Here is a 57913-nt window from a genome sequence, read left to right on the forward strand (position 1 = left end):
GTCCTGTCTGAGGCTTAAAAGCCAGACCAAATAGATGTGATAGCATTAAATTAAGTAGACATAAAATATTAATAAAATAGGGTTGTTTTTGTAAACATGGCTGGCAAACATGTGGTTGAGTAACTACTAACTTACTAAATGATTAGGATAGCCACAACACAAATGAACTGTCTTGACTACATCTGAAGCTCTAACTCCATCAAAACAAGTCGCGAGCTGATCAATTCCATACTCTAAAGCTTGCTCAGGAAACCGCATCAAAACTGGTTCATCAACCTATTACCAGGACAATAATAACATTAATGGAATGAAAAAGGTATGCAGGTGTGCTAAGTGGTGGAGATTTTATTATTGGATGGCAAATTTATAGTTTATGAACCTCCTGGAGAAAAGCAAGAAATAGTAAGGATAATATTATTAGAACCATCAGTCCATGAGAAAGATACCTTTAAGTGCCAAGTGTTTCTCTTGTAGTGGTGCAACACATTACCACTCTATATTTGGTGATACGCTACTATATTATGATGTGTGTAATATATCAGGGTAGGGTAAAATCCATTCCAACCCTACTTAAGCATTGGAGTAGCCAGAAGAATATTAAGCTTACAGATGATCTGGATCACAGATGATTGTTCATAAAATCTGCGCTCTGTAGCAGCATCTGGAAGTAGTTACTTCTACTGGATGGGGCAGGTCACCTTCCATTATTTTGTTTGCCTGTCTGGTAAGTGTTTCAAAACGTGTACCATGTCAAAGCCCTAACCCAAGTTATGGGAAGTACTCCCTATTCCCTGGGGTGGAAGGAGGAACTGTGAAAGGATAAGCATGCAGACAATGTAAATAAGAAACTACAAGTTCTACCCTATGCCAGGACTTTTTGTTATCTGGTACTGAAACAGAACTATGACTAACCTCAACTAAGGATGATATAATGAATAAATACACTGCACACCGTCAACGCAGCAAATAATTAAAGGAAGCTATGTATTGTACTGCAGCTGGACATCGTTCAATACCACACATTAAACATCCCACTATTCCCATATACATTGTAAACCTTCCAGTAATCCAGCTCAAAACACAATAAAGTAGAAACTTAAAACTTGAACCAAGACAACACTACCATGATCTCAACTGAGTGTGACGCTAAAGAAGCAGCATATTCAGTAGTTATAAGAAGGGACCCTTCCCATGATCCCCATAACTTCCCCTCAATCCACTCTTGTATCCAATCCTCTTGCCCCCAAAACACATCAATAGCACCTCAGGGTAAGTGCTAGTTTGGCTACATGGGTGTTCAAAATGGCAGCCATGACATAGTGACCACACATCTGATCAAGATCATTTTCTTGCTTACAAAATAGGTGTTCACTGCATATTTACACCAAATGTGTCATAGGAAAATTGACAAATTGTTATTTTATGGTACTTATTTGGTTCCAGGGATGAACATGTCAATCGAATAGAGACATTGTTTGAATCCTTCTGACTCGCCGATATGCACCAGGAGCAGAAAGCAGTTACTGGGGTGGAGAGTGTTACACCACATTGGCACAAGAAGTCAAGGCCGTTCTTATGTAATCTAGTTTTAAAAACTTATCATTGTGCATCCCTATTAAACTAGTGTCAGTGTGAAGGTTAGAAACCTTCTTTTAAAAGGAACAAAATGGTAGTTAATAAGAACTATTGACCCTCCTTAAAAAATCTTGAGAATTGCATCCAATGCTTGAGTCATCCAAGCATTTTAAGGAGGCTGGCAACCGTTTCCAGCATACTTTGAAGGATGCATTATTACCACTGTTTATCAAGTGATGCTACAATATTGGTATCACATAAAATGCCCAGCCATTGGTAAACCAATATGTTTTGGTAATGTTTATGGCATAACAGATTACCATAGCAACAGTACAACCTGTTAAAAACCCTTAATTTTAGATTTAAGGGCTTATCGCTCAAAATCAAGCTTGGTGACCCCCACTTGTTATAAACAATTTGTGATAACCATATGGTAACATGCAACTTTTCACAAAGAAATAAAAAATTCTTTCTAGCAAGTTCAGAGCCATTACAATGTGCCTACTCTAACCAAGGCCACCAGACCAAATTTCCTACAAATTTAACAAATAAAAATTGTGGCAGTTAACAATAGTTTTCCAACAAATTATTGATATAATCAAGCTTTACATTACAAAGGCAACAGATTTGTGGTCATTTTGATTAGTAACTATCCAAAACTTTTAAAATGCCAGTGGTCAAGCTTCAGTGGCCTTGGTTGGAGTAGTCGCTCTGTAACTTTCCTTAAATTTAAGGTGCCTCTGTACCCCCTAAACAGAATTTGAGATTGATAGAGGAAATATTTGATTGGGCCTTCCGGCCCTCATCAACAATCACCCCATAGAAACCTAGAGCTCATAAATCAATCAGAGAGATCAAGAGAGCTGTCCGATACAGGTGTCCATAAGGCTAAGGAGAGCTTGCCTGGACAAGTGGGGGTGGAGGGGGGGAGGGGGGGGGGGGGGCAGTGAATCCCATACAAAAAGGATAGAGGTGCTCATCATACCTTTTAGGGGATAAAAAAGCGGTTTTGATACCCCTTAGGATGTTCAGCCTCACAAGGTCCACAGTGGGAGCTTTCACAGTACCATTTAGGGTACTGAGTAGAAAAAATACGACAGGAGATATTTGAAAATCAACTTTACCAGTAGAAGGTATTTGAGGCAATTGTCTATATCACTATTAAAAATAATGAAGGTGTCAGTTACTGTGTTGTTTGATACCTCTTAAGAGTGAAAACATTGAAGCCATGGCCACGAAAGACGATCTTGGTAGCCCTTAGAGGTTCTTTTCAAAATTTCTGACGAGTTCCCCCGTCCTTTTGAGAGGGGAGTTCCTCCCAGAGGACTGTACTTACCTGAATGTGTTTACAACCAGCCGATACAAGGTCCTTGATTTCTTTGTTTAAAATCTCTGACAACACACAGCCGAGAACCTTATCATTGTTGTAATACTGATCAACCACTGTGTCCGCGATTGTCATGGGTCCCGGTAGGGTAATTTTCATGGGCCTCTTCGATAAATCTTGCGAATTTTGCCATTCCTTCCAAACCCACGTTTCATTTTCCAGGGGTGATACCTCTTCAACTACTTGAGGTAAAAAAATAGTAGCAGATTCCACCTCTCGAACAGCTTTAGCGCATAAGTTGTGAAAATCAAAACCCTTCATTCTTCTACAAAAGTAATGAATGTAGTTCTCACGCCGAACTTCTCCATCGGTTATCACGTCAACGCCTACTTCGGTAAGGAGTTCAACAATTTCTTTGATGGCTCTTTTAAACAACTCTTCCTTCTCGGATGCTGTGAAATTTTGAAGGAAGCGATTATATCCCTCCACGAAAGTCTTCGCGTATCGTGGCTGAAACCAGTCTGGAATGTTGAGGTAAGAAGGCTTGGGAAAAGAACCGATAACGGTGGTTGAAAGTGGCATGTTAACACGATTTATACTCCAACTCTTAGTTGGTACGAACCAAATATTATCCGATGACGGTGACTAAAAACGGCTAGTGCTCGCTCAAAAGAACGATCGGCAGCCGGCTTCATCTTCATGCTTCCTGCAGGGTGACGTGACGTCGCGTGACGTATGGCTCCGTGGAACACCCCAGCGGGGGAACACCCCAGAAAACAAAACCACCCCTCCGCCTGTGACACAAGCCATGCAACTACAACACAAACGATGGCGAAAAGCATAAAAGTTCGCGCAGTTGGATTAGATTCAGTTCGATTAATCGAACGTTAGGTCAGTTGCGGTTGGTTACGGAGTTCGCGCTTGGTATTTTTTTGACTTTTGTGCTCAGAGAATGCTGTGATTTACACCGCTTTCTAACGTGTAATCCGGGGGTGCAATCCAATCAAAGATATTCAGCCATAAATCAAATCTTGCGAAGTTTGAATAAGGCTTCCCAGCGAAGAATTGAGTCCGCTCAAGTTTCGAGAAGTAGCGATTTTATATATGGTACACTAGCCTGTAGTACAGGCGGAATCGATTTATTAGCTCTCGATTATCGCGCATTAGTATAAATCTACTAGCGTTCTATCACGAATGCTGTTCTCCGATTGGCTACGCTACTCAACAATCGAGAGCGAATAATCTAATTGTTTTAATATAAACCTAGTAGTCGTTCAAACTTTATCTAAATCTTCTTCACAGGCACTTCGAAAACGCCAAGAAGCGGCCGTCATTTTGTTAACAAGGGTAAACTGAGTAGCGCAGCCAATCAGAGAACGGCTTTCGTGATAGAACGCTAGTAGATTTATACCAATTTATACTAATCTGTGATAGATAGTGAGTAGCGTAGCAGTGTGCACTTGTTAACAAAATGACAGCCGCTTCTTAGTGTTTTAGAGGTATTTTTGAGGAGGATTTATATAAAGGTTTGAACGACTAGTAGATTTATACTAAAACAATTAGATTATATTCGCTCTCGATTTCTATGCGTGATAGTTGACTCGGACTGCGCCCTCGTCAACTATCACGCGACAGAAATCTGGAGCTCATAATGTAATTGCTAAATAGAAATCTCGAGCTCATAATCTAATCGTTTAATATAGTCCCAATTTAAGACGCTGCGAAAGCACTTCCTGCACAACCCGAATAGAACAAAATTCTTGCGCAGAAAATTGCCCAGCTCCAAGGGGGTTTAGGGTTGTGTGACCATTGATCCCTCACTGATCTTTTGACTGGCATCTAATACCTGAATGTATTTGCATCCTGCGGATACAAGAGCCTTGACCTCGCTGTTGATTATCTGCGCCAAAACCCTGCCTAGCGCTTTCTCGTCGTTGTAATACTGATCTTCAGTAGAGTTTATTATTGTCATGGGTCCTGGGAGAGTGATTTTCGTGGGCAATGACGACAAATCTTGCGAGGCTTTCCACTCTTTCCATACCCACGCTTCGACTACTCGAGGTGTCACGACGCTGATTACGCGCGGCACATCTGTTACCACAGCGCCATCACGGCAGATTTTCGAAACAGCTTGTGGAAATCAAAACCTTCAAGTGCCCTGCAGAAGTGTAGAATGTAAGATTCTCGTCGAACCTCGCCATCAGTTATCACATCAAGGCCAGCTTCCGATTGTAGAGCAACTATTTCACTGGTTGCTTTAATTATCAGTTCCTCTGTTTCAGACGACGAGCAATTTTCCAGAAAACGGTTATGTTGCTCAGTGAACGACCCTGAGCGTGATGTCCGAAACCAGTCCGGAATGTGCAGATAAGGTGGCTTGGGGAAACTGCCGATTACCGTGGTCGATAGAGGCATTTCTTCACAGGCTAAGCAGTAGTCTCCTTCGCAGCCGTTATTAGGGTCGTCACGCAACGCTCCTCCCCACTTACTTAGTGGGGAGGAGCGTTGCGTGACGACCCTAATAACGGCTGCGAAGGAGACTAGCTAAGCAGCCAAGCGAGGTATTGTGAATGTGTAACGTTACGAGCGTGACTGAGCAAGTGATGTTATGTCACGGATACTACGATTGTTAAGAATAGTTCGAAATAACGTGGATTTCAAACGCTCTACGAAGGAAAACTTTGCCAAGCTGTTTCCCGTCTTTGAGGGCTTTGCCGACAGGGAGAGCTGATTAATGGCAGCCAAAACATGAGTTACTTTATTGACTCTTCTTATTCGTTACTTATTACTAGTTCAACATTTGTAAATAGCATGACAATGTTTTGAATAAAGGTAAAAAGAACTTATCGAGAGAGAAAATTGAACTTAAAGTTATCCATATTTCAATTAAGGTTACAGTATACCTTCAGATCAGCAATTTTCTTCAAATTTGGATTCTTGGTTCAAAGCAATGGTCGAAGAGTAATCTCTAATTTCTGAAAACAAAATTGAAAAAAACTCAATATTGGCGGAGAAATGGAGGTTTTACGTTACCGCCGGAAGTAAAAGTTCCCTCTTGATTGACAGCCCTATAACGTGTACGCAATCAACCGAGACTACTTTCGCGGGAATATATGGATACCACGAATTGGCTGGCTACTCAGATCCAAGCGTTTTTCGTATTAAATGTAATTCTATTAAGTTATAAGTAAACATGGACCACGGAAAACTCTGTTTACCAGTTCGAAAAAGCGAAGAACGAATGAAAACACATCAATGAGTGAAGAAGCGAAAGTTGGCCTCGCGGATGAAGCTATAGCTATCGTATCAAGCAGGCAAAAAGATCGAGTCAAGAGTAGAGAAAGATTCTGTAAAAGTTTGGGAACTCGACAGCTATAACAGCGACGTGTACATTGACTCTTTTGTTGAGTCTGATACCGATGAATCGCCCAACTCATTGAGATCCATTGGAATATTATCCATGCACATTTGCTCCGCCGCGCTTTCTTTTGTTCAGTTTGTTCTCGTCGCCCAGCCACTCTAGCGTTCGTATCCTTTTTCGGCTTCCCCATTTTGCCAGACCAGCTTCAAGAAAAACCGAGCTACAGAAAAATTATCTCTCCGCCTTGAGCGCATTGCGAAACTCGAGATTCACGCGTAAATTTCACCGCGAGTTACTGGTAGTAAATTTTCCAAGCGCTGATTGGCTCAGTGATCTGAGAACCCAGTTGCAGGCGTTTGTGGGCGGAGTTTGTTTGCGAAGTAAGAGATTTTTCTTAGCGCTGTTTTCTCGAATAAATTTTTTCGCTTGAAGCAGACACCTTAAAGAGTTACAACTCAAAGGGGATTTGTTTGATTGCCCTCAAATTTGGGCAGTAGCTAGATTAACATATAAAAAACAAAAACGTGTCTGCGAATTGTTTATTTCGAAATATTTTTTCTCCGAGAGCAATTTTTGTACGATCACTTCACATTTTTTAAGTCCTATTTTGAAAATGTTCTGTAACTTTTTACTGCAATTGAATGTGGCAAAACGCAGACACGCTTTTTTTAGCGCTTTTTGTCCTGAAACCGGGGGAAAAAATAAATTGGCGAAAAACAAAATTCGCTTTGACTTGTAGCTTCCAAAAGGTGATTAGGACGCTCGCATTTAGTGGCCGTGAAAAAATCGGCACTTCATTTTATTTCAAAATTTTTGGTATGGTTTGATAGCCAGCTGTATAAGCTTTAATTTGATATAGGGGTTTAGGTATCTACAGCTTAAACCGAACGCGCTACATCGCTTGGACGTGAGACACCCCTGAAGGTATACGGTAATCTTAAAACGCACCTTTCGCGTTGGTTGAAAACACAATAATTTACGCATTTTAAGCATTCTTAGGCCCAGTTCAGACGTCGAACTTTTCATGAGCCGAACCTCATACGTTGAATTCAGTACATGAAAAGTTCGGCGTCTGAATCAGTTAAGAACGGTTATTTGAATTTGGAACGGCTCAGCCGTTCTTCCCGGCTTTGATTCGGACGTCGAACTTTTCATGTGCCGAACCTACTGCATACATCTTCCCTGAAAACCGCTGATGTTTCGATGTGTTTTGGTTCAAACTAAATTAAGTTCGGTCAATTAAGTTCGACGTCTGAATCAACAGGTTTACTTTTGATAATTTGGGTCGGTCCAAATTCGAATTAAGTTCGGCTCATGAAAAGTTCGGCGTCTGAACTGGGCCTTACGAGGTTTGACATTAACTTTTTCGAGAATGCTTGAGAATTTAATCGCGGGGTCACTTAGAAAAATTGATTTAAGTGAGATGTTTTAAATAGTATTCAAAAAGTTACCGTGCTGTGAGCAGATTTTTAGTAGAAAGTTTTTGCTCTTATTGCTAGAGCTTTGAGCGGAATCCGTCACTGAACTTATATACAGTGGAACCTCGATTTAACTAAGGGCCAAGGGACTGGAAAAATATGTTCGCTACAACGAGGTTTCCTTATCTCGAGGTTCTTTTCCATATATTTTACAAAATTAGAGCGGAAAGGGTAAAAAAAGTGTTACTCGGACATGTAAGAGGAGTGGTTTTTGTTGATTCATGATCCTTGGACCATTGTACATACATACATACATACATACATACATACATACATACATACATACATACATACATACATACATACATACATACATACATACATACATACATACATACATACATACATACATACATACATACATACATACTTAATTCGTCCCAAAAGGGCTTTTCGGAATAAAGATAGAACTATTAAAAATTAAATTAATTAAAAATTCTACGTACAACTCAATTAATTAATTAATAAGTAACTAATTAACAAATTTATCAATTATTTATACGTAAATCGAACTAATAGGATAGAAATAGCAAAAGAAAAAAAGTTTTAAATTAAACTCCTCTTCAGGCAACGTTCGAAGTTAGTGTTGGTTTTAACTTAAGAGTATAGTTCAGTGAATTTCAGAGTTTAACTGTTCTATAATAGAGGGTTCTTTGTCCTGTTGCTGTTTTATACCAAGGAATATTTAGGATCAGGGAGTTCCTCGTTGTACGCTTGGTGATGATAGCTCTTTGAACATATTTAGAAAATAAGGAGTCTGGTGCACACCCAGTCATACATTTAATGGCCATTATTGCGTGACGATAGTACAGCTGCTGTCTTACAGGTAGCCACCTTAAATCTTTAAGGATGGGGGAAATTATGTTTTCAACATTATGGTTTCAACTTGAAGAAAGGTTAGTTTAAGAATAGTTTCGAAACCCTGCTTCCGAAGTTTATTTTCGAGCTGTTGTGCTGAAGGGGAGATCGACTGCTGTTGAGCTTCTAGCTAAAATATATTTTGTAACGTTTCGCTAATTTCACTGGAGTATGTTCATTATGTATGATCCGCGTTAACTATTTAACAAATGGTAAACGCCATAGCGTGCACTATTGAGTTATGGATGCACGCGGGAGGTTGCTAAGCACGAAAGAAGCGTAAGAGTCGCACGAGGCGATAGCCTCGTGCGACTTTAACTTCTTGAGTGCTTAGCAAACCTTCCAAGTGCATCCATAACTCAATAGTGCACGCTATGGCGTTTACCATTTGTTTTATAACATAACATTGAGACATTGGAACAACAGAAGTCCTTTTATTGAGCTACGTCACAAAAAAATGATCGTGTAGTCTTACATGACAAGAGAAAACAAGCGCGCGAAAATTCATTCATGACAACCGACTGCACACCAGTAACTCGATAAAGTTTCATCTTCAGACAACTGTGAAGACAGTTTCGCATTTCTGGTAGAAGAACGTCGGCCATTACTTTGGAAACAATGTCTGTCAAAAGATTTGCTTTGTAAACATTAGCATACACGTCAGCAGCGTACACCCATGGGCAAATAGTAGACGCTAAATTAACCAATCAGAGCGCGCGCTTTGCTTTAGTTATTTTTTTTTTATTTTTTATTTTTATTTATTATTATTATTTTTTAAATGAAGCACTTTATTAATACACCTAAAACACACGTACATTACACTTACATGCACTGTTGAAGTTTTACAATGTTCAATAACTTTTCTCATACATAAAAGAAAAAGAAAACGTGACAGTTAAGTAACTACACAGAACAAGAAAAAAATATATACAAATACAAAAAAAAAAAAAAAAGGGGGGGGAGGTCTATGCATTAGCTTTTAAGTACTACAATTTTTTAACACTACATTATTGATATTAATTGAGAGCATTTTTGGATTTACTACGTTAACCTTGTATTGTAATAACTCTGTTAATTAATCAACTTAATACCCCATAAGTGGTGTTTTCTAGATAAGCGATTTTACGTTTAAGCATATTTTTCTAGTTTCCATTGAACAATCAGTTTATTTGCAAGTTCATCTAGAGACAATTCTTTCTGAAGATATTTAGAAGCATAGATATATTGTTTGACCAGGATGATGAGCAAATCTAGCTTGCGTTTTAAAGGGTCTGACAGCACATCAGTCACGTGACATGTGTCATGAAAAGCAATTTGTTCTTTTGAAAGTATTATCTCAGTACTTTGAGAATGATTGAACCATGATATAATTTGTGAATAAAGTTTTACCTACTCCTTGCAATCAATAAACGTATGTTCTATTGAATCCGCGTTAAAGCAATATATACTTTTATTGTCCTCGGCTAAATGATATAGTTTAAGTTCTTTCTTCGTTACAATTGTTCTATGTAAGAAACGAAAACAAAATTGGCGAAGTTTATTGTCCTTAGTGAGGCGATATATATCTTGAAAGCATCCAATCCAGTCACCAAGTTTTTCAGGAAATTTACTCTGCCACTTTTTTACACCACTCGGGACAATAGGGGTATGATTATTAAACAATTGGTAATAATTTTTGCAGCGTGCTTCAGCCAGATTAATTAGAGTTTGATTTGAAAGAATGGATGGGGAGGTCGAAGAAAGATCAGCTGCGGGTATAAAAGTTTGAGTTGCTCTCCTTTTCAACTCAGATGGAATGGCTGAAATTAGCTGAAAGTAATGCATATAATTTGTGGTGATGTTAAACTTGTTGCCGAACTCTTCGTATGATAGAAACTTTCCCTTAGAATTTAGCACATCCTTTATCGTCACAATTCCGCGTTCAAACCACGATTTCCAAAATAGAGTTGCATTATCTATAATTATTGAATTGTTATTCCAAAGAATGAGTTCGCCATTTGGAAAGATGTTAGCTGTGTTTTTGAGATCTTGAAAATATTGAAAAAGTTCTCGATAAAAGAGTGGCAGACCTGATTTCAAAAGTTTTACATTATAATTACACTTAAGGAGAAATAATAAACCACCATAATTTCGAAAATAGTAATTAGGGATTACCTTCCATTTATCGTCAGACTCGCCTAGTAATCTACCAATCCAAGCCAAGCGTAATGATTTAACGACCATGTAAAAATTAACAAAATTAATTCCTCCTTCTGCTACTGGTTGATACATAACCATTCTTTTTATTTTGTCTTTCCTGTTTTTCCATAGAAAGGCGAACAGATTCTCTTGAACTGTCTTAATAACCGATTCTGGAACGGTCAGCATAGATGCTGCATACACTAGCTGTGATATACCTAAAGCTTTCACCAGTAAAGACTTGCCATATATTGTGAGGTCTCTTGAAAGCCATAAATTTAATTTTGTTTTCATTTTGTTGATCTTATCATAAAAATTTTTCTCAGTACATTTACTTTTGTTGTAGGATAAATGGACGCCAAGAACTTTAATGGGTTCTTTAGTTGTTTTAAAGTCAAGTACTTTCAAATTACTATCTTTCATAGTGCCGATCCACATAACTTTAGCTTTCTTCTTATTTAATTTCAATCCAGAAATAATTCCAAAACAATCCAAGATCTGTAAATAGGGTTTGAGAGATTCAACATTTTTCGTTATTATAGTGGTGTCATCAGCAAATTGTGAGATTTTGATCACCTGGTCATCTGGGAGGTCAACGCCTCTGCAGCTTGGTTCTTGGCGTATCTTTATTGCTAGTAGTTCTACCGCAAGGATAAATAAGAGAGGACTTAGCGGGCAACCTTGACGAACTCCTCTTGATATATTGAAATAGTTGGTCAAAAATCCACCATTTATAACTACACTTTGTACACCATTATAAAAGATTGATATCCATCTTTTGACATTTGGGCCAAAATTGAAAACATTCAAGGCTTTAGCAATAAGATCCCATTCAAGGCTATCAAAAGCCTTCTCGAAGTCTATAAAAAGGAGAAGTCCCGAGGTCTTTTTAGCATTTAGATATTCCATGATAGATATTCCATTTTATGTTATAAAGAAGTATTTGAGACATGCTTGCAGATATCATGAATCCCTAGGGTTAGTGGGCTATTTAGGATTTTGTAAGTTCTGCAAGAGCCACTCCAAGGCATCTCTTTCCACTTTGCTTTATTAATGTTTTGTTTATTCACTGCTGTATTTTCTGTATGATGACGTAACGATCTGCATCAATAAACGAGATGCCCGCTCCTGGTGCTGTCTTTGTGTTTATTAAGATTAGTTGCAAAATACTTTATAATCTTTTCAAGGTGATTATAGTGTAAATCGAATTTCTGATTGTTTAGGATAGACTTGTTCTTTCATAAGAGAGCTGCCAATATTGACAGATTTTTTTTGTCCATCTAGCATGGTATTTTCCAGACAAGCCACTTTGCTACTCACACTTCGACATTGCTGGATCAAGTAGCGATTTCCCACAAATATCGACATGTGCCCCTGTGATTGCCATGGTGGAACACTTGTTGAAAGACCACTGCTACACGGATCATAAGCTCACAGCACAATCTTACGTTGTCAGAGTTAAAACACTGAGATAATGCCAAGCTTTTTACAACTCAGCTGCTGATAGGTTTGTAAGGTAAGGATAGCTGGTGGACAGTTGAGGTAGAGGCCGTAAGGAGTCGCCACAGCATTTGTAATGATCAAAGCTGAGGTTCAGATGCACGATATTTCAAACAATTGTGTCATGTGAACTGTTTACGACTGGCCTGCGAAACGAACTGTCTGGTCTTAGTCAAGCCTACAACTCGCTTATGACTTTCCTGTCAAAGTCTTGCTCATATAAGTGTGACACAACTAGTTTTAACATCTTTCAAGCCACGTATGACAGCCGCAGTGAAAAGTTGCACCGTCTAAATCCACTCCCACCAACAAGTGAGAAATTTTGGTGTAGCACCAATCTTTACATTAATTAGCTAGCAATACTTTTAAACAGCCTTACAATATATTAGTAACAAGTTCTGTCGCACTTTTTCTGCATATTTTCTATACGATCTGTAAATATGATTTTGTGAGTTCTTTGTTCCCACTTTCCCTATCACTCAACGAAAAAATAAAATTAAGTTGCCATTGCTCAAATCTTTAATATGCCTTTGCTTTTGAATATTATCATTAGACCCTACTATAGGAAATTCAATAAAAAGACTGCATATAGAATTCACTCATTTGGTTTTTTTTTTTTTTTTGTCATCCTTGTAGCCTGACTCAGCTGTTCAGATGTAACGCTTTACACCTTAAAAAATCACTATCCAATGAATAGCTTAGTTTGGTTTGCCAGAAATTACAGACCATTATACACCCGATAGCGACTGATTTATCCGGTGAATAACGTCACCCACTTGAAACTTTGAACAACTGGGTTGTGAGGTGAAGCCGCCTCCCTAAGTTACCACTGAGAGCATGGCATGCCAATCCCAGTTCCACAGTGAATTCCCCTTGGGCTTGCTAGTTTTACCAATACCGTTTCCCGTGCGTTTTCGTTACTTTTTGCTCGTGATTTCACCGCGGCCAACCTTAGAGAGAAACACAACTCCGTGCCTAGTTCCCTTTAGCATTGCCTAATGAATGTGGACACAATTTGGTTAGCTAGATTTTCACTTATTCAACGCTAATATCCTTCCCGAAAATATCCACTGGTTGAACTGTTCCATAACAGCACCTGCAGACCTTAAACAGATTGTATCAGGCGATTTAAAAGAGGAACAAACTACAGGCCAGAAGTGGCATTCATCTTATAGTTAAAGAATATAACCAATCAAACCAGTGTCTTCACAGCCCCCTTTTCCTCGTGTATAGGCCCTGCTGGCTAAGAGGGACAGGTGGCTCTGGGAACGAGATTGCGGAAGACTTAAGAGTGGACGAACGAACCAGGAACGCAAGAGGAATGTTCTGAGGGAAGCCCCTGTAATGAAGTTCTCCCATGTGTCCTGTGTACGAGGTCTCCCCGTTCTCTGTGCTTTCCATAAAGCCTCACCCACTAAGTCGTTACTTCTCACGTCCCCTGGTAGGTGTTCTCGTTCGATCACTCTTGTCTTCCCTGGCGCGTTCACTCATACCTTTTCCCCGTGAACTCCTATAACTTCCCTACGGGTTTTCCTCATACATTCCCTCTCCCGTTTCCTTGCGCGTTCTCTTCTTCGCGTTCTCTTCTGCGCGTTCTCTTCTGCGCGTTCTCTTCTGCGCGTCCTCTTCTGCGCGTCCTCTTCTGCGCGTCCTCTTCTGCGCGTTCTCTTCTGTGCGTTTTCTTCTGAGCGTTCTCTTCTGCGCGATCTCTTTTGCGCGTTCTCTTCTGCGCGTTCTCTTCTGTGCGTTCTCTTCTGTGCGTTCTCTTCTGTGCGTTCTCTTCTGTGCATTCTCTTCTGCGCGTTCTCTTGTAAGTTTTCCTTACCGATATCCATTCCCTTTCAACGTTCTCCATGCGTTTGCTTGTTCACTCATTCTTTCACCCATGCAGAGTAAAATTTACTGTGCGTGTTTACGTCAAAGCACTAGTGATTCTTAAGGACAACACTTTGTTTGTGAAGGCGCAGAGGAATGCACGAAGAAACAAGGAAACCCACGAGGGAACTCAGCAGGGCACTCTCGGGAGACCTCGCAAGGCAAATCAGGAGAGAATTAGAGAACACCCTAGGTAACTAACGAAGGAAGTTATGAGGGAATTCACGAGTAAATTCATAAGAGAATTCACAGGAGAACTCACGAGGAAACTCAGGGGGGGAACTGCCTAACATCTGAGGGAACTCACGAGGGAACTTATTAGGTAATTTACGAGTAAGCAACAACAGAAGTCACCAGAAAACGTATAAAGGAACGCACGGGTAAACTCACGAGGAACGCACCAGAAACGCAAGGAGATAAGGGCTTGGATTGAAAAAAGTACTCATGTAGTAGCACACTTCTCGCTTTCCAGTCTTTTTCTAAGGTAGAATACCACAAAATCATTGTTGCTTTAGTCCATAAATTGTCGCGGCTTCACCTCTTGGGAGTGGTGCAAAGACTCAATAGAGCAGATAGGGGAAGCGTAAAACAACTTGAGTTTCACAAGGAGGATAAACTGCGGGAAGCGCTTTGTAAGGCCTCTAGGGTACCCGCCCACGAGATAAGTAGTTGTGAAAATAGGTCTTCGTTTCTTTGATATGCACCATCACTTAATATGCTTAAAAACAACAAGTTTTGGTGCTCAAAGGTGATCAGCATTTCTTAATTGACTTCCATATTGTTAAATCATTTAATTTCGAAGAGAATGAGCAGCGCCACACATTAATTAATTACACTGGAAACGAGAATTTGCAAAATTATCAGTCATGAAAAGATGTATTAATATAGCACTAAATTCCCAATGTATTGCCACGTAAATAAACTGAGAAAAAACGTTTAAATGTCAACGATCTGCAGGTAGTAATTAATAAAATTCAGAACTTCTCATTCCAATAGGTTTTTTTTAATCCTCGTTTTAAATTGCAACTATATTTTGAGAACGTGAAGAAACGACAATAGATTAGGGATGGCTAGCTGCGGTAAAGAAGGGGTGGCGAATGGTAAATGCGAGACTTTGCGAGACGGCGAGACAGGCGTTTTTCTTTGCGAGCCCGAGACATTTTGACTTTTTAGATTGCGACACCGAGACTTCAAAGTGTTTTGAGTGCGAGCGCGAGACGTTCAGACTCTAGCCTGCAGAACAGGCGGATTAGCGGGCTCTCACCAGGGCGCTTATATGTACTCGGCCTTTTTCCGCCCTGCTCTCACGCTTCGCGCGCGCGCTCGTGTATCGCGCTAGAACCCGCTAATCCGCCTGTTCTGCAGACTATTCAGACTCTTAAAATTCAAGCCCCAGATTTAGTTGAGAGCTAGAATGAGCTTGTACAGCCTTAAGCCAGCTTCTTGGACCTGACTGGAACTGGAAATTTAAATATAACACACTACGTTATGATATCCTAGAGAAAAATAACTGTTTTTCTGGCGCAAAACGGATGTTGCAGTAGATTTTGTACCTTTTTGTGGAATTAAGACAATAAGGAGAAGTCAGGATTAACTTTTTCTCGGGAAATTTTTAAGTTGCTTCATTGAAATTCCATATTAAGTGAAGCCGGAGAAAACGTCATTTATAAAAGCAGGTAAAGGAACGAATTGGGACTTCGAGACCCTTAGCCTTGCGAAAAATCGAGACTCCGAGACAGCTTCGTAGAAAAATCGAGATTGCGAGACGCACATAACCGCTAAAAAGCGAGACTGCGAGAACCGTGAAATTCGACTAAAATTTAACGAGACCCAGAGCTTTTGAAGGACCATTCGCTACCCCTTAAAGAGTACCCCCAGTAGGATTTCTAGAGCATGCGCTTTCACTAACCTAGCCGCGAGTATTGGGCGGTTAAGATTTGCTCAACCTCTCTACCCGCCTCCTCCCACCCTTGTCTTTTCTTCTCTTTGCCTCGTTATTACCTTGCTGTTGTTGACAGTCGTAATAAATTCATCTCAGCTTGAACTTTCAAATTTTGTTTTAAGATTTTTTCATTGTGTAGGTCTGGAATTCTTATATCACCTCTAGCCCCCGGAGGTTAGTGCGCCTGCATTTGGCTGAGGAATACGGTCCCATTTTTCCCACTGGGTTTTTGGGTTTTCGTATCAGGCGGTGGCAAAAACTTTATAGTCCTAGTGGTATTTACTTTCATGTGTACCTTGTAATTAGTGTCTTATTTGAGCTTTGCAACGCTACTCGGACTGCATTTAACACTCAGGCTCACAGTTCGAGCTGCACACCCATCACTGTGTACGACTCATGAATATAAATAGGACCTGTTTTACTCCTTTTCGAGTGTTTGAAACCCACTGTATAACAAACTTGAACTTTCCTAGATTGTTTTCTATAATATAAGATTGTTTTCTGTAATATAAGATTTATGTCAAAACGTTTAGGAAAATATGATACGTAGAGGTTTGAATTTCGCGGGCTTTTCATCAGCGTGAACTAGCACGCTATTTATGATCTAGTATTGTGTCAAAACTTGATCTTTTGTAAGGCACATCATATTTCTTCCACAGCAAAATATTTCATGGGACTGCTGAAAAAGAAGTAAATAATCATCTGGCCGGCTGTTATTGATTACCGAAACCTGGATTAGTAAATCTGCAAAAAGTAAGAAAATAACTTCATTGGTGAAGTCACTCAGAAGTTGTCCATGTCTCCCACGCCAGGGGAGGTTTCTTGATTTCCAGCTCAGTTTTCCGTTCCATGCTTCATACTTCTCCTAGCGAGAGAGAAACAAATACTCTGTAAATTACGTAAACTAAAAGCTAGGGGAGTCAACTAAATAGACATTACAGGTTACCGATGTCTTTCTGGAATTCTCATTCATAGTCCGCTTTTGAGACAATTTCGTTAAATTTGCTTGCCCTTATCATTTTCTAACTTATTAGAGAAATGTTTGGTCCATTTACAATTCTGAGCATTTCTATTTTCGGAGAACTTGGAACAAATCTACAGCTTAATACCGTTACGTTCAAGAAACTAACCTCGCTGTGTGTGTTGTTAAAAAGTTGTCCCTCTCCTACATCAGAAGCGCCTCTTACTTTCCAGCTTTCTCCGTTCCAGGCTTGATGTTCTCCTAGTGATAGAAAGATAAATGCCCTGTAAGTTTTATAAGCTGGATAACATGAACTACTGAAAAGCTTGGGAAGTTTCCTAAATAGACTTCCATCATCAGAGGTGACTGATGTATTTCTGGGATCTCGGGTTCATGGTACGTCTTCAATAAAATTTTCGTAAATTTGTTTACCCTTATTTTTTACTCTGGCTTATCTTAAATTCTTACTTATCAGAGAGAAGAGTTTTGTTAGCTTATAATTCTGGATAAGTAAATTTGTTTTCGAACAACTTGCGCGAAAGCTACAGCTAATAACAGTTCAAGCAGGAATCTTACCTCACCTATGTCATTCACAAGTTGTTCTTGTCTCGTGGAGCAGAACTTTTAGCTTTCTCCATTCCAGGCTTGATATTTTCCTAGCAATAGAGACAAGAGACTTTTAGCTACTGCCCTAAGGAGATAAGGAACTCCGCTTTTGTTGTGTTGCCTTTTTTTTTTTTTTTTTGATCTCTCTCACGGGATAACAGTCTTTTCTAAAGACGAAAGCCGTCATGACAGAATGTCCATGTCTAACAATAACCACACAGGCTACTGTGATGTTTGATATGGCTATATTCAGTACGAAGTTTGAAAGATCTTTTTTTTTTTGGGAGAAGGGGGCGGGGGGAGGTAGAGAGGAGGCGTTGTCTTGCTAAAGAAGCCCTGCTGCCTGGCTTTATGGCTATTTAATTTGGACAGAAATAAAGATTTCGCGTTCCAGTGAAGTCAACCATTTGTTTTGGACTCGTCCCTTTCATAAAACCCACGAAGCAAGCTTTACAGTCCTCATTCCAAGCAATATTGTTATATAGTTTTCGCTCACATTGACTTGTCCTGAAAGCCCTTTTTCAACTGAGGTAAATTGTTAGAAAAGCATCAGAAGATCATCAAAAGTGAATTTCTTACTCCTATCGGGTATCATCGGTATTATCTAGCATAAGTACCATCCCAGAATCATGGAAAAGACGGTTTTCACAACATGGGAAGAGACCATGGGCGCCACGAAATTCGTCTATGGCCATTGACACATTTCTCATGCTTCCCAGCCAGTTAAAGCTATCGCCTCCAATCAAAAACTGCAAACAATATTACAAAGATGCAAAATTATTGCAAAGTTTTCAGTTTAAAACTATATACAGATTTCTTGCTGGAAATGCAAGCCTTGTTAAAATTGGTGTCACTAAAAACGATATTTGCACCTTTTGTAATGATGCTTCAGAGACAGCATACTCGGAGACCCAGGGGTACCTAGTCCGGACGATGAGATATTTTTGGGCGAAAGTTTACATCAAGAGAAGGAAAGGGGGAATATCGTGTCGCCCGAAAATATCGCATCGTCCCGACTAGCTGCCCCTGGGTCTCCGAGGGTGCAGAGACAATGGAACATTGGTGATAGTATGAATTTGAACTTACTGGAAGCGATCGAAGACTTTGATTAAGCGATTTGCACGGGAACATTCAAAGGTTGTTTGTCGGCTTTTAGGGAACCTTAGGGAGCTTGGAGCCAAGCAGACCTGTTCTAAAAAAATCTATTTTATTTCCAGTTAAAGTGCTCTTCTTGAGCAATAAAATTTATTACATACTTTGAATTCATATTTACATCAACTTTCTTGAGCTGGAAATAAAGCCTTTAATAGACTTTCGTTCGGAATTGTACGGCAAATTATTAGCAAGACAAATAACATAAGACGTTTAGGCTCTGGACAGGTACGCAAACAACACAACTGAGGAACCTTTACCAAATCGACTCAAAAGTTCGATTATTTTAACATTTACCGGAGGTAAGACTGGTAGAAACAGGCATTGCCTTTTACCATAAACGTAAATATTTTAGAAACAAGTCTTGTGACGTCTCATCTACTTGTTCTCGGTTCCTGTCAACAATCCAAAAGCTCACAGTTTAATTCTTAGTTAAACCTCGCGTTGACTTTCTTGTGGAACATTCACAAAACATATGACTCTTAATGAACCCTCATGGAGGGAGGAAAGTAGGAAGACTGAAAAAGTTATGGAAGCACGTATTAACAGTAGTGACACTGGACTATATCATGAACCCATGGAGCTAATGATATATTAAAATGCATTTCTCATTATTTCACTGTGCACCCTACCAACCCCATTTAAATAAATATAAAGCTAAAATCTTGTTGCCTTGCATCGTCCAATGACGTATAAATTACATGGTGTAGTGGCTTTTGCATTGTATGAAATAAAAGAGCTTTGTACATTAAGAATATGGAAATTAGGAAATTCTGTGTCAAATTTCTACAACATACTTTGTTATTTTATACAAATATTTAGAAGTAGGCACTATTTCAATTGTCACACAACACTAAGTCCAAGAAGAATTGCGTGACAATCCAAATAACAAGAGACAGCCCTTTTAACCAGTATCATCAGATTGAGCAAAGTCACATGCCATTAGGAGCTGTTGAAGTGTGAGTGCCTGGGATCTCCTTTAGTGCATTGTCACATGACATAAGTCTCTTGTGGAGCCTGTCTACTTCATTATCACATCTCTTCCTTTTCAGTTTAAGCTGCGACACTTCCAGTTTCATTCGCTCAATTTCCTTCAATTTGGTGCTGATTTGAGCATCAAACTCTGCAAGGAAAAGAAAACATGGCCAAATAGTACATAAAAATGGTGAGAATTTTGATTAAAGAGCATCTTTGGTCCATTCTTTTTACAAATGTTAATGACAATTTTGTTGCCATACAGTGAAACCTGTATTAAGCAGACACCCTTGGGACACTCACTACTGTCCGCTTAATACAGGGTGTCCACTCTAAGAAGGCAATAATAGTTAATTATCAACCCTTTTGTAACAGTGTAATTCAGTGTAAGATCAAAGACTGCTCATAGCACAATGTCCAGTCAGTCAATGCATCAATCTGGAATAATTTACTTAGCTTTAAAATAACATTGCTGAACAACGTTGAAGGAATCTGAGCTGAGCTTTTAGAAGTAAAAAGCCCATGAAGTGTTGGCTTATTGCAGGTTTTGTGCAACAAAATGGCTCAATATTGGTGGCTGCATCTGCTTAACAGAGGTGTCCGCTGAATGTAGGTTTCTTTTACAGTAAATGTGGGAGGAAAATTTTGGGACTCGCGCAGGTGTCCACTTAATACCGATTTCACTATACTTGAACTGATCTGAACAATGATGCTACAGGCAACTCAAGCTCTGTATAGTAGAGGAAAGATATTGTTTAGCTTGGGTGGGGAAGATATTTAACAATTATCCCATGAGCGTGCATTGGATACGAGTGGAAGCGTGAGTGGAATAACTGTTTTATTAAGAAAACCTCCCCATAGGCGTACACTTACCATATTTTTAGAGTATGGTATAACTGCTCATATACCATGATGGCTTAGCCAAAGAAACTCATGAACTGCATTATTCAGTGATCCAGTTTTTTAAAAATAATGGTTTGCCACTACCTTTTAATAGAGTGAACAGTGTCAATGAAGTTCTCTTTTGCACTCATGAAATGACAACAGTCAGGAAGCCATTAAAGAAAATGAAGAATACAAGAGAATTTTGTTGGCTAGTTATTTAGTACAAGGGGGCAGAGCATAATAACTAACAAATATTTTAGTATTTTGGGTATGGCTAAATACTAGGAGTACATTGTGCAGTAGAACTGTAGCACTCAAAAAGTGGTAGGTACCACTTATACCTGTAGAGGCAAGTAGGACAAATGAACCAACATTTACATAGGAAACATTACTGGACCTATATGAGAAGCATTTTTAGTAAAGACGCACCTTTTGCTTGAGTTTGTATTTTTCGTAGGTTTCCCTCATCTCTACTGCGAGCCCTTGCCAGTAATGCTGAGACATCATGCAGTAACCCTGCTTCTCCAAGGTGTTTAAGTAATGGCGAATTGCCTAAAAAGTCTAAACATAAGAGTTTTAGGGGCAAAGTCTAGAGTCTCCTTATAGTTTCTCATACATCTATGGAAAAATATTTAGCTGACCTTTTCAGTCAAGTGTTGTAAAACCAAAACCACAACCAAAACCAAAGTAATTACTCTGACCAGTCACAAAGGACACACCCAATCCAGTAAACCAGTCAAAACTGTTAGCAAGTTTTTTAAACCAAACACTTAGCGAAGTAACACAAACCCAAAGAGAAATGCAAACTACTCCTGACACTATCTTTCGCTCTTATCATCAGGCTGTTTATTCCCAGTGCCTGCTTGCTTGCTTGCTTGAGTTACTAGTCACAACAATTTTCAATTCAGTCTCTTGTGTGACTGTTGTATAATCCTCCCAACTAATCTGTCAGCATGGGACAGTTGGTATGGTGGACAAGACAAGCCTGGCTGATTTTGTAGCATATGGCAGGGTCATGTAAAAGGCCTATTTTAAACAGCAAATTTTGTAGTGAGAATGTACCAAGGTGTGTACCCTCAGGTAAAAACCCTTGAAAGAGAATGAGAGTTCATTTAAAAAAACATGTACTCATGACATGCTGTAAGAAAGGATCTGTGCACTTTCTCTGTTATTCTACATTTTCCTGTTATTTTCTTTAATCAAACAGACATACAGTGTTGGCAACAAATCCCTATGAAGCACTCCATTGGTATGGAATTTGATTGGCCAGTATTTCAAATGTCCCTCAAGTGCTCAGGGACTGGTGTCTGATGCCTGCTACTACACAGGCTGCAGAACACAATAAACTGCTAAGCAGTGTGGTACTGACCTGAGCAGGATGCACTGCTTGAAGCTTGCTCTTCTTGTAACTGCTGAATTTGCTGCAAAAAAAAAAAGAATTACTGCATACTTAATACAGAGGAAAGGACACAGGTTCATCACCACTCCTACAAATGAATGGGATGGTACATGTAGTCCACGATTTAGGTATCTTATGCTAGACTACCCAGTGCCATTTTATACTGTCAAGTCAAGTTAAAGAGACTGCATTATTCAGGACAAAGTGGTCCACAATACCAGATCTTACACTGGAAGATTATTCTGGAAGTATTGATACTTTTACTAGATGAGATGCTAGACCATCGCTGGTTACTACCCCGCCCAATCACTTTGTTGCCCAACCACCAATTACTTCGACTGATTGCCCTAACAGTTCATCAATACCAGTGTATATCCCCAGGTAGAGAGAGGCACAGATATGCTCACCACTAAACAACAGGAAGGACTTTGACATTTTTAATTTAAGCTAACAATGCACAGTACACCATGCAAGCTGACGCAAGTTACCTGCTCAGCATCCTCATTATCATCTAGGGGCTCGACCTTGATATTCACTGACTGCACATGAGCAATACGTGGATAACCAAGTGAGTCATCATCCTCATTGTCCATCATTGTTGCGCTCACTGGCGACTGCTCATCAATGCTGAGAGGAGGTGATGGTGTAACAAGGCCGGCAAAACTTATGTCTCCAGTGCTCTCGGCAACTGTCTCATCAGTTTCAACCATCTGATGATGTGAATAATAATCTCAAATTAATATCAGTGTCATTCTGACTCCCTGAAGATTAGATTATCATCAAATTGTCAATTAATTGACCTTGCTCCCAATGTGTGGCTTCATAGCTCAGTTGCTAGAGCATTGCACCGGCATCGCTGAGGTCAATGGGTTCGAATCCCTTTGAAGCCCTGATTTTTTCAGGCTTCTTCTTTCCAATTGCTTAAATTGGAAAATTTACTGCGATGATCATTCTTCACTTTCATCTACAACCGCAGTTCAAATATCAATTATTCCATATAAACTTTGCATCAAACAGTACATTCACAGGGCAGACAGACTTACTCGTGTTGTCAATCATACACAACATAGCCTGTGCAACTTGGTGGTTTAAATTTCTTATGCAAATTTATAAGCAATTTGGGCACGAGCAAACAAAGTGGCAAAGCCACAAAAAAGAACTCCAAAGCCATGAAAACAAGCAGTGAAGCTACGGCCACGAGGAACCACCTGCCTGGATTACCTACATTTTTTATTGCTGCCCCCTATTACATATTTTTACAACCTGATGACAGGTTTTGTGGATTGTATCAACCCAACCAATCAGAGCATAGATCATAATATGAAACTTCCAACTTAGCAGGAAAATGCCACTGTGATACTGTAGAGTCTATCAAAACAATACTATCTGATGCGGTGTTTGCTTGATGGCGGCGAAGGGGGATACAGCAGAAAAGCCTGAAAAGGGAGGAATCGAGAGAAGTGTAAATGCTAATCATGCACTTTGCTGTTGTCCACTCAAGATCAAATTTGGAGAATTTAAACATTTCCATGCAAAACCTTTACAAGGTCTCTGAGCGTGAAGGATTTCAAAATGACACTTTGTCAGAAATCTGCTCGAAAATTGGTCTACAAATAGACAGATCAGACAATTTACCTGATTGCGTGTGCCATGCCCGTGCATGTAAAATAAGAAACTCATTTGAGCTGTATAATTTCATCTACTCAAACCTGCAGAAAAGGAAGTGAGTCACAATTGAAGTTTCTGATGACTCAAGCAGATGCAAGCATCTATTTCCAATGACCATTTCATTGCCAGATCAAAGTCCTCAAACAAGAAAAGGACATCATTTACGATAACATTTCTAAAATTTGGTCGCCAATGATGCTCTTTAACAGTGAAATAACAATATTGGTTCTTGTAGATGACAATTCTAGTTTGGCGAGCACAAACGTGTTAAAAAATCATGCTTTTGCCAATGCCTGTCGGGCAAAATGGCCATCACATCACTCCCATGAAGCAAATTGTTTATGGCTGTTTCTTGCTCATGTTTGAGTTAACAATTTCGTCACCTTCGCGAAGAATATTCAGGCCCGATAACGCTTTTGACAATGCTTTCTCAACCATTTTCTTTTTATGCACCAAAGATCTGCATAGTAAAACAGTGTTGTTCCTTGGAGCTGTCCCTTGGGAGACAACAGAAAATTTTGATTGATGTGTTAGCCTTCCTATCCAATGGCAATGGCTTGTACGCCAGGGTATGGGACAAACAAAAAATGTCGGTAATCTGGGCAGGTGGTTTCTCAGTTGTTTCTCTCCCAGGCTCCTCCTCCCTTTCTTAGCATGTTCAAATTCCTAATAAACCGCCAAGCTATGCAGGCTATACTCAACACAAACCTCCCTTAAACAAACATTTGACAGTTTTGGTGACTGACACAAATAGGAAATATAGATTGAAATAATAATATTACCAGCACTAGAAACCTACCCTGATAAGTTCCTCCACAATGGATTCAGATCCACTGGCATTTAGTGCAATATCTAAGGCTGTCTGCCCTTCATTGTTTCGGATACTTCTGTCTGCACCAGCAACAATAAGTGACCTGATGGCCTGAGTGCAGTATTCAATTTTGTGTTTTTCACCTCGAGCTAAAATGTGCAGTACTGTTTCGCCAGCAATGTTAACTGCATTCAGAATGGCATCTGCATAATCCCCCATCTTCTTGCCTTTGTTCACAATCACCTCTACACATGACAGAAAGAAGTTGGGTTTGTGATCTCCATTTACAAGCATTTTTGCTGCTGTGTGCAAAGGAGTATCTTCATGTGACTCATCTTTTATCAACAGGGCTTCCTTTAAGAGACCAACCATTTTTGCAAACTTTGGATTGAGTTCTTTCACTGTGAATTTTGGTCTTGATTTATACAACAGCTGGATAGCTCGATGCAGGGCAGTTTCACCTTTTCCTGATGATTTTGCCACGGAAGAAAATCCACTGGCAAGCATCCACTCTAGAGCATTACACTTGCCCAATGCTGCTGCCCAGTGAATGAGAGGGCATCTGTTTTCCAACACTGCATCTGGCACATCGTCGTCTTTTCCCCATCCACCTTTGGTGTATTTGTCAACACTTTCTTTCAAGTTGTCAAGATTTGACAAGGACCCCAGCATATCTGTACAGTTGATAATAGCCACTAACAGTTCATGGTGCTCTGGACACTCTTTATTTTTGTCACAGAACGGAGTACATTTACGCAACATAGGTTCTTGGTTTATTTTAGAGAAGTCTTGATATGCATTTGCCATGGAAGCCATCATTACACCCAAAACAGTGTAATGCTTTTCAAACTCTCTCTTTAGTTAATTTAAGCTGGAATCTGTGAAAAAAACAAAAAAAAAACATTTGATATAAGTTCCACAAAAACTAAATAGTCACCACCTGGAGACAGATATCTTGGATGGGGGTTAGCTTAGGATGTTTGTATTTTTGCTGCATCCTAATGCATGCCAAGGTGTCACGGCATTCACAATGCATGCCAAGATGTTGTGACATTCACAATGCATGCCAAGATGTTGTGGCATTCACAATGCATGCCATTCACAAAACAAATTTGATATAAGTTCCACAAACATTAAATAGTCACCACCTGGAGACAGATATCTTGGATGGGGGTCAGCTTAGGATGTTTGCATTTTTGCTTCATCCTAATGCATGCCAAGATGTTGTGACAATCACAATGCATGCCAAGATGTTGTGACATTCACAAAGCATGCTAGGATGCTGTGACATTCACAATGCATGCCAAGATGTCGTGACATTCACAATGCATGCCAAGATGTTGTGACATTCACAATGCATGTCAAGATGTTGTGGCATTCACAATGCATGCCAAGATTTTTTTTTATAGTTTATTTTACTGATACAAACATATTACAATATTGCAACAAATCACAAAAGTAGTGCAGAAAAAGAGGGTTGTTACAACTGATAATATTCTAATGAAAAATAGTTGATAATGTTTACGATAATAAATATTACAAACAATATGTCTCTCTAGCTTTGTACAAGTGTATATAGCTGGGGGAAATCGTAACATAGTCACGTCAAGTCATTTGTCTATTTCAAGCTGGATAATAAATTTGGATATGAATTCAGAAGTATCTTGTTTCTTTTGCATTGTTTTGCAAGCATAATGGTATTGCTTTGCATATAACAGAAGAAAACCCAAATCCTTTGTTTGGTTATCAGAAAGATTGGTGTTTGGTGTTGGTAAATTGAGAAAGCATTGTGGCGAGGTTAGGCTGACATTGATTTGGTGTAAACTATTGAACCATTGAAGAGACTTGTCACATAATTTCAAGAGAGATTGACAATCGAAGAATGCATGTTCAATAGAGTCATTTTCACCGCACAGAACACATTTGACACAGTCAGTTATTCCAAATCGATGAAGTTCTTTATTAGTGACTAGTATTCTGTGCAACAGCTTGAAATAGAATTGTCTTAACTTATTATCCCAAGTGATTTTATAATTGTTTTGAATACAGTTCACCCAATTGTCAGCAACTTCAGGACAATTTTTCCTCCATGATTTAATCGCAGTAGGTTCTGTTTTGATTTCCTCTACAAAAAGTTTATACAACTGCTTGCAGAAAGTTTTCTTTAAATTGAGAGTGATATCTTTAGATATTTGGAAATCGAAGTTTTCGCAAATTGAATTCAGATCCCCAAGGTCCATATTAACTGATGCGTAACTTTTTTCATTAGGCTATAGAGGTTTGATGATAAAAAGCATAAGCCCCGTTCCCTTTTCTTACAAAAATTGCTAATTTAAGTATATACATGTATTAAGCTCATCACGGAAGTATTTTGCATAATTTATTCCTTGAATCATTTTCAATATGCAACATTAATAAAACAGAAAATAATGATAAAAAACCCTACACTGTTCCTAGGCCTGCAAAGAGGAAACCCACTGTGTAAACAAAAGTTGATATTACAGGGGAGGGGAGGGGATAGTACTAAAATTCTTCAAATTTTAATTCATGTACTCAGATGTCAGGGGTTCAAGTCAGCTTAATTATGATAAAGAATTGGTGAATATAACTCCATCTTGCATGCAGAACTACATGGCCTTTTAAAGGTTAGACATCACCTGTTACAATCCAATATGTTGTATATGGCAGTGATTTACTAGACAAAATATAGGCTTTCCATCAGTTTCATGACATTTAAGAGTACATTATTATTTTTGTCTCAAAATCTGAGTAAGAAAAATAAATTCAGTTAACAGACACAAACCTAATAACTGCCATAATATTGCAAAAAGGCGAGCGATACTATTAAACGACAGCCAGTTGCCAGTAGATCATTTTACCTCCGTCTTCGCACTGATTATTTAATGTAAACAAAAAAATTAAATAAAGAAACACCCGACAGAAGTAAATGATTGTTCGACGCAATGGCTGTGCACAATATTACCGTCTATTGAGATTTATAGTTAAGAAGAGAGTTTTTGCCCTCAACTCGACTGGAGAACAGGAAACAAATAAACTGAAAATTATTGCTTGACGTCAACTGCCAAAAATAAATCTCTCGCTTTTGCGTAGTTCCTGACCCCCAGCCGGTTTCGCCAGATTTCGAAACATTTCGCTTGAATCGAAAAATACTTGCAATTTTACCGGCCAAACAGTCTTTCGTAGTACCCATTAACAAATAATTTGTACATTCTAATTCTTAGTGAGTCTATATGGGTTTGAAAAGCCCAGCGTCGCGGACGGACATGACACGTGGAATAGGTCGCGGTCTCGACTGTCTTCTTCAACCTCTAAGCAATCCGCGGTCGAGATTTTCATTCAAGAAGATGAAGGAAACTTCGAGTCCTTGTCTGAAATACTTATACACATATGAAATGTCGTCTCTACTACTCGAGGATATGGGAAAATATTGAGAAAACAAGTTTGAAGATTTGTTGTAATATAAGACAAGCGACTTCCCCTCGAATATAATATGTGCTGTCTCCATGTGTTTTCCTCCGCAGACTGATTACAGAAACACAGTTGCTATCAGCCTCTGGGTTACCAGCATTACACGAAAGGAACCAATTCTTCATTCGCTGGAGTTAACTTCATCGATTCATCGGAACTCTATCTTAAAAACAGAGTGCGTCCTTGCGCTCTGTCGTATTTCGTGTCGAGAATGGAAGGGTCGCGCGGTAGGAGCGTCGGCAAGTGAATGAACTGCTTGGTCTTGAAGACAACGACTGCTTTAGTCTTAACATTTCGAAGTTGGGTCGATACGGTCATTTGATGGGAAGGAGTAGATTTTTCAATCTTTCCCTTGACGAAAATGCTTTTCAGCGCGGAGACACCGAGCGAGAATATTCACGAGATAACGACAAGAATTAGCCTGCCTGCGCAGACAGCCATGAACGGGAGAGAGAAGGTATCCGTTACAACTCGATTTTCTCCCCGCTCACCGACTAATAGGCTGCTTCCAAGGAAAAGGGTTTAGTTTTTACTTACCTAATTATACGTCTTTAAAAGACGAAGGAATAGGCAAGGAATTGGCCGTCCGAATTAGGCTCCTTCGGTCGCAGACTTGAAGCTGACGAAAATGATTACACGGCAGCTTCCGTCATCCCTCAAGGGCGGTAGCCAGGCTGTCAATCAAAGTTGCCACCGCGGAAGGACGTGAAACACCAGGTATTATCTTCCTTCGACCTCATAGGCTGCCGCCGGAGTTTTGCATTTCAAATATCCTCTAGTTTGGCACCATAAACAAAGGACTATTGTAAGAGCATCTCGACATCTGCGGAGTAGTTGTCAGTTTGCCGCCTGCCCACAAGTCGTTTCTTGCTGGTTGCTCGCGTAACCTGCTGCGCTCACAAGCGAGTTGCGGCCGAGCGAGTGACTTCGCTAATTCCCAAGATTTCCCCGCTAATTCGTCTGCCCAACAACACTGAAACTGAAAATGTTTTTCTGATGTAAGGTTCGGAAGCATGCCGCAACCATCTGCCTTTCGTCGGCTGACCTCACGGGCTGCCGCCAAAAATTAAAAGCCAGAGAATTGAAGTGATAAATAATTACTATGTTTATTCAGTTGTATTCTCTGCACCATCTGCCTCGCCGAGGTGTTATGCGACATAAAAATTGACGCATCTCTCGATGTCGCAGCTTTGTTGCCTTTTATTTTTTTAAAATACGATACCAAGGGAAGTTAGGGAAAATAAACAGTGAAATTTAAATCTCGGAAACGTACTTCTCTGAGCCAAGGACGTATTTCTCGTCCTCAGGGAGAAGACACTGAAGAGCAAACAGGACTGTTCTAGAAGTTACTGTATTACCATATCAATTTCTCTGTGTCGAGCGTCCCCGACATTGACTACTTTTCAATGGTCGAATGTTGTTGGATACTAGCAGCTGAATAAAAAGGCGATTGCCGAATCATGAACATTATCTGACTAACAAAAGACCGTGTAACAGTGAGATTCATTTAAATCATTCAGTTCTTTCGTCTGTTAATTTGGCTGCATGCCAACTCGTCTCCAAGCGCTGAGTAGGGTAGCTCTTCCTTCTGGCTGATAAGATATCTCCCAGCAGCTCCAATAAGCCCCGCCAGTAGACTGACCTCTCGAGTCCGTGAAAATCAAACTGAAGACTCGGTTGTTCGAAGTACTCATCATCACAGACCTGCCGCTTGATGCTAGTCAGCCGGACGTAAAAGAAACAAGAGCAATAAAATTCACGATTATATTAAAGCTACAGTAGTTTATAATAGCTTAGTGTACTCCCAACCTACACAAAATTATGATTATGGCTAAAACACAAGCGTCCTGTCCCAAAGTGCCCTTCCTAAATAAGCACGATCCCTCTACTTCACCGATTATCAAACCCGTCTACGCTACGGGACCTGAGAGACCGAGTTCCCATATTAGTAACAGCATGTAGTCGAGGAAGGATTGTTTTCAGTCCTTAATTTTTCCAATACCGCAGACGCTTCCTGTGAAGAATGAAATGACAAGTCGGACCGCATTGCGAAGTCAGAAGTGTCGAGAAGTTACCGGAGTGATTATTTATACGGCAGCGTCTTACTCGAAGAGTCATCAAAACTTCATGTAGCACTCAAACGGAATCAGCTGGATAATGAGTAATGTATTTCAAGCCCGTTCGAGCTTTGACTACGAATTATTAAATATCGAAAACCTGCTTCTTCGTAACTAGCCAACACTGGTACGAGAGTACGTCAGTTATGACTGTAACATGACAAGGGTAGAAACGTCTTCGAAGCAACTTGAAACGGGCAAGCACCAAGCACTTCAGCAAACACTTCAGAAAGTAACGACCTCGTTTCCTTCGTTTCGTTCAAGTTTGACTCTTTTCTTATCAGTTCAGGTAGTTGCTAATTTCGATTTGCGCAGCTAAACCAACTTAACTTACCAATACAGGATTGTTTATGAAACGGATAAAGACAGTTGAGTTCAAGTTACATCGCATCAGACTAATCACAGTGATTTGTCCTTTCAGAGTGAAGATGAGTCCCGGGAGATTAGTACAGTGGAATTATGATTTTTCGCCTCCAAGGGAAACGAAAATTTTGTTCCAAATATCGGATAGTTCGAGAAATCGGGGCTAAATTTATGGTGTTCGAAGGTTCGAAAAAACGAGGGTTCAAGAGATCGGGATTCCACTCTATATCACCTGAAACAAATGTATCATTTTGATACAGCTTTGTTGTATTCGTTAGTTCAACTGTCCCTACGTCGCGTTTGAAGTCCTTCTATCGGACAGGAGGCTCGTTGACCCGTCGCGGAATTTTATCGCTACCTTCCAGAGTTCTTTACTTCCGTGTCGTTACTGTTGTTGTTGACTGAAGCCGCATGCGTGGTTTTTGAGAGGGGTGTTGCAGATAGTATCCTTCGTGCAACGCAACACAACGCAAATATACGAATTGGCACAATGCACACTATCTCTTCTAAATTGCCCAATATTTATTTGCAAAAATTGCAATATCCTGTAAAATCTGCAATATCTGTATGTAAAAATATGCAATATCTTGTAAAATGCGCCGCAACATCAAGTTGTAAAATATGCAATTTTCTCAGTGTAAACTGCACAATATCGATTCTTCAATATGCAAGTCTTGTATTGTATCCCTAGCAATTTCTTTTAATCCAATTGTCTCAACTGCGGCCTGAACTTACAGCTTCATTTCTTTATTTAAATTTGTTTAGTGACAATCAATAATCAAGGAGTTTCCGCCCCCGGTGTGATAAGCAAATGTCGTGATATATTTCTGCCCTGCAGGACCGTTGTTTCGTTTTCTCATTTACGTTCAAGCAGCATGTTTTCTTTTCTGATGGCTTCCACCTCTTCACATTTAAGTAGTATGGAGGAAAAAAAAAACCCTCGATGAATTAAAAACTGTAACTCAAACTATCTTTTGGAAGGAAAACATTTAAGAAACGCATGTGGACGGACCATTTTCAAATTGTAACACAGTGAGAGACGCCGCATGTCGAAAATTGTAACGGCAACATTGCGCTGTACAGATGCCTACTTCTCTAATCAAAGCCAGGTTTTCATTGAGGGTAGGGAGGGTGCAGAAATATCACATGCATGTTAGGACGTAAAGCAAGAATGCATAATTTGATTCAGTCAATGAGTCCGACATTAGCACCTGTTGCAAAACAAACAAGTAATAACGGTAAACAACATATAAAACACTTTTAAGTTTACTTCAGCTTTGGCAGTATTATGCACATCTTCCATCAGGAAACAAGAGTTGTTTACAATCAGAATTAAAACTTAAAATGCCACCAATCACCTTTGTGGCATGAATTTTAGTTGGAAAGTACCTGTCAACAGATATCACTCAGAATATGAACAATTAAATGCTTTGATAAAACGACGAGAGTTCGTGTTAATTCGACACTACACGTTCACTGCAGACCTTGGGTTTTGCTTTGCCTTATTTACAGTTCAATCGAATTTTTAATGTTCAATTTGCACAAGAGCAGGGAAGGTACGCATGCGTAGTCGTTCAACTTCTGCCCGCAGCACTGCCACCTCCTGCGCCTGCGCTTTGGCGAGGTCTACCAACTTGCGCCGTGCTACAATGTCCTGCAGGCGTCGCTCGGCTCCAGTGTCACTCCGACCAGCAGCTGTGCAAGGCAACAATGGAAATGATGACTTATTAGGCATGTCTCACAATGAGCCTGTTCCCATGCCAGTGGCGGATCCAGACCTTGAGCTAAGGGGGTGGGGGTTGGGGGTTGGGGGGGGGGGGGGGTTAGGGGGGAGGCGGTGGGGGTTGGGGGGGTTAGGGGGGAGGCGGTGGGGGTTGGGGGGGTTAGGGGGGAGGCGGTGGGGGTTGGGGGGGTTAGGGGGGAGGCGGTGGGGGTTGGGGGGTTAGGGGGGAGGCGGTTTTGATTGCTTGATCCCCTAGATCCGCCACTGCGTGCATCAATGCATGCAAATATATTTGAATTATAAGTCGAATTATTCTCGCACTTTGATTGGTTCATACCTACTATACGATCAATTGAAGACGTATAGATGACGTCATTAACATTTTTCTTTATTATATTATTGAAATAGAATGCATGTTGCCATGCGTCTAATCAGTAATTGATTTCAGACGGGCACAAGATTATCGCATTAACAAATTCTCTTAAGTTAACGATATGAAAGCACAAACAAGCTGTACACTGTCTTAAGATATTGCAGCGACATAAAATACATCCACGCAACATTTGCAGTAAGGAGCTGATACTCTTAAGAAATTTTAAATAGTTCCTTCTACAGTCTACTGAGTTTACTGTGAAGATCACGGGCTTGTCTTCGCAGAGGTGGGGGGAGGGGGATGGTGGTGGTGGATATAATCGAAAGACTCGGCGTGCAAGACTTGTTCGGGCTATTGATGAATTCACTGAAGGCAGGAGATATAGCAAAACATCATAGGAACCAAAGAGGTTGACTACAACAAAGAAACATTACACGTACCATTTGCTTCATTCACGTTCCTTCGCTCAGCGACCGACAGGGCAAGTTCTTCTAAATCAGCATCAAGCTGTTCATTTTCTTTTTCTTTGCGTCGAATCAATCTCTTGATATTCTTTATAGCTTCCTTGCGGTCGTTTACATTACGATGATGCATCTAGACGATAAGGAAGAGAAATAACCCAGGTAAGATAAATAGGTAACACACCGTCAAAAAGACGTGATCGGATTAACTTAAATGAAATTTCTAATCCCTGTTTTCTAAAAGTCTTAGGATTATTTTTAATTTTAATTTAATTTATTTTTTAATTTATTACGATTTAATGGTCAGTGATAACACAAAAACTAGATAAAATACTATACAATTAAAAAAAAAAAGAAAAAATGCCACAAGGATGGTCAGCAAAAGAGACCATGCGAGGCAGGCACCCTGATAAAATAAAAGCATCTAAAACAGCTAAATCAAACATTTCTTGAAGTTAAGTAGTCCCTTACTCCCTTTTTAAAACCAGAAATACTTGAAGCCTGACGAACTGACAATGGCAACACATTCTACATGCCAACAAGCCTTTTAAAAAAGCTATACTTAAAGTTCATAGTGATTTTCCTCCACATGCTGTATAGACCGACCGTTCACTTGTGGTTCTGTAATTCCACTGTGTTCCATTTCGTATATAACCCATACGTAACCATAGTTTCGTTCATTAATACAATGACATCAGCTCTACTGATAAAGCCGCTGACCTTTTCTTGTAACGTAAGAGTTTTCTCTAGAGTCTCAATCTCCTGCTGTTGCCTGGCTTGTTGATCTCCTTCAGAGAGAAACTGGGGCGAAACACACAAACAAACCAAACATCACTTGAACACTTATACTACAAAGCAGTCTTGTCTATGTCAGGGGATCGGAGCTAACTATTTGGAAAAATTCAGTCCAGAAAATAAGGATACAAACTCTTAACCATCTTAAATGTACAATTTCAAAAACATCAGTAAATTATTGCTGTCGACAAATCCTCGGAAAACACCCGAAGAGTTTCCGATGCTGATTACGCAGTCATGAACAACACGACTACACGACAGCACCACAATTTGACTTACTAACAAAGATTATACGATACTGCTGCTGAGCAATCTAGCCGTATTTAATCTAACCTGTTGCAGCTCCTTAGTGACTCTCAGTAACTGAATGTCACGAATCTTGGCCTGGAGGTCTTCTGACTGCATGTCCATCTTTTTATGTTCCCTGCAAATAACAACAATACTCTGATGGTTATCGTCCTTGAATGCCTACATCACTTCCCTCTCATGGGTCAGTAATGTTTAGTGCAAGATTATATTATTACACGGGATAAAAATAAGCTGGAATAAGAATGTTATACTTACCATTCCAATCGATGAATTCCTTTCCTGAACTCTTTACTGTCTTCCATGGTGGCAATCTTTCCTTTCCCGAGGGTCTATAGGATAGTGAGCATACATCAAGGACAAGTTTAGATCTCAGCCGAGAGAATCACACATTTCTGTAAAGAGACTTTTCCCTTGTCGAGAGGTGGAGAGGCGAACAAAAGACGCTTCATGTAATATAGCATGATCAATCAGTGTAGTCAACAAGTCACCTTTGGAAAATTTGGGTAGTGGACTGAATAGAGCTATTGTACAACGGGTGCGGTTTTTGTCCGTGATATTCACATACCGAATCACTGAGAGTAGCTGGAGTATGGAATTCATGGCCTAAGCCCTGTGCTGCTTTATTTAAGAAATAGTTTCGCTGAAAAGCGACTGCAGTAAGAAGGTGTCCTTACCGTGATTTGAGCGTTAAGATCCTCCACAACTGAGCGGTGAATCAAAGCACTGTCTGTATAGTCAGTGATGAAAGGGCCTGGGGAGACCTCCACCTAAAATACAACCAAACTATGGTTAGATGTTCACTGAAGGAAAACACTAACAGGAGCTCAGTCACAGCATTCTAAGTTATTTTGGCCACTCGCAAAATTATTTTTAAATTGAAGAAAACCTGAAAATAGTAATTAACTGAGATGGAAAAACATCAAAGAGATAATAATAAACATAAAGGAACGAGGATGGTTAAGGGTGGAGAGGATTAACACGGATTACAAACGACCAACTTGAAAAATTTAGGCTAAACTTTTCAAGATGCCCAAACGGTGACGTAACTCATCGAAAAAAAAACCAACCTGTCCTTGTTTGAGCAACAGCTGTACTTCCAAGTTGATATGAAACTTCATTTTCTCATCTCGCAACCTAAACAAAAGAATAGTAAGCTCTCAGTAACTGGAAATGGCCAACGCGAAAATGGATTAGCTGACTCGTTCACGTTAACAAGTAATGTAGTACTGAACTAGTTGAAGAGTCTCCAAAAGTCATTTGTCCAATCAAAAAGAAGCTCGACGCTTTCCGAAGGCTATCACGTCGCCAAGACGAAATGACGACAGCTCATTTTAGTTACCAGTCTCTCTGAGGCTCGGGGCAAACGCCGTACTTCACATGAGCCGAACCTAATGACAGTTTGGGTTGACTCAAATAATTAATAGAACGCCTGTTTGAGTCAAACGTCGAACTTAATTCAGTCGAACCGAATTGCTGCACGACCCTACACCAAACAAATAACAAAAGCGGTCTTGTTGGTCAGTGGTTTTTCAACGTAAAGTGAAAATGGCGCCCTTAGACCTTTTATCATGCGTTTGGTTCGACTCATGTGAAGATCGGCGTTTGACCCAAAGTCGGTCTTCAGGCGTTATTCACGGCTGGCCAGGCGAGAAGAACGCCTCAGCCGCTCCAAATAAAATCGGTCGAGCTTAATTGGGTCAAACGCTGAACTTCACGTGAGCCTAATTGGGTTCGGCTCATGTGAAGTACGGCGTTTAACCTGGGCCTGACAGAAAACAATCGATTCAATTGAGGGCGCGAATAACACGGGTAAAAGATTGACAAGTGGAGGAGCGAGAGGATGTCTGCAATGAAAACAGAGCTTCTCATAAGGTAGACATTCCAAGCGACAATAGCAACAACCGGAGGCATCCCGTTCTCGAAGACAAACAAAATTCCCTGACTTTTCATTTACCACAACCTAATATTCAGTTATCGTGATTATGACTGAAGCATAATTCCTTCAGCTCGTCAGTTTGTAAGACCTGTATTTCTGCCCAGCATTCCACAAGTGAAACGAGCATTTAACACCTTAATTTTTGAAAAATAACATTGGTTTAAAACTATATCAGAAGGTGAAGAGAACTGAACATCAAATTCCTTGGAGCCTTGAATCTTGCATCGATTCTTAGGGACGGGAATCTGAACTAAAAGTTAGCTGTGTTCCCTTGATATTGACAGGTAACGATGGCAGCTGTTTACCTCTGTAGTTCCTGCAGAGTGTGTTCCAGCTCTCCGTTGACTTTTTCATCCTCTTCTGTTCTTCTTTGCATAAACGAATTCATTTCAGCTAAAATCAACGCCTTAGCTTTAACCTTTACAAGAAAAAAAAGAGAAACCACTATCACTCTGAAAAACTTTACATCTTTTTTGCCACACTCCCCAAAACAGCTCTTGAGATGCACAAACGTGCCTGGATCCTTGGCTCTGCTGATTAGCGCGATGCCAAGATATTGATTTGCTTGGAATATTCAGCGTTCTTTCACGATTTTTTATAGGCTTGTCACGCAAGAAGGAGGAAAAGATCGCGTGACCGGAGCAAACACTCTGTGATTAGGAGTGTCTACGGGTAATTTAGACTGGGGACGCCAGCGGACCAACGGCGCCAGCGGACCGAACGCAGCGAGGTTCGTACAAATACGACCGAGGGCCAATATTCCCCAGCACGGCTCGAGCAAACTAAGTTAGTAAGTAGTTAATTATATGGGACTCGGACCATGCTTTCGAAAACGAAAAACTGAACGGCTTATGGCCTTTTCCAAATCCCAAACAAGAAAGAACCAATCAGAACGCTGGGATTTACCTCAAGACTACCTTGTCACATAATAAAAGTAGCATAAGATGAAAACGTAATTAAATAAACAAAAGTACTTGTTGCTCGCTCTCGACTTTCTGTCTCCTAGCTTGCACCAGTCTTTGCCAGACAGCAGACTCTACCCCCTCAGGCATGTGCTGTTCATCATCTAATTCGTCCATTGCTCGCTCCAGGCTCCTCATAGCGACTGAATTAGTGCGCGAGGAGGAAGGCCTGGGACCAAATGGGCTTCCACTCTCTGGAAGTTCCCCGTGTGATTCTGTGGCAGCCTTGAGTTGTTTCTGTCCTCTGAGGAAAAACGAAAGACACAACTAGTTAATAACATGACAATCACATGATTCGCTGAAAAAGAGTTGTAGCAACTTTATCCGGTCAAATACTTAGAATTATTACATTCGCTAGCTCCGCTGGCGAGAAAGATGAAGCAAATTCTACGCTGTGATTGGCTACTCGAGCAGATATCTTGGCTTGCTTGCTGTGTCGCGAAGAAAAAGTGGTGATCTTTATGCTGTATAGTAAATCCTTTATTAAACACACAGAAAAGGAGCGAGGTTAAGATCAAGCCATGTAACCGAGACAAGCTTGCTCAATAACCAATATATATTGGACTCGGATTGCCTTAGTTTGATTGTTAGCCTTCTCGGCTATGTTAGTGCTCAATGACAGAGCAATCGGACACAGACTGTCCTTCTCACCTTGGCCTCCGTTTGAACAGTTTATATAACTGTTCCACTGTGTGCACATCCTGGTCTGCAAACTCCTTCTTGAACGCTTTATCCAGCGCCTTGTCTTCAGCTAACACGATCTCGTAGGAGTCACGGAAGTGATCCACCTCACGCTTGGCTTCAGCCAGGGCACCTGCTGTCAGTGTCTTCTTTTCTCTCGTCTCGTTCATCCGCCGGGTGAGCTCTGCCTCCTGATGCTCCAGCTCTGCTTCAGTCAACACTGACACCATCAAACGAAGGATCTTGAGATCCTCCTGTACAAACGAAAAACAGATCAGTATCGAACTTCTCCACTCAATACCAATACAAAATAATGGATGTTTGTTAACAGACTAAGAATTCATCAGCATAATAAGCCATCAAACTCCCCGCCCTCCTCAACCAATATTGAACGAATTGTACGATGAAAAAGGGGAATTTAAACGCTTTGAAGTGGAACGTGTAGGACAATTTCGAGAACAGCCCAAAGAGTAAACCAATCACATAATAGAGCCAGCTTTTTAGAGCACAGAAAAAATAGAACGAACATTGTCACTTTCTCGCGCATTAGCTCGTCATGTTAAGAACACCTTACGTTAGTTAGCTGAATTTCTTGTGAAAAATATTTCTTGAACAGGGGTTGTAAATTAACAAGGTGCTTACAGTCAACGCCCCAAAGTAACGTAACCTCTCAAGGGTTGACGAAAAAGAAATGGTAGTTATCACGGAAGATACTGTTTGAATCAGTCAATGATTGTATCATATTGATCTGATCTGATCACGTTTAACGTTGGTGTAATAAGTTATGAAACGATGAACTGCGAAATAATGGTTTACTAAGATAGAAAAACGTAAAGAAGGTAACAACAAGCCCCCGCCGAAGAAAGGCACGGCTACAGTTTCCTAGATGTAGAAACCGTGATGCAGCTCTTTTAGCCCCGCAACAGGACTTGGCAAAACAAACCTGGTAAATAACCATTTCAGTCTTGACTTTCCTCTGAAACAGCTGGCTCAGTTTCTCGTCAAATGAGGCGGTGGCATCAGTGATTCCACTCTGGAGTTTCTTGAGCTCAGTCTCCAGTGACTTGCGGTACTTCTCTCGGTCCTCCTGTAGCTGTTGCTTTTTCTTCTCGAAGTCCTTGGCGGCCTTCTGCTCCTCCTCGCTCCATTCCTCTAGCGGCTTGTTTGTTATGAACTCGGGTGGTACCAGATCCTTCTTGAGCTCATCTTCAGGGTTGGCTTCCAGCCTTCCCTGCATCATCATCATCAACGCCCGCTCCCGTGCGTTGTCACCTTTCTCTGCCAGGCGCCGCTCTAGAAAGAAGAAAAAAAATTGAGGATAACGTTTGTATTATTGTATGTGATTGGTTAAAAATCTTGCTGCAAGCTCTCCTCTTAGCCAATCATAAGAACTAAATTTCCCGCCTCGCCACCTTCGCTTGTCACCGGCTGCAGCTTTGTCTTAAGATCTCATTTGTTCTATACACCATTTGCAGCGTATAGATTTGCTGCGAGATTTCTATTCTACTGATGTTAAAAAAAGTCGATAAAACAATAAGGCACCCTTAAATCTATAATTTCCGTTCAATATACTTTTTCTTTTGAAATCCAAGCTGTTTTCTCGTTGTTTGTTACAAACCTTCTTCAATCTTGGCCTGTTCGTCAAGTCTTAGCTTGTCTTCAGGACTGATGTACTTGTCAAATGGTACTTCATCATTCTTCACCTCTAAAAGCAGTTCAGGTTTCTCATCTACGCTCATGTCAGGTTCAAACACGTTCTCGTCGATCTCCAGGTCGCCTAGAATCTTTCTTATCCTGTCGTTCTTTTCCTTGACTCTTTTAATTTCGGCTTCTTTCTGTTTGAAGACTTCGTCAAACTCCTTGTTAAAAGCCACCTTGATTCTATGAATGGCGTCCTAATGTGGAGATTGCAGAGACAGTGCTTTAGTCAATAAGTTTGTAACAAACTGCTTCAGACATTTTTTGTCGCTGGACTTGGGTTGGTAGAACATATTACCAGTAAAAGATCAAGGCAAAAAAAAAGGTGAAAAAGAAAACGATAATGAAAAGAGCGAACAATAGACTGTTTTCGATTAGGATATTTTATAACAGACCAATTTCGATATATTAAAATTCAGCCTAACACAATAGACCCCAGAACGTGGCTCTGGGGAATAAAACCCACAAACTCCGTAGTTATTCCCTAGAGCCTCGTACTGGGGTCAATTGTTTTAGGTTGAATTTTAATATATCGAAATTGGTCTATTGGCAGCGAGGCCTTGAGGACAAAAACAAAGGAAATTGAATGAGATGGATGGATAGATAGTTGGTGCCAATTTCCTCCCTTGCAGCCAGAGGCTGAATTGCGGAGGAACCAGAGAAGTGAGATCGGACATCAGCATATGAAGGCGCACTTTGCAGCCACTTCAGTCCATGTATGATCTCACCTTACCCACCCCAGACCAATGACCGGCACAAGTCAGATAGACCATGACACCGGGTTCTACGTCCCCTACTCTTTTCGAACAGTGTCATGCGTTCTTTAACGTCCCACAAGAACCAGATCAGTGAACACAATATGAGCATGTTTATTCCTTTCTTTTGTTTTTGCCTCTAGACCTCGCTATCAAGCATATTTTGTTAAGTGAAGGTAGCCCACTGAACGATATTTTCTAGGAAACATTCGTTGTATTACTCCATTAAAGGTGAAAGCAAAACAGCTTCCAATTTGAGGGCCTCGCAAAACACCAATGCATTTGATGATACGAGAGCCTGCCGTTTTGTAGACTTTGTAGTTTTCAAGGAGACGACCTTTACTACAGAGTCCATTTATTCAACTAACCTCCTGAAATGTCACACACCCAAGTTATGAAGCTAATTTACATTATTCACACACACATTCACACGCTCGTTCCACACGCATGCATTCACACGCTCGTTCCACAGAATTTATTTATTGATAACCCTAACTCACCTGCAACAGAACAATCTGATTGAGTTTCTGCTGGACCGTGTGGAGCTGGAACTGACTCTGAAAAAGCTCATTCCCACCGCCGTACGCGGGGCCACGACTCCCGGATGTAGCAGGGTTATCCCCCGTCTTCTCTTCTTCATCCTCAGCCAGGGCATCCTCGTCCTCAAACTCGTGACGTTCATCTGATTTAAGAACAGAAATGAGTAACAAACATGAAAGAAACTGAAGTTACTGGATTCCTTTCTTTCATTTTTCTAACAAAAGGTCAAAGTCTTTCAAGGACCAATACTGTAAGTCCAAAATCTGTGATGTTATGAAAGAAAACAATAGTGAAAACAACATATTTCAAAGCCGTTCAAGCAACAAATTCATTTTCCATAGACGCTTGAGACCTTGAGTTTAAGTTGCGCACCACCTCTGACACGAACACGCTTTCTTGTGGGAGAATACAATGTGAAGCTACTCGAGTTCTTTTATGAATACTTGTCCAAACAACCAATGATCATCTGACTTCAAATTTGAAAATTGCATGCATACTAGTTTTATTGTTAGCTTTTTCCTTGGTAATAACAAAGTTGCAAGATCACTTAAACCTGGATCACACTTGTGAGATAAACATAACACTGGCGAAATACGCCTAGGCGCAAGCACAAGAAAAAGGAACATGTTTCTTTCTCTGTGCTTATGCTTGAGCTTATTTCATTGCTGTTATACTTATCTCACAAATGTGAACCAGGCTTTAACAGCGTTCTTGATCTTACCAACAAGAGGTGTGTTCCTGGCTGAAGTCGGACCAGACACTACATCTTTCCTAGCCTCACACTCGGCCTGTTCAATCTTCCTCTGGTTACTGATATATTGAATCTCGTCCAGTTCAGCTTTGGTTCTCTCCTTCATCGGGTAGTTGGACACTGACAAAGGAAGATGAAAGGCATTGACTGACCGTCCCTTGACAGCCATGGCGTCCCAGCATTCTTTCTTGATCATGTCTCGTAAGTACTGGTTGGCAAGATTAGCCAGGCCTATGTCCTCACGGACCTGTTATTACACAATATTAAAACCAGTGATAAATTTTTAGTATATGCCCTCAATAACAGTATCCAAATTAATACGGGTTATTGACCAAGCGTGAGGTCAAGATAGCTGGATCTTGGTAAAGTTCTTTTTTTTTTGCGTGTTTATAGACCGAGATGGAGTCGAGGTCCATAAACTCGCAAAAAATGAACGAGGCCAAATATCCAGCCATCTTGACCCAACAAGCTTGGTCAATAGAGGATTTATTATGGCTATTTTTTTTGTGGGACACAGCGGGTAATTCCGAGCAGGCAAGATAACTGCATCTTGCCCGCTCGGGTAGCCAATCACGGCGCAGGATTCGGTTCATCTTGCCCGCTCACGGAGATAGCCATATAATAATTTGTAGTGTTGGCGCCTTTCATTAGAATTTATCGGGCATCGACAAGCGATCTGAATATTGCAAATATCTGTGATAAAAACTAGCCATGCAGCAAAGAAACGTCCTTGCTGTGCTAACCCAAAAGAGCGGTTTATCAGATTTCTAACCAAATTCATGTAACCCGAGCTAAGCGCAGGAAAATGCATTACACCAAAACGTGATTGGTTTTGGTTTTACATCTCATTGGGGGAATAGGTGGTACTAGTTTCTAAACGAATCACAGCGTCGCAAAAGTAAAACCAAAGCAATTACGAATTACTTTCGACACTCAATCGAAAACCGCTCTACTCGCAATTTAACTGATTAGCTCTGCGTTTTATTTAGTTTTAGTTACAAATCCTTCATATCAAACCTGTTTAATTTTCTCTTCTCCTTCCAAAACCAGTTTCTGCCGCTGATCCACATCTAAGTTGTACTCGTGTCTGTCGAGTCTCTCTATTTCCGGTGCTTGTTGGTTGTCGTTCATCATCTGTAGCACAGTATGACGTAATTCTTGTATCTCCTGACGTAACTTCCGCTTTATTTCAGCGAACTTTTTCGCCTCTTCACGCTGGGTCTGAAAAAGAATAGAACGTTCAAATGACTCTGTATAAAAAAGAAACCCTTCGTAAATTCCAAGCTTTCCGTGTTCTCCGTACCTCACTAACAGCCTTCTCAAGCCAAGTAGCATCCTCCGAGGGGGTTGGGGTAGGGGTGGTGTAAATACCGTCCTTTACCACCTTCTGTTGTTTCTCGCTCGCTTCAGTATTCGCCTTCTCAACTGGCGAGAGAGGTCTAGGCACGTAGTCTCCTCGCTGAGCCGCCAGATTGTCCTCATCTTTTCGTATGGTGGTCAGCAGTGAGGCTCGCGCACGCGCAGCATCGATAGCCGCGGCGGCCTTGCCTTTACCTAACAACAAACAGTGCGTCTGTCAGCGAGAGAAACACGGACGTTTCCAGCGTTAGCTCTTCTCACTTTGTTCTGAAAAAAGGCTGACGCTCCAAAAGTCAGCTTCACTAACTGCTTTATCAGCTTCCAGTTGCCCGCCAACGCAGCTCAACAGCTTCTTTAGAAACTAATATGTTTGCTCTATCAGCAACAGGCTTGTTTGTTCCGTTACCGACCAAAACTGTTTACCTCAGTTCATGCAACCCTTTCCTTTCCTACAGTACGTAACGTTAGACGTCGCAAAGTCGCTACTATCAGAAACTTTAAACGTGATCTCAGTTATTTGTGTCCAAGAGAAAGAAAGTAACACAACAGTGTCCCAAGTTCGTCTTTGTGTCTTCAAAACTGTACGGGACCTCCTAAAATGTAATCCATGGGCCTCTTTGCCATCTTTAGCCAAATGTGGAGTCAGTTTCACCACTACTGAAGGGTTTCCTATAATGCAGGTCTTGTTTTTTTATAAGCTAGTAATGGTGAATTACCTGTTGATGTGAAGTTCCACACCCAGCAGGCCAGCACTCCATCAGCCCCTGTACTGAGTAGTCGCTGTGAGTCACCAGTGAAACACAAGTGAGTTGCTCCACCTCGCTTGTAATGATGCGCTGAGATACGCAATGTACGGTCCTGCAACACAAAATATGTATGGGTTGCTGACCAAACTGGCTTGGTCAAGATGGCTGGATATTGGCCAAGTTCCTTTTTGTTAATGGACCGAGACGGAGTTGAGGTCCATAAACACGCAAGAAAGAACGAGGCCATTATCCAACCAAATTGGCCGAAGAAGCTTGGTCAATAGAACATTTACTATACGGAAAAAGAGCAATGTTTTCTTGCAGGATACCGCGGGTAGTCCCGAGCGGGCAAGACAGCGCCATCTTGCCCGCTCAGGTGGCCAATCACAGAGCAGGATTCAGTTCATCTTGCCCGCTCACGGAGCTAGCCATATAATAGAGGTAAATATTGCTCCTTCGCACTCGTCAATATCGTTCATTTTCAATGCAGTCGCAATTCTTAGGTTTAACACCAAAGTCCAAAATAGATCTCTCAGATAATGTCAGTAAAATGTGGAATACAAACAAATCTTACCAATGCACCAACAGCTCTGAGTAGAAGTTTTCCATCAGGTGAACAGCTGGCGAGCCACCTTAAATGCGGAGACAAGGTAACCAGCCCACCATGCAGCTCATGACCAGGGTATGAACCAGATGGCTGCAGTTTGGAATCCGGTGGAACACCCTGGAGAAAAACAGTCACCATTTTATTATTACCAGAACACAGATAATCAGTATATGCAAGCCACTGCCATGGAGGCTTAAAGAATAAGCAGTTAATGATTGGCCTCAAGGGAACGGTGAGCTTTGTTTCCTCGAGACCATCAAGGGTCGAGGTTTGGTTGTACCTCCCAACTCAATAATAGAACAAACGGCGAAAATATCGTTTGCTTGACGCCGGCTGGTACACAAATTTGTCGTGGTTTCAAGGTGCACGACCGCATCAGGTGCAGTCGAGAGTTCAAGTTGTTGTTTCCCTAGGGAGTTAGCGAGTTTTGTTCGCCCTAAGGAGTTAGTGAGTTTTGACCCATGTACGTGACAAGTTCTCCTCCAATCGATGTATAACAAGCAATTTAATTTCCTTACTTAACACAGCTGTAGTCACCGTCTATGACATAACAAGTTTATTCCATGACATGGTGCACACGACCAAGCAAAAGACTGAAAAGCCATTGCTTGTTCTGCCACGTCTCAAGTTTCCCTCAGATGTCTACTTTTAGCCAATCACAGTTTTCAAGAATTTTTCAAGGAACCTGTTGAGAGTCACGGAATTTTCCAAGACTCTGAAAACTCGAATACAAGGAGCAGAACTATGGGTTGACAACTGAGCGATGAAAGGCAGACAAGTATTGTTACAAACAGAAAGAAGAAAGCCTTGACGTTTTCAATCCTGTGTGCTACCTTGTCTTCTCCTGTAAGTGTTAGTTTGACCATTTCCTTTCTGGCATGTGCCACTGTTAAAGCTGTTTGTGGACTTGTTAGCACTAGACTGTAACATGGAGATGCCAAGTCATGAATGCACTTCTTCACCACTTCATCTCTGTACAGAAGATTCCTGTTCAAAAACGCTTCCTTGGCTCCTGTTCAGGAAAAGAAACCACAATTCTGCGTCATTTTTCTGATGTACAAATTAAATTATTTTCTAATGAGAGGAAACCTTAAAACAGTAGCTTTCTTAAGTAGAAAAATACCGAAAGAATTAAGACGAATGGGTATGACCGAAATTTTACACTTACAATTGGTTCATAAGGTAAACTAAGTCTTCTTCGGTGGACAATGGAAAATATATGCATTAAAAACATGAAAATTTAACACCTTGTAACTTTGAATACAGTTGTTTTGTTTGGTTTGTTTCATTTCATATGATGTTAGAATCAGCTCTTGCTCACATTATAAATTAAAATGTGAATATCTCAGGCCCGGTACAGCATTTGAACGAAGACAGTCAAAGCTTGAGTCTCATCTACTCGTATTACCTATGCATAGCTGCTATAGTAAACCAAGTAAAATGTAAAAATGTAAATCTTATTTATAGTGGTCATGCACTAAGCTATACAAGCACTACGCTTAGCTAGTTTACGGGCATGCCACTGAAACAAAGGAAACAAATATTTCAAATAAACGTAACATAGTTAAAAATCCCAAGTGGCAGGAGGCAGACCAGTTGGCTATTTACAAAGCGTGACCGAGGATTTGAACTCCGGACTGCCAACAAGTACTTGTCTAGTAATTTAGCTCACCATTCAAAATGTCTGTGGTGACTTCAAATTCTAGTAGTTTTGTTGCAAATGGTTTGTTATGACTTGTACGGTATGCCACTGCAATCTTCCAAGGTCCCTGGCCATCTTTTTCACGAGCATTTAGAGTAGCTATTGAGCACACTGTGCCTTTCAGATCTTCATCAACAAGAAAACAAAGTTATGTTACTGGTTATGCATTTGTGAACTTGTAAGGAAGTTTAAAGATTTCATGAAAAAGCCAGCCCATCAGATTGCCAGACAAAAAGAATTTCTTAGAAACAGGAAAAATAGCATCTACACTGTTCCACTTTTCAGACTGGTATCTGAGCAACATAACTACGTTACTCGAAGTGCATGCCTACAACACTTAAATCCCGGTTTCTCCAGAATAAATATAAGGAAATTTTGTCCCACTGTTATTGGATGTTACTATTGGAATGACCTTCCTTTATCTATACATAACTTAGCGACTAGAAAACGTTTTAAAAAAGCACTCTTCCAGTATTATTTTGCTCAGTATTAATTAATTTATACCTCTTCCTCTCCTATGTTAAGTTAACTTTTTTACCCTAATTATTATTGTCAATTAAACAAGGGCATCTAATTAGCTTGCTATATTTTTGCCCTTTTCCATTTCTCCTCTTACTTGTCTACTTTATATTTATCTTTGTAATGTTAGAATGGAATAAATAAATAAAATGAAAAATGAAAATGAACAGAGAATCACCATGATAGAAAAACAACAAGCAAACAACAATTGAGTCATTTGTACCTAAATGTCCAAGAACTTTGAAATTGTTGCTGACTCTTGCATCGCACACAAACACATGGCCATCATTGGAGCCTGTCACATACATCTGACCACTCCAGTCATAGCTGTGAAGATACAAATATTGAGAAAAAACGACATGAAGCTGACCAAAGTGTATAATATTATCAGCCTAAAAATTTAGGTTTAAGACACAATAAATGGAAATGAAACCTCTGGAATGCCTGACCTCAATAATTCAAAATTGGTTGGACTTAAACAAAGAGGTCACATAAACAAAAACATGCAACGTAATAATTTAGGACTTTTGAGAAAATTGAAGTCCAGATGATGAAGAAGTCTGAAAAATACAGCTTCAGATTGCAAAAACATATAATTACCACAATTTTTTTTACGATAACCAGGCAGTCACACACACACATACCTTAGCTGTAGAACAGGCCCATGGTGAAGATGACTCCTGTAAATAAGCCGTGGCTTCTCAACATCAGTCATCTCTACAAAGTACACATGGCCAGTCATGCAACCAACTGCCACTGTGCTAGAGGACGGACTGCACTGCATACATGACGCCTATGCATGAAAACAAGAGACAGTGGCATGAAACTTACATACATCATAGCACTGAGACAATTAAAAGCACTGTCTCTGAGCATTTTATGAAAATACAAAAACATTCTGAAGACTTGGGGACATAAAATAATGCTTATTCTTCTTTCCAGGCTTACCCAATACATTTCTTGTTACCAACACATTCAACAAACAAATTGCATAATTTGGGCAAAATACACCAACTGCTGGCATTTCCTATTGCTGGTCATTTCACAGGTTCTCATCACCAACATATACATGTACTATTTTATATCAATATCACTATGAGAACTTTGATACTGATCAAACTATTGAATGATTCTCTGATGGCATATCAGAAGTAAGTCACCACTTAAATTGATCCATGATGCAAAGAAGTACAGAGTTCACACAGAGGAAGGATAAAAATGGTTATAAAAGCAAGTTGTCCAATGATACATGCAATGTAAATTACTGCAACAGTAAATATTCTAAAACAAGGGTTACCTAAGATTAATTTATACATGTACCTGACAATCCAAGTTGATTTTGCTGACAAGGTTGCTAGTTTGTATGTCCCATACCTGTAAGAGACCATCTGCTTTACAGCTCTGAAAAACAGGAAAGGTAACACAAGTTTCCAAAAAGACCTGCACATTTTCTCATAATGCATGAAGACAAGAACCCCTTGCCCTGCCCTGCCCTGTCTGCTAACACTTTCAGCACTGTAACAAGTTTATAGCCCTGAATGTATTAATGAATAGCCGGGAACCTCAAAGCCTTGGGGGGGGGGGGGGGGGGAGGGGTTTGTGTTTTGCCATATTGTATAGGGGGTAAAATATCATATGGCTTGGTACCATTTCAGGGAGGGGGGCATATCGCACATGACCCAATGCAAGCATTTTCCTAGGACTTTCTGGGGTATCTTAAGTATGTAAGCTGGCAAAAAATAATAAGACAGCAGCTAACTTTGTTTTCAAATTGGTACTTCTTACATACAAAAATGTGGGCAATTTACAAATGAATTTCCACCATACCCTCAAAACACCATCCTGCGGGGTTTTAGGAGTGTTACAACTTTTTGATTCATGACCATCTGGTCACTTATATGTGGGAGTTCCCTCCCGGTATCATAATAAAGATGATATCATTAACAACATCACACAGATTTTCTAAGTTCTATTATTAAGAAAAAATTTTCCTTTCTTACCACACAGTACTGAGTTCCTGCCGTTAGACAATCAACACCAACAAACTCAGCATTATGAACATCAAACAAATCTGTCACAGATCCTTCAGAATCATACAGATGAACAGACCCCTGAAGAATAAATTATAATAATTTAAATAATTATTACTGCATCCCCTTTCATGTGTTGACCTGAAAGTCATAAGGTACAACCACTCAACTTGTTCAATAATTGATCTTATTATATGGAGAAGAGTGTTTTACTGGGAACTAAACCACTTGTAGATTCCATACGCCACTTCATCCGGCCCCCGAGTGGCGTATTTTCCGTATGTCACCTTTGTGAGTGTGGTATCATTCAATGACTTCACGATTCCTGCCTTTTGCTTTTGTTGAATTGGTTTCTCCATATAATAAAAAGACCATTACACGTTGGCTCGAGGATATGAATTTTATGTTCGAGTGGCAAGAACAATATCTCACTCGTGAGATATAATGTTCTTGCCACTCGAACATAAAATTCATATCTTCTCGCCACCGTGTAATATCCTCTATATATTTAACTCTGGCTACACATGTGCATACATTCAAGAAACACATACATGCCCTCTTGTCTTAACTTACCTGATGCAAACATGAAAGAGAGCTGTTTTGTTCAGTTCACAAACTCCAAACCCTCTGTCATATTTGCATCAGGCTATTGGGTTATTGGCCTCAAATCATGAGTTCAAGATGGCTGGATATCGGCCAACTTGTTTTTGCCTGATTTTGTCTATTTTCTTCAGCTATGCCAACTCTTCCAGGTTATCCAGGAGTCATTTGAATATGATGCTGAATCTTCTGGTCTCCTATATACAGGTCACGGAATCTCCCAAATACAAAGAATAGTGCTCATCAACATACACATTTTCATCGTATTTTGGCCAGTTTTGGGACATTTTGCAGGATATGTGGGTCTTGTGAGTCATTTACCGGGTTGAATTAGACAGACGTTACAGTAATTATGTACTATGTTTGTCGGGGTTGAGTAGAGGCCAAATCCACAAGCTCGCAATATGTTTGACTTTTTTCAGGTTGGCATCTCTGTTTCTTGCGGGGAACATCAGGCATGATCAGGTTATCCTTAGGGAGCAAGATAGCCTCATATCTTGCCCCCTAGGGTAGCCCATCATAGAGCAGGTTTTGGTTTATCTCATGTCCACCCATGTAGCCAGCCATAAAACAAACTGAGAGTATCTGTTTCCATGTTTTGCAATTCATCTTGGTTACATTGTATTTTTGTATCTATGCACTCCCTATACCTTAGAGCTGCCAAGAGCCATTGTACGATAGTTTGGTGACCAGTTAAGACTAGTCACAGAACAACCAATGTCAATCTGTTCCAGGACTCTAGGTTCAGGGCTTGATATGTCCAAGCACTGTAATACTCCATTCTATGAGTGAACAAATCTACATTAAATTCAAAACCAAATCCTAGTTAAAGGTCTTGGAACAGCATTGTGTTGAAACTAAGGGTGATGTCTTACTGGAAAATAAATCCTACAGGCATCTAGAAAAATGAATAATAATTATTATATCTTTTACTCCAAAGTCAAGTGGTATCTACAAAATAGATATTTTTTTCAGAATTGTTTTGCTACTATGTTTTAAGCATAAAACATTTTAATATCACAAAGTTACAACTTAGTTCTAGTGAATAACCCCACTTAACACTCCCTTTGAGAATTCTCCTGATCATCATTGTCACATTCTTCTAATCTTCTTTAAAGCAAATGTTATGGCTTTAGTAAATACAAGGGGCAGATCTAGGTGGAGGGTGCAGGGGGTGCGCACCCCCCCTCCCCCTGAGATGAAGCCTTCTTCTTCATATTTGCTCTTAAAATTTGGTTACCTCACCAGTCAGTTACTCCATTCCTTAGTGGTGCACCCCCTCCTAAGAAAAATCCTGGATCCGCCCCTGAAAGAGAACTTGTAGTCTGATCATGACAAACCTGGCCAGCTACATAAAGTCCTTTCTTGTGCAAGGCTAGACAATCTGCTGAGCCCTGTCCTACATGAGCTGCATCTGTTCCCTTGGGCTTTTCTTCATTATCGGGTACTTCACCTGACAAGAATAAAATAATCATTTTAGTATGACTTCTGCAGTCAGTAAATGGCAAACTTTGCATACCAAGTTCTCCTAATAGGATGAAGTCATTAATCCATCTTGAATTTTAAGCTTAGCTTAGCCAAATCTCAGGTCTCAAAAACTCACACGCGCTGAAATCAATTTTGGGTTGTAAAGTAAACAGGTCTTGTGGGTCTCAATAAATCAATATGTACATTGATTATTTTGTAGTTAACAGACTTCACTTTTCTTGTATATAAACATTTTATGGGGCAGATTTTATGTACTCCTGAATAGAACACATTCTCCTACACTAGATACTGAAGTGGAAAGTACAAAATGCAGACTGCAGACTTCAGTCTGCATTTTATGCGGATTAGATACTCAAGGAGTGTACAAAAAAAATTATAATAATTATTAGTTCCACAAAAAGTAGACACTTTTCAGGGAGAAATAGACAAAAAACAATATTTAATATTACTTTGCTCTTCTTCAGTTTCCACGATAGATTCCATAGTTGTCTTCCGCAACAGGGATAATGTATCTGTTCTGTCCCGTCGTGATTCCTGAGCACTTGGGTTCAATACAATGGTAACTCGATTAGTTTCAGTGTCAACACAGATGACCTGGCCATCTTTACAGCCACAGTACAATTTACTGTCCGCTGTCCAGCAGTGGCTTATTGGCTGACACCTCTCCTTCTTCTCGCCTGCAACAGAACAGAGTAAGAATGCACATAATTTTTTAATCACCTCAAAGGATTTTGATGTGACAGGATAGTTCTAATCCACGATGATGATCTGAAACTATTTGTTAATTAATTATCTTTTGTATATATATGATGATTATTATAAGTATAAAACTACTAGTGTTCTGAATCACAAAATTCTGTTCTCTTATTGGCTACAGTGCTCACCATCTATTCTGCTGTAGACAATGAGTAGCCTAGCAGTGTGCTGTTGTTAATAAAACTGAGGCCACTTCTTTTGTGTTTTCAAAGTGTCTACAGGTGAAAAGGATTTAGATGAAGCTAAGAATGACTGGTAGATTTATACAGTGTACTAAAACAATTTGAATACGAGCTTGAGATTTCTATGCATGATAGTTGATGAGGGTGCAGCCCAAGTCAACTAACAACACATGATAGAAATCTTGAGCTCATAATCTAATTGTTAAATACTTAATATACCAACCTGGCTCATAATCCTTGGCAGTCTCTCCAATTAATCCAGCAATAGCTGCTTTAGTTATTCTATATCCTTCAGGATAGCTCATACGACTAACAGATGGCCCCAAATCTTCAAATTCATCGTCTTCTGGACTGCCATCAGCTGGAGGAAGCCTTAATGAACTAAAAACACATTTTGATGTCTCATATTAAAAACATTGAGTGAACATGCAAGTCAGTGTGCAGTACATGCTAATACTTTGCATGAAAATAATGCCTCGTTCCATTTAGATTTACATGTACTATCAGCAACATAATTTTTAGCAATGGGCTTTTCCAGAAACCAATCCATTATGTATGGGTTTTTGGTTTGAATCTACACTTCCTTGAAATTTCAAATGGTCTTCCAGATGGTGGAATCACAGTACCTCAGTATTTGCAGCTCGAGCAAAATTAATTAAAATTATGGATCCCTGATTAAACCTGATTAAACCTGATTAAAAACCCTGCAGAAACAAACCAAAAGGCTATATATAGCTAGATAACAAGCAAGGTAAAATGACTTGAAAATATAGAAACCTTGAGACTAGTGAGTATTTAGTGTTCAGCTGGCCAATATTCCACAATGTCAGGATGTCACTTGACACAGTACATAATTGTCGCCAGTTTGTTGGATTGAATGACAGTCCAGAACACACACGCCTTCCCACATCAACAGAGCAAAGTTTCACTTTGTCAAACCAGTTCCTAAAATAATTGAATGTTCAGAACCATGGTCATTTAGTATTGCTCAATAAATATTTTATAGCTTGATTAACCTCTTGAATATTACTATTATTAGCATAATTATATTGTTTGACATGAAATGGTGCAAATCATGTGAAGTCATAGTTTGTATCTGGCAAAAATATTGAAGACTGGAGAAATAAACCTTAAAGTACTGGAAAGGTCAGTAACAATTAAGTATTGACAAATTACAAAAGCAAGATCATATATGAAATCTACATTGACTTGTACAAGTGGTCATGATATATAATACATGTAATATTATTAATGGGCATCTAATTGGTTTCAGTATGTAGGTTAAACAAATAACAGACTAATGCTGTGTTTTCACAAGAGAGGTTTACTACGGTTACTGTTTACTGAGGTTTCATAGCTAAACCGCAGTTATTAGAGAAGCTGTTTACACAAAACTAATTAACTAAAGTAGGCCGCATACAATGGACGGTTTGAGGTTTTCTCGGAAAGCAAGTGCTACAATGTTGCTCAGAAACTATTGGAAAATTATAAAATTTGACTTTACCCCAATGCTGAACGCAGATCATTGTCAAATTGCTTGTGGTGATGTCGAGCCAAACTCTCCTTAAATGTAAAGCTTTGTAGATGAATAGTGGAAAGAAAATTTTGATATCTTGCTGAGCCTCTTCCGCCAAAAAACCTGAAACGGCATCTGCCAAGGAGCCCGGGCCACGTAAACATTTACCAGTACTTCTTCTTATTCCAGACCACTTTAAATTCTAACATTTGCTTTTCTTCTCCATAGACCTCATCAATTATGATTTTTTTTTCTCTATTTGTGGTAGGTCTTCTTCTAGTTGCACCTGCCTGTAAACTGCTACTAAGCTACTGAGCTTCTAACAGAAAGGAAATGCTTTCGGCACTTGACGATGAAGGGGAAAGAGCAGTCCAAGATTTCTTTGCCTAAACCTGAGTTTATTTAGCTTTTTTTGTCTGTTGACTTGAAACCTACTTACATTAGGAGGAATCTTTGTCTATTTTTCTCTTCTTTACGCGCTGCACGCATGAACACTTGCTGCCAAGATATCGCAACAACGTCTGCTTTTCAGCTGGCTTTTCCTCAGTGACTACTACGACAGTTACTGAGCTAAACCATGCCTGATGAGGCATCAACTGTTGACAAACCTAGGTTGGCTTACTTTTGATTTTGCCGCCATTTACCGAGGTTTGCTGCTGTGTTTACACAATTAAAAATTTTACTTCAGTAAAGTTAAAACAAAACCAAGGTAAACATCTCTCATGAAAACACGAGCTAAGTGTACATTAATTCTTCAAATTTAACATAAACTTAAATTTTTTTGTGATGATGTTCATGTTATTAGGGTTCCATTGTACCATGATAACTAACAAAAATGATTATGCACACATGTAACAAAATGCTTGGTATTTACAGGACCTGTGAAACATAGAGTCAGACAAAATCATAGCCTTAGTTTAGAGCTTACCAGACAGTAAGCCGAAAGTCTGGAAGACCTGAATGTGTTGCCAGGATGGTACTGTTGTTTGCAAAAGCAATACAGGAATAACTTAACCTTGCATCACCTGAAGGATTTAACAGCATAAATTATTACGACTTAGATGATGCAGTGGCTAACAATACAATTAAATCAATTATTTTAAGGAGGGGAGGAAATAAAAATTTAAACTTAATTGTTTGCTTGTACTTGGAATCTTCTTCTAGTTCTCACACGTTCATGTCTGAGCCAGAACTATGCACAAAAATTCAATGAAGCCATGATATAGCAATTCAAAAATATTCAATATTATGAATATAATCCCCCTCCCAGTCTTCCAGTCTTCCCCTCTCCCCTATGGAAAAATAAGCCAGAAAGTAGAACATCACAAACTGAACCAAGGTGCAACATACCCCTTGTGCTCACCTAAAAATGCTCCCAAAATTTAAATAATACATCATAAAATTTCACAATCGCCAACTACATACTCAAAGAAAATTCTTCCCACCAGAACTGAGTGGTAGTGGTCCAAAACAAGTCACTATTTTCTAGAATAATTTAAATTTAAATTTGAGCACTCCATAAATGTCTTGGATGTTATCCTGAGTAATTTCAAAAACATGGAGAAAAATTGACCAATTAGCTGGCACCTAGCTAGGGCATATCGTCCATGAAACTCACTTCTTCCTAAAAAGTTAATTAACAACTCTGCAAAGTGAAAAGAAATTTCTCTCACCTTCCAGAATTGCACGAGGTCTTGAGAAGTCGGGAAATACATATACAAACAGCCTGGGGCTGACTTTCAACTCAGCAAAAGCCACATTACTATACAAAGGATTCACAGCAAAGGCTCCAATCCCTTCTCCAGGACTGGACAGAACAGACTCCCTTTTATCTTTGGTATTTACAAACTTTACAGTGTTCCCACACACAAAGCAGATTGTATCTCTGTTAACAAATACGGCTGGGGAACCATTGTATCCCTGAGCCCACCTAGTCAGAAAAATCATAAAAAGATTGCATTTAAAAGTTTAAGAAACGAGTTGTTTTCAGGACTATTGAATAATTTGTAGATCATACATACATGTATATACTAGAGGCCAGTATATTGATGGGTACACATGTACCTTCTACCAGTATTACATGTACAATATTTAAAGTGCCTATGAAGTAAAAAATAATTGCTGCTGATTTAAAAGGCTTTTCAAAGTAAAGAAGAATGGCGTTTTCCTTTTTGGAATATCTTTTTTTGTTTTAGAGATATTCCCGTTTTTGTATTATAAGTGATGACGTCATAGGTTGTTCCACTAAAACAGTTCAACACTCAATCAAGAATATCTCTAGAAATATTAAAGCAGTGTTCTTTAAACTTGGCACCAGAAATGTACATCACAAAAGAAACAAAATGACACCCATCATGTCATCGCCATGACAACAGTTATGCCGCTGGTCCTGTTTTAATTAAAACTAACATTACCAGATTTTATCTGAAACAAGGATCATCCACTCCCAACAATCTAATGGGGAGAGTTAAGACAATATGGGAATCATGTGTGCTCCGAGCAAGACCCTCTGTCCCTTTTCGAAAGGTTGCAAATTGGCGTATTTGGTTTTTCACAGAAAGAGACTGGAGCCAAAAGGGTTGCCATGGCAACAACACAGAAGGTGTCATTCTGCTTCTTTTGCGATGCACATTTGTGGTGCCAAGTTTGAAGAACACTGCTCCAATATTTCTAGAGATATTCTTGATTCATTGTTTTACTGTTCAAATAGGACCACCTATGATGTCATCACTTTCCTCATTTGCATAATACAAAAACGTAAATATCTCTAGAACGACAAAAGATATTAAAAAAAGGGAAACGCCATTCTTCTTTACTCTGAAAAGCCTTTCAAATAATCAGCAATTATTTTTTACTTCATAGGCACTTTAATTCAATCAGAGTCAATTTTATTGACTCGTATCCTGTCTAATTGGGAAAGCTCTTAAAAGTTCAACAAAGTAAAACAGTAAGTTATTTTAACTTTGCTTCTAGAAAAATTTATGATGAAAAGTTTAATTTATATACCCAGCAGTGTAAGTACATTTATAAGAAAACAACAGTAAGTTAAGAGTATACAGCCAATATTTCTTGTATTTGGTAAATGGAATCTACAAGAACATCATATGGAAATCAAAAAAGTTAAATTAATATTGTCTGTTCTTCAAGAATGTTGGTGCTCATACATGTATCTTTAACTTGTAAGATTTTACAATGTTGAAGCAACATTAGAACTACACAAGTGTCTACTCCCTGGTACATTTCACATTCTTTTGTTATTCCTGATAAATTATAATTTGGTTCACAAATATGTCAACCCCAATCTTGATTTGATGTCACAACCTGACTAGCCTCAGGCCCTCACCTCATGCGATTTATGACCAACCAGAAGTGTACTTTTCTGTTCTCAGACAGCAAAAATGCGGTGAAAAAAAACCCATCTAATTTCATTTTTGGATATCCATATCATGATCTCATTTGAAGACTGGTGAGGTCTAAATACATTTAATATTTATGAACCAAAAAATAAACTCTATAATCACTGAATGAAGATATGGGGTCTCTGAACATCATATGTACTGTATTGAATTGTCAAAATACAAAGTAAGCTCTTTTCTTTGTTAGTAGGGGGCTTATGTACACGCATGTCTTTCGTCGAGGGCCAAATTTTAAATACATGAGACCTGTCAGTTGTGGGGGCTTACTTTGGGGGCATGAATAGCTTATTATAAGAATTTCAATCACACAAACTGATATAAGACCAAATGCAAGTACTAGTAGTACAAGTCAATAGTTTAGCTTACATGTGTATTATAAGCTAATTCTTTGATTTGATAATAACATCCATATCTAAATTTATGACGTTCTGTACTTTCTGTTAGCTTTCACATTCCACTGACTAGGTGCATGTTTCTTCGACTGCAGCAAACAACAATTTTAACGTCGTATTAAGCTTACATTTTTATAATGACATTTCCCAAAATTATCTCTGTAACAATTTATCACTTTGAAGAATATTTTTAGCTTTCATGAGTGTTTTACATGTATTACACTTCCCCATGAACTAAGCAAAATATGTACAATTTTCTTACCCGAGTTCAAGGGTTCCAAACTGATCCATTTTCCAGCTCAAAACATGCAAACATCGATGAGAAACCCCTCACTCTTCTCCGCCATTTCTATTTCTCGACGTTGCTATGGACGCAACTCCGCTGACCAAAGATATCATTCCAACTTCGCACCTCGTTCCAGTCTTCTCCGTGCAACTCTCACTTGTTTTTCGCGGGAAAAGTGGTCTCTTTCTCTGCTGTACATGTAATTTGGGCAAAGAGACCGTGAAAACGAAAGTTAGGAAAATCGTGTAAACTGACATCAACAAACGAACGAACGAACGAGTGGTAAAAAGGGAGGGAGGGAGGGAGGAAGGAAGCGTGGGTTATTTGACCAACGAATAAATATTTATTATATAAAAACCAATGAAATGCCAAAGTGAGCTTTCGCGCGAAAAATTGATATCTTCACTGGCCCGTGAAAATAACATGTTATCTTCAGATGTGAAAAGATCACCGTTGCTTTGGTTGAAATATTCTTCAACACTCGAAGACAAATTTCGTTTCTCCGCGCGGCCATGTAATATCCTCTATGTCTTTTTATTTAAAACTGAACATTAAATAATCAAAAGAGCAATAGACCTTATCACGGTTTTCGACGCCATCTTGACGGGTAGGCAAAGCGCTCAGAAATTACAGTGTTTGTATGGGAATCCGATAGCAAATAACGTTTTCCAAAATTGAATTTTACACAATTTGTGAATCAAACCGTTACAATACTAGGCAGAAGATTGTATTCACCAAGTTTGAAGGATGTAGCTTGGTTAGTAGACGCTCAGTTAACTTTTCAAAATTTCCATACATTTGTCTGTAATT

General features: G+C 39.7%; 3 protein-coding genes across 3 annotated transcripts in view; all 3 read right to left on the reverse strand.

Moving 5' to 3' along the window:
• LOC110054661 (uncharacterized) overlaps positions 1–4171 on the reverse strand; it is an 8380-nt gene extending 4209 nt beyond the window's left edge. The window contains exons 1-2 of the mRNA XM_020761009.2: positions 2912–4171; positions 136–276 (exon numbers count right to left, since the gene is read on the reverse strand). Coding sequence (XP_020616668.1) covers positions 136–276; positions 2912–3484 — 714 coding nt within the window. The 5' untranslated portion in view covers positions 3485–4171. The remainder of the gene's footprint in view (positions 1–135; positions 277–2911) is intronic.
• Positions 4172–18851: 14680 nt separating this feature from the next.
• LOC110054705 (uncharacterized) lies at positions 18852–30051 on the reverse strand. Its single transcript, XM_089287355.1, has 6 exons — positions 28578–30051; positions 24540–25429; positions 22561–22782; positions 22043–22094; positions 21103–21234; positions 18852–19936 (listed from the first exon to the last, which is right to left on the reverse strand). Exons 2-6 carry the CDS (start codon positions 25368–25370, stop codon positions 19746–19748), a joined length of 1428 nt encoding a protein of 475 aa, XP_089143481.1. The 5' UTR covers positions 25371–25429; positions 28578–30051; the 3' UTR covers positions 18852–19745.
• A 1719-nt stretch (positions 30052–31770) lies between these two features.
• LOC110054706 (cilia- and flagella-associated protein 43-like) lies at positions 31771–57192 on the reverse strand. The gene is made up of 32 exons (XM_089287350.1): positions 57080–57192; positions 54683–54939; positions 53938–54034; positions 52271–52438; positions 51717–51874; positions 51005–51232; positions 50408–50520; positions 49718–49849; positions 48438–48548; positions 47758–47838; positions 47082–47230; positions 46661–46764; positions 45889–46044; positions 45050–45228; positions 44184–44333; positions 43580–43721; positions 42808–43058; positions 42522–42725; positions 41475–41751; positions 40714–40895; positions 39379–39655; positions 38704–39053; positions 37731–38014; positions 37092–37323; positions 36423–36535; positions 35249–35315; positions 34856–34948; positions 34437–34510; positions 34206–34296; positions 33798–33878; positions 33057–33210; positions 31771–32215 (listed from the first exon to the last, which is right to left on the reverse strand). The coding sequence occupies exons 1-32, from the start codon at positions 57106–57108 to the stop codon at positions 32046–32048; spliced, it is 5154 nt and encodes a 1717-aa protein (XP_089143476.1). The 5' UTR covers positions 57109–57192; the 3' UTR covers positions 31771–32045.
• Positions 57193–57913: the final 721 nt, after the last annotated feature.

Source organism: Orbicella faveolata, unplaced genomic scaffold (genome assembly GCF_042242905.1).
Source record: "Orbicella faveolata isolate gen_17 unplaced genomic scaffold, um_ofav_v1 contig_1, whole genome shotgun sequence".
Classification (NCBI taxonomy): domain Eukaryota; kingdom Metazoa; phylum Cnidaria; class Anthozoa; order Scleractinia; family Merulinidae; genus Orbicella; species Orbicella faveolata.

Excerpts from the sequence above, each read along its gene's own strand:
- LOC110054706 (XM_089287350.1), bottom strand. The coding sequence starts at position 57,108 with ATGGATCAGTTTGGAACCCTTGAACTCGG. Across the intron at positions 47,231-47,757 it reads AAATCAACTTGGATTGTCAG|GCGTCATGTATGCAGTGCAG; the intron begins GTACATGTATAA and ends TTTCATGCATAG. Across the intron at positions 43,059-43,579 it reads GTGGAACTTCACATCAACAG|GTAAAGGCAAGGCCGCCGCG; the intron begins GTAATTCACCAT and ends GTTTGTTGTTAG.
- LOC110054705 (XM_089287355.1), bottom strand. The coding sequence starts at position 25,370 with ATGATGGCTTCCATGGCAAATGCATATCAAGACTTCTCTAAAATAAAC. Across the intron at positions 22,095-22,560 it reads ATAATGAGGATGCTGAGCAG|CAAATTCAGCAGTTACAAGA; the intron begins GTAACTTGCGTC and ends TTTTTTTTGCAG. Across the intron at positions 21,235-22,042 it reads AAGCAGTGCATCCTGCTCAG|ACTTTTTAGGCAATTCGCCA; the intron begins GTCAGTACCACA and ends TCTTATGTTTAG.